This window comes from Scardinius erythrophthalmus, assembly GCF_964197995.2.
Source record: "Scardinius erythrophthalmus genome assembly, chromosome: 5".
Taxonomy (NCBI): domain Eukaryota; kingdom Metazoa; phylum Chordata; class Actinopteri; order Cypriniformes; family Leuciscidae; genus Scardinius; species Scardinius erythrophthalmus.
This window is the reverse complement of record NC_138225.1, coordinates 48487619-48559707: the sequence shown is the minus strand read 5'-3', so window position 1 is coordinate 48559707 and position 72089 is coordinate 48487619. Positions and strand designations below refer to the sequence as shown.

General features: G+C 40.8%; 3 protein-coding genes and 1 long non-coding RNA gene across 7 annotated transcripts; 3 read left to right on the top strand and 1 right to left on the bottom strand.

Annotated features, from left to right (window-relative positions):
• The first annotated feature begins 11635 nt into the window (after nt 1–11635).
• On the top strand, nt 11636–12836 carry LOC308690934 (uncharacterized protein). The gene is made up of 2 exons (XM_081365724.1): nt 11636–12068; nt 12162–12836. Exons 1-2 carry the CDS (start codon nt 11717–11719, stop codon nt 12713–12715), a joined length of 906 nt encoding a protein of 301 aa, XP_081221850.1. The 5' UTR covers nt 11636–11716; the 3' UTR covers nt 12716–12836.
• Nucleotides 12837–34404: 21568 nt separating this feature from the next.
• On the top strand, nt 34405–46317 carry LOC308690810. Its single transcript, XR_014030201.1, has 3 exons — nt 34405–34500; nt 34610–34672; nt 45947–46317. It is a non-coding gene; the product is annotated as an uncharacterized lncRNA (long non-coding RNA).
• Nucleotides 46318–46493: 176 nt separating this feature from the next.
• Nucleotides 46494–71735, bottom strand: LOC308691125 (uncharacterized protein). Its single transcript, XM_081366051.1, has 5 exons — nt 71627–71735; nt 71455–71517; nt 60894–60985; nt 48646–51018; nt 46494–48559 (listed from the first exon to the last, which is right to left on the bottom strand). The coding sequence occupies exons 4-5, from the start codon at nt 49412–49414 to the stop codon at nt 48444–48446; spliced, it is 885 nt and encodes a 294-aa protein (XP_081222177.1). The 5' UTR covers nt 49415–51018; nt 60894–60985; nt 71455–71517; nt 71627–71735; the 3' UTR covers nt 46494–48443.
• Nucleotides 51017–60438, top strand: LOC308691126 (uncharacterized protein). 4 transcript variants are annotated; one of them, XM_081366054.1, is made up of 13 exons: nt 54173–54204; nt 54290–54396; nt 54508–54527; nt 54817–55110; nt 55244–55604; nt 55684–56004; nt 56082–56292; nt 56405–56614; nt 56716–58286; nt 58373–58572; nt 58669–58938; nt 59175–59433; nt 59711–60438. In XM_081366054.1, the coding sequence occupies exons 6-9, from the start codon at nt 55819–55821 to the stop codon at nt 56757–56759; spliced, it is 651 nt and encodes a 216-aa protein (XP_081222180.1). In that variant the 5' UTR covers nt 54173–54204; nt 54290–54396; nt 54508–54527; nt 54817–55110; nt 55244–55604; nt 55684–55818; the 3' UTR covers nt 56760–58286; nt 58373–58572; nt 58669–58938; nt 59175–59433; nt 59711–60438. The 4 variants fall into 4 exon arrangements, with proteins under 4 accessions (XP_081222181.1, XP_081222180.1, XP_081222179.1 ...); XM_081366053.1 differs by having other exon boundaries at nt 58644–58938; XM_081366052.1 differs by having other exon boundaries at nt 58373–58938.
• Nucleotides 71736–72089: the final 354 nt, after the last annotated feature.

Here is a 72089-nt window from a genome sequence, read left to right as displayed (position 1 = left end):
GGAATGCAGAATCCTTGGCAACATTCAAACCGACCCACAGAGAAGATCCATAAGGTTCTGCATCATGAGGTTCTGCGAGCCGATCTTCGGTTCCACATAGTTCCATATGTTCCACGTTCCCAGCGTTCTGATTGGCCCGTCCACTTGCTCGCCATTGGTCGCAGCGAAGTTCCACTTAGAGTGCATCCCTATATGGTCATCATGATGTGGTTTGTCATTGGTCCTTCTCGAAAGTTCCACTAAGCCTGCATCCTGATTGGCCTGTGGGCGGGACCGCTACCGAGCGCGTTTTACGAAGTGGGGGAGGTATTGCTCAACAGACCTACGCAGTGCTTTGAACATTTTAATTTAACCAGATTTTATTACGGATCAACTAATTTTTGAATAATTAGTTTGTTTATTTTTTTTTTTGTGCTTCAAACGTGCATAAGGTAAGGGTAAGGGCGAACATTTGTTTGCATTTTAATTTTTCGTATTTACATTTAGTCCAAATGTCATGGTTGAAATATGATAATGAATATTAATATGAAGCAATGGCGTTGTCCTTGATCTATAGTTTATTTAATTTTTTTATCCATAGTTACTGTGTTAAAAACCATGGTTATTTTTCCGCAATTCTGTATGGTTTTGTAAGATTTTATGTGCCTCAAATTAATATTTTGACAAATGAAAGCATAATGCCATACATTTTAATCGGTTAAGCAATGGTAAGTTCGTGCTACTGTAGCTACTGTTGTTGTACGTGTTATTTTAATACATGGTTACTTTAGTAAAACTATGATTAATTTTTGCAAGGCTGTGTGGTTGTCTGTGTGTGCTTCAGTTTAGTTTAGCGATACACAACAAGTTAGACAACCTTTCAGTCTCAACTCTAGCATAATTGTTTTGAACATCGACTTTTATGATGTTTCTTTACAGTTTGATGATGCTTGACTGTCGACAGCGGAAAGTTTTAGTCCTGAGTGCAGCGAAAAGCGTTTGTCCTCAATTACGAAGCAAGAAATACATTTAAAAACATTTATTTAGTAACACCGTTAGTTGAGTTTTGTTTGTGGTGAGTGAAAATTAAAATACACTTTAGTCAGTGTATATAATTCTCGTTTTCGCTCTGTTTTCAGGTAAAGAAAAACAAAGCAAGAAAAACGACGCATATTTGTCTGCCAAGCCAGCGAAAACAACACATGGTAAGTGAATTTCAGTTACATTATACATTAGCGTTTAGTCTATATAATCATATTTGATTACTAGTTAAGCATTTTTCTCCCATAGAAAACCGTTATAAGAAAACGCTTAACGTGGCTTACTGTACTAAGACATTAATATTAAATTACCAAACTCTGCACACATCATATTAATAAACCATATTATGTATAAAAAATAATATAAGCCCAGAAATTGAACGCAACGCGTGTAATTACACGTTATGCATTTTTCTCCCATAGAAAACCGTTATAAGAAAACGCTTAACGTGGCTTACTGTACTAAGACAGTGATATTAAATGACCAAACTCTGCACACATCATATTAATAAACCATACTATAAAAAATAATATAAGCCCAGAAATTGAACGCAACGCGTTTAATTACACGTTAAGCATTTTTCTCCCATAGAAAACCGTTATAAGAAAACGCTTAACGTGGCTTACTGTACTAAGACAGTGATATTAAATTACCAAACTCTGCACACATCATATTAATAAACCATATTATGTATAAAAAATAATATAAGCCCAGAAATTGAACGCAACGCGTGTAATTACACGTTATGCATTTTTCTCCCATAGAAAACCGTTATAAGAAAACGCTTAACGTGGCTTACTGTACTAAGACATTAATATTAAATTACCAAACTCTGCACACATCATATTAATAAACCATATTATGTATAAAAAATAATATAAGCCCAGAAATTGAACGCAACGCGTTTAATTACACGTTATGCATTTTTCTCCCATAGAAAACCGTTATAAGAAAACGCTTAACGTGGCTTACTGTACTAAGACAGTGATATTCAATGACCAAACTCAGTACACATCATATTTATATACCATACTATGTATAAAAAATAATATAAGCCCAGAAATTGAACGCAACGCGTTTAATTACACGTTAAGCATTTTTCTCCCATAGAAAACCGTTATAAGAAAACTCTTAACGTGGCTTACTGTACTAAGACATTAATATTAAATTACCAAACTCTGCACACATCATATTAATAAGCCATACTATGTATAAAAAATTGTAACTGTCTTAGTACAGTAAGCCACGTTAAGCGTTTTCTTATAACGGTTTTCTATGGGAGAAAAATGCTTAAACGCGTTGCGTGCAATTTCTGGGCTCATCTGATTTTTTATACATAGTATGGCTTATTAATATGATGTGTGCAGAGTTTGATAATTTAATATTACAGTTTTTTACAATCACTTTGTTACTATTTTCAGAACCTTGATGTCATTTTTCACAACTCTAGACACAAAACTCACAACCAATGATCAAAATGCACATTTTTCAAAACTCTAACCCTTTTCTCAATTGCTTGGATACAATACACATAAAACTTAGATCATTTGTTCATTCAACAAAAATCACCTGTTCAATATGACACAACTTAACATCAAAGTACTACTATTTCAAAAGGCAATTCACACATTACATTTCAAATGAGTGTCTATTCATTTCCTTACATTGATCTAACTATCAATTGATACAACTGCTCAAAATGATAAGAAACTATTGCATTACTCTGAATGCATAGTTGTATGCAAACAGACAAACAATCTTCCATGTTTACTAAATCATGAAAGTTTCAAGATAACGATATTCATTGTCACCAATTAGCATGGAGCATGAACCAATTAGACTACAATATCCATGGATGTAGCCTAATATTTGATCATACTGCTTCATCAGACACTGTGTCTATGGTCCCAAACACTGTACTACCTTTTCAGACTATGTACAGTATTGACAGCACTGCACTGTATAGATCATCACTCCTGTTCTGTTTCTTACAGTACAAGCAAGCAAGTTGAGGAACACTGCATTTGATGTTTTACAGTACTGTCTTTTCTTTTCTATTTCATAGCTAATTATTTTTTGCTTTGATTCAAATAAACCTATGTTGTGATTGTACTGTAGTGTTTTGCATCAATATATTACAAACTTTGTTCAATGATTCCACTGTAGTATTCTCTCTACTACTGCAGTGCCTTTACAGAGATGTATTTACTGTACATGTAGTGCCATAATGAAACCTGTATCACCTATTTTGTTCTACAATATTTAATGATTGTACGAACAATGACACAATGAAACTATCAGTTGCTTGTGTGTGGGTGATCTATAGTTATGTCTCAACGGTATTTCACAGTAAATTAGTTTTTTGAACCAATGATTGTGCAAGTGCAAGATTTCTTTAAAGATGTGAATACACAATGCAATGTTTTGAACATTAGATAGCCTGTGTTACAAGTGATAACCGTTTTGAGTTTTGTGTCTAGAGTTTTGAAAAATGACATCAAGGTTCTGAAAATAGTAGCAAAGTGATTGTAAAAAACTGTAATGTCTTAGTACAGTAAGCCACGTTAAGGTTTTCTAACGGTTTTCTATGGGAGAAAAATGCTTAATTAAACGCGTTGCGTTCAATTTCTGGGCTTATATTATTTTTTATACATAGTATGGCTTATTAATATGATGTGTACTGAGTTTGGTAATTTAATATCACTGTCTTAGTACAGTAAGCCACGTTAAGCGTTTTCTTATAATGGTTTTATATGGGAGAAAAATGCTTAATGTGTAATTAAACGCGTTGCGTTCAATTTCTGGGCTTATATTATTTTTTATACATAGTATGGTATATAAATATGATGTGTACTGAGTTTGGTCATTTAATATCACTGTCTTAGTACAGTAAGCCACGTTAAGCGTTTTCTTATAACGGTATGGGAGAAAAATGCTTAACGTGTAATTAAACGCGTTGCGTTCAATTTCTGGGCTTATATTATTTTTTATACATAGTATGGCTTATTAATATGATGTGTGCAGAGTTTGATAATTTAATATTAATGTCTTAGTACAGTAAGCCACTTTAAGCGTTTTCTTATAATGGTTTTCTATGGGAGAAAAATGCTTAACGTGTAATTAAACGCGTTGCGTTCAATTTCTGGGCTTATATTATTTTTTATACATAGTATGGCTTATTAATATGATGTGTGCAGAGTTTGATCATTTAATATTAATGTCTTAGTACAGTAAGCCACGTTAAGCGTTTTCTTATAACGGTTTTCTATGGGAGAAAAATGCATAACGTGTAATTACACGCGTTGCGTTCAATTTCTGGGCTTATATTATTTTTTATACATAATATGGTTTATTAATATGATGTGTGCAGAGTTTGGTAATTTAATATTAATGTCTTAGTACAGTAAGCCACGTTAAGCGTTTTCTTATAACGGTTTTCTATGGGAGAAAAATGCTTAACGTGTAATTAAACGCGTTGCGTTCAATTTCTGGGCTTATATTATTTTTTATACATAGTATGGTTTATTAATATGATGTGTGCAGAGTTTGGTCATTTAATATCACTGTCTTAGTACAGTAAGCCACGTTAAGCGTTTTCTTATAACGGTTTTCTATGGGAGAAAAATGCTTAACGTGTAATTAAACGCGTTGCGTTCAATTTCTGGGCTTATATTATTTTTTATACATAATATGGTTTATTAATATGATGTGTGCAGAGTTTGGTAATTTAATATTAATGTCTTAGTACAGTAAGCCACGTTAAGCGTTTTCTTATAACGGTTTTCTATGGGAGAAAAATGCTTAACGTGTAATTAAACGCGTTGCGTTCAATTTCTGGGCTTATATTATTTTTTATACATAGTATGGTTTATTAATATGATGTGTGCAGAGTTTGGTAATTTAATATCACTGTCTTTGTACAGTAAGCCACGTTAAGCGTTTTCACGTTAAGCGTTTTAGAATGTCCCAAATTCGGGAAGATATCTCCTAGTTTGTGTAAAAGGCTGAACAAAGATTCAGAATTATCATAACTTATAAGCGAAACTGTCAGATTAAGAAACGGTTGATTAAGTCGGCTGAGGAAACATTAGAATGATAAATGCAATCGTTACAAATACTTGTTTTGTTTGGAAACTACATGTTTTTGTTCTGTTAAAGATGTAAATGCAGTAAATTCCAGTGAGACGCTCTAGCGTCAAGGCTGCGTACTGCACGCTTAAACACTGCTTTTTACACTTGATACAGTGTACAATATCGAATAATTACAGTAATTTGCGTGTCATCCCTTTTGCGCTCTATGCCCATTTTGAAAAGAGATAGCCTTTTTGTACAGTCTTTGACACCCCCTCATGGGCAATTTTTTCTCCACGAAGAATATCTTGTCATAAAAGCAATAGATTATGTTAATTTTGGGCTCATTTTAATTGTAATGATATGCTGTAAAAAAATTAAGTGCCATTTTCAATTATCTGAGAATGTTTCATGAGCTGTATGATGTTTTTGACACATTGCAGTACATTATTTTATAGATTATGAAAAAAAAGAAATTCTATTTATCAGCAAATAACTCAGCAATACTTAAGAGTTTGTCAAAGTGGATACATTCACTGTAAGCTTTCAAATGACATCAACTTTGTGTTAATCAAGGCAAGATTTTTGAAAAATATGGTAATGAATTTTTTCGCAGCTAGGTGGCGCCTGCTGGCGGTACACTTGGTTTTAGAGAGATTACTCAGCACTCGTTAGGAATTAATAAATGTAATTAGATGCATTAAAAAGCTGAGATCCTAAGCTTTAAAATGATATATAATTTGTGTTGTTCCATTCAGTGGTTGATTAGTAATAAATTGTTTAATTCTTTCCGAATGGGAATAAATCAAATAAATACATAAAAAAGCTATAGGCCGCCTATAGGCGGTTATAGGACATGACACAAATTAATAAATTTTGAAGCCACTAGGTGGCGCTCTTCTCACTTGAAGAAAAAGATTTTTAGGCCTGCACACTAATTTGATGTGAAATGTTGCATTTATTGAAAAATAAAATAAAATAAATAAAATAAAAAAATATATATATATTATTTCTAATGGAAAAAATAGCTAATAAAAATTATATAATTAATGCAAACTATCATAAAAATTTCAAAAAATTCTAAATAATAATCAGAAAACATTATAGAACAAAAATATATTTGATTGGTTATCCTGGGAAAAAGTAAAGTAAAATTTTAAGGCTTCGCCCGTTTTCGGGCGGGAGGAAGCTAAGTGTGACTATTATACGAAGAAGCCCAGAGGGTTAAAACAGGCATAATATAAATATCTCATTGATATTTTACTGAAGGAAAAAGGTGAAACACACAAATAATACACGGCGTGACTTTTATTTATACGTTGGCATATAAAACAAGGATATTTAATGACAGTGCCACGCGCGGCGTTTAACTTTTGTTTATACATTGGCCTTTTCATAAGAACACAAGGGTTTTGACATTTGCGGCTCGGCCGGGGTTCGAACCGCGCGACTTTGCGCTCTCTGCCCCTCAATGTTCTCTGGATGCCAGCCAATCAGCTGCTCGGAAAATCGAGCGTTTGTCGAGCGTTTTCAGATATGGGCCAATCAGCAGCTCGGAAAATCGAGCGTTTGTCGAGCGTTTTCAGCTTTGGGCCAATCAGCAGCTCGGATTATCGAGCGTTTGTCGAGCGTTTGTCGAGCGTTTTGGGCCAATCAGCAGCTCTGATTATCGAGCGTTTGTCATGGCAACCATAAACAAACCTGACTTGACGCTGAAGGAGCTCACCGTGTGTCACCGAGTGAGTGAGTAAAACAAAAATAAATAGAATATTACGAATGTACTGATATAACATTGTCTTCCCAGAGTAATTTTACAATGTACTGACATGGAATTTGTCGATGTAATATTATGTCTTGCCGTCAATCGCTGGTTTTGATATTAAAAGATACGTTAGTTAATTAACGTCAACGTCACAGTCCTGTTTACACATTTAAACCATATTTACACTTCGAATTTCGACTCCAAACTGTAGTAGTTACATCTACAGGATCTAAGGAAGATAACCACGTAGTCTGATCAAAGATTAAATACATTTTGAGAGATCGCTAGCATGTAATGTAATGCATTGCATTGGAAATGAATGGGACAACATGTGACGATCTCTGAAAACAAAATTAAATTATGAAAAGACCATACAGTTAGTATCTTTAGACCCTTAAGATTATAATATCACCACGTGAAATCAAAATATAAAGTTTAAGTGTATGCTTTATGCATTAACAATAAGCCTGTTTGTTTAATGGCTACCAATGCATAGGGGGCTAACCCTGGGGTCATTATTTACCTGTTGTGTCAGGTTCTGTTAATTTGTTAACGTTAATACTTCAATAGTGAATTTGTAGTACTAGTATATCATTAGTCTTATGTGTGATATTCCTGTTAATATGGCAATTAACATATAGTTTTACCTGTAATGCTTGCTTAATGCTGTGCTGTGTCATTTCGTGTCATTGTAGAGATGGTTTTTGCAAATTTAAAAAAGACTGCCTCGCAGCAGCTTCTCCTGCGTGCCTCTGATGAGGCCGTGGCCTTCATCGCCGCCAAGGGGCCACGCGGGACCGCTGCTGCGAGGGCCAAGAAGCCTGAGGTGGTGGAGAAGGAGGCCAAAGCCCACGTCGTCTCCAAGGGCGGTGACCCTGGTAATCACATGCTGGTGCTGGGCTGCCACAGCATCCAGTTTGGTAAGTACCAGGGTCAAACGTTCCGTTGGCTCCTGGAGAACGACGTGGGCTACACCACGCAGTTGGTTGCCAGCCACCAACGGGAGCGGGAGAAAAGTGCCTCCGACAGCCCCCTTATGGCCAACAAGGACGCACTCGCCCGGTACTCGTGCGCCCACCCTGCTTTTGCGGAGCAGCTGCGGTACCACCGGGTGCACGAGGAGGCCCGGGCTCGCGCCATTCAGCCCGGGTGTGAGGGCGAGGCGCTTGTTGGCTTTGGGGACTACAAGGAGGCCACCCTGAAGGACCTGTACGACTCAAAGCAGAAGAAGCACCAGACGTAAGTCCTGTTGTGGTGAAGGGCAGTGGACTGTTGACAGGGTGCTGTGACTTGTTGATATGCGTGTTAATCTTTGATCATTGTCTTGCAGCTTTGTCAAGTGGCTACGGCGGAAGACACCGCAGCCTGGGACCTCGATGGACGCCGCCAGGAAGTACATCCTGGGCCGAGACAAGAAGCGGTCGGCAGAGGTGGCTGCTACCCCCCCACCACCAGCAGCACCCCCAGCAAGGCCGCTGCTTCCACCACGCTTCCACACGTCCACACTGAATGATATTTGTACCAGACTGACTGACTGACTGATGGGAACTCATCGGCATCGAGTACTCCCAGATGGGCAGAGTGCTGCAGGACGTCAGCTTGGACCCTGACATTCCACCATTCACCACACGACAGGGCCCGAGTAGTTTACCCTCCCCGCTACAGGGACAGGCCATCTCGGGGGCGCTTCATGGCAGCGAAGCCAAGCCGCACCACCATACCTGGTTTGGAAGGCTTGAGACGGTAAGGCTACACTTCCATCATACATTTCCCTGATGTACACACAAGCTGCTTTATGTAATGTTGCTCATTATCATGCTCACATCTGTCATTGTTTTTGTCCGTTGTCCGCAGCTGCCTGGTCAGACAGACCTCTGGACCTGCCAGCAGTCCCAGCGCAAACAGGCTGGTAGAGGCAGTATGCACCCAGCTCTGCCGCTTGATCTCCTCGGGCACCCGTGTGCACGGAGGTCGCGGTGGGACAGCATACTGCTTCGGTACCAGCACATCCAGCACACGACCTTGTGATGGATGGAGACCGGACACACCCGCTACGGCAATGTACATTTTTGCTCTGCCGCGGCGGGTAAGAGTGTGGAGGACTGGCTGAGGGAGATGAAGGACAGGGACCAGGGTCGAGCCCCGGACTGATTCCGCATTCTCGCTGGGCCAGGTGTATATAGTTGTGTGTAAGTGTTTTTTTAAAGACATTAACTTTCCCCTCCACGAGGACCGGGACCTTGCCGCGGTGTGGAGGCTTTCTACAAACACCGGTCCACACTTGCCACAACTCTTCTACAGCACAGTGACGCTATGCTTGAAAAAACATAGTGTATCCCATTCACACCTGTATAACATTGTCATGCCTTTGTACTATTCTGATTCTTTGCACTGACAAGTTATATAGGCCTATACTGTGTGTCTGCTGCCTATCATATGGTTTAAGAAAAAAACAAAAACATTGTCTGTCCCATTCACACCTGTATAACACATTGTCATGCCTTTGTACTATTCTGATTTTATGCGCTGACAAGTTATATAAGCCTTTTGGACATGTGGGTATGTTCATTAATGTGGACACTGTCTTTGGAGTTACGTCCAGTGGCTGCGATGCAAGATACCGGACTGCCGTTGGTGCTGGCTCATCTGCTGCTGCCACGTGGTTAAATAAAAAAGCCTTGTATGACACAGGTACTTCACACTGTAATGTCGCTGCGTTATGTATCCATGCATGTCTGTACTGAGCGCTTATAATATGTGTCTGTCTGCTGTGATTGTGGTTTAAAAAAGAGGAATAAAGCCTTGTCCCACTGTTCTGCATCTCTGCACAGAACAGTTATGCCATGTGTCTGCTCTGATGCTTTATTATTATTTTTATTATCATGTTTTATTGTATTGCATTGTATTGTAGTTTAAAATAAATAATCTATTTCACACTGTAGCCTACTGCTGCTGCGTTTGGTGTTTTCTGCGTCTATACATCATCATCAACAACAACAGATATTTAATTGATATTTATTTTATTGAAGAAAAAGGTGAAACAAATAATACACAGCATGTAACTTTTATTTATACATTGACATATAAAATAGGCACGATATAAATACAACATAATGTTTAACACGATATAAATATAAGATTTTAACATGTCTGCTTCGGCCGGGATTCGTACCCGCGCCAAAGAGTAGCCTAGGCTATAGAAGCCTATAGGCCCGCGCCTCGAGAGTGGCTCGCTCGCGCGACTAGGTTTTATCTAGGTTTTAACTAATAATTTCTCTAATATTCTCTAATATTCTTCTCTTTTCAGGGTTTCTCTGCAGAACAAATCTTTCCCCTAGTTCAACCAAATCGTCTAACTTGTGGGCGGAGTTACCATCACTATCTACCTCTACAGTGCGACTTCATAATTTCCAATGGGTACGTTTTTTTTCTGTAGTATGTCTTATATTCCAAATTTTAATATAATTTTTATATTATTGCATTTCATGTCTCAGCTCCACCCCCTGTAGGATGCGAGGGAAGGAAAGCTTTTTTTGTATAGCCTTTTGGGATATTCTTGATCACTCGAGCGTCACTTCACTGCGTCATCATCAGCTGCAGTCAAAGGATCTGCCCTTATGTTGTTAAAGTTATTTAAGACAATAATAAATGTATTAATAAAGCTAGATGCCCTGTTGATATATGTGTGATATATTTATTTAAACTGCAAAGGTAAAGCATACAAAATTACTGTGACAGATGTGAAGGGGGAGGATAATTTATAACTGTGACAGATTTCTCGACAAGAAAGACTTCCGCAAAGGATACACCTGTGCATCCTCGCTCATAATTCCTCTGGAAGCTTCCTCACTCCTCATTCCTCATTTAGAGAATTGAGATCCCCTTCCGAGCTCGATCGGTTTTCGGGTCATAGGACGAAGGAGCGATATTGAGAAGCAGCACCCAGTGTCCTTCTGCTTTCTTTGTTCTGGTTATCAGCAACAGCATTACCAGTTCTAACCTGTGAATTTGTTGGTGTTAACTAGCTCACCTCCAATCAACCTGTTGATTTGTGTCACCTGGAGGGAAGCATTTTAAATCCAGGACACATTCTTATTCTCTCTCTCAGCACTTACCACCACCATATTCTTTTATAATTCAATAAATCGTATTTTGATTGACACATCCAGTGTTTGCTTCCTTGAGCCCGTGTTGTGGCCTATATGGAGGCTTGTCTAATTTTGTTAGGAAGATGTTAAACCAGCTGGGTGGAACATTCGATCCTTCCATCTGTTCACTCTTTTGTTATTTTCCCCTGTTTTATTTTAGAGGTTATTCTGGGTCGGGACTTAATAGTTTCTCTGTTGGGTATGCAGTGCAGTTCAAAACTGAGTGTGACCATTGATTATATGGCCTACAGTTGTTGAGTTTTCTTTTTTAAAGTCGCCTTGTGCCCAGTACACCTCAGACTATAGATGGGGATAAGCAGGAATCCGGGATTTTACAATCTATTGTCCGTACGCGATACGATAAGAGATGTGACCAGACATGATTGCTCACCAATATGATATCCCTGCTGTTTTCTGTGGGTTTTTGAAGAGAGCGAAACAATTTTTCTAAAGTGCATTGTTGTTTTTTTGTTTACTGATTTCTTCTCAATTTTCTTCTTGAAGGCGATTGACAATTATTTGAGCAGAGGAGGATCGGCCACAACATTTATAATCGGTGAATGAGTTGGGCGCAGGGGGGCCAACAGATAACATTGGTATGGTTCCAAGGAAAAAGACCCTGCCCAATCTTCTCTGCAGGCCCCCTTGCGGCCCCCTGCGCACCTGGGCCCCACCCATTCACCTGAGTATAAATGTTGTGGCCCCACTGTGTGATATGTTGACCAGTTTGATTCAGTGTCTTGATAGAGCATCACTGATCTTGAAAAAAATGCCTAGGAAACAAGGATGGCCTCCAGTCCTCCCCAGACAAGAGAGGGAACGGAGGGAGAAACTTCTACGGAGGTTGGAGTCAGACTTTGCTAACACTGTACAGCGTGTCAGCAAGGCAGAAGCCTTAAAAAAGAGTGGAAAGTTTTCCAAACCTCACTGGCCTCCTGTAATATCTTCAGAGGAAAAAGAGAGGAGGAGGCTGTTCCGAAAAAGCCTGGAGAAACCGTCATCTCCTCCAGCCTCCCCATCCACGAGCCAGCAGTGGCCTCCACAAATGAAAACTGTGAAAGTGTCAGGTAAGATCTTTAAACTATAAATGTAAAACAATGAATTCATATCAAATACAACCATTGTCTAAAATAACTTTTTATTTTATTTGTCTTTTACAGTTCCTTCATGCGCGTCGCTGGCTGTGCTCCCTCCTCCATCAACTGTGGCTGCGGTGGCCCTTAAACGGGTGCCGAGGGCCACAGCCTGGAGGAGGAAGAAGAGGGCTGAAGAAGACCTCAAGGCCTTAAAGCAGGGCAGAGCCACGGCCCGGAGAAAGGATCCAACAGTGTTTCCTTGCAGTCTGTGTGGGAAGCCTAAGCGATTGGAGTTTGGGCACAGCTCCTTCCGTGGGCAAAGCTTCTGTGCCACTTCTTCTGGCAAGACAGTATCGCAATGGCTGTCTGAGAAGAGAAGAATTGCAGCTGCAGACAATGTGGCTGATGTGCCCAGGACAACGGCCTGGAGGAGAAAGAAAAAGGAAGAGGCGATTTCCCTAGGCCTGCCGCAGAAAAGACCGAAAAAGTGCACGCCAATAACTTGTAGCCTGTGCCGGCAACCCAAAACGAAGGAATATGGACATTCACGATATTCTGGAAAAGCCTTTTGCAGTGCGCACGAAGGCAAAAGTGTGGAACTGTGGTTGGCAGAGCAACGGGCTCTTGCTCGTAAATGAAGGCCTTTAAGGTTTTATCTTTAATTTGGTTTGCTTGAAAATATTTGCTTGTAAAATTTGGTTGTATTTTTAAAATTCTATTGTGAACTATTTAATGAAACAAATAAACATTTTATTGTCTATTCATTGCCTTTCTGTTGTTTCTGCTGTTAATTTGTTTAAATATTTGCATTTAGTATTTTGTTTACATTTTATATTTTTTCAAAGTTCTAGTTTGATTAGTCTATTTAATAAATAAACACACACACACACACACACACACACACACCAAAAAAACTGACTGTTTGACTCTGAGATGTCTAACTCCATTACATATAAATAGATTACTATTATAAAATAAATTTAATAATCTATTTAAAAAAAATAGATAAAAAAAAAACAATTTAGGAGAATTTACATTTCTGACTTTCATTAAGGCAGATAAACCTTAAGGTTTTTATACATTAACATGGCATTTATGAGGGCAAATTACAAAATAGTATTTTAATGACCGCTATGAGAGCAAATAAGTGTTATTTTAATTATTTTAATAAAAGTGTTAAGTGTATTTTTTTATTAACATGGCCTTCGTGAAGGCAGATAAGCATTCTTAAATGTTCTAAAATAAATAATAAATCTTAAGGATAATTTATATGACCCTTATGTAGGCAGATAAACCTTTTGAAATAAAGAACAATCCTTTTGAAATAATTAAATGATCTTTATTAAATGCAAATAAATAGGAAATTTACAAATACTTGGAAGACAAATACTATTTTTCACAATATTTACAAATAAATTATTTACACCAAAGGATTTTCTTCTTTTCTCCTCTCCTGCAGCCACTCTTCCACAGTCTTTCCCTCTGCTGTGGCACAGAAGAAGAAACTGCCCTCCCTGGTGTGCCCAAACTCTTTTATTCTGGGCTGCCCACATCGACTACATGTGTACTTTTTGCGTTCTTGTTTCTGTGGAGGGGGCAGCCCTTGTTTTTGAGCAGCAAACTCTTCTGCCTTCCTCTTTCTCCACAAAGTTGTTCTGCTCAAGGCAGAGAGGGATGCTGATGGAGCAGAGAGGGATGCTGATGGTGGAGCAGAGAGGGATGCTGCAGAGACGGATGCTGATGGTGGAGCAGAGAGGGATGCTGCAGAGAGGGATGCTGATGTTAGAGCAGAGAGGGATGCTGCAGAGACGGATGCTGATGGTGGAGCAGAGAGGGATGCTGATGGTGAGGCAGAGAGGGCGGGTGCTGACGCGGTGGGAGGACGTCGCTGCCCACGTAGTATGGCCTGACCTGAAAGGTCAGGGTTTAAGACAAACGGGAAAGGGGATCCAGGTGCAGAGGCCACTGACGTCTTCTGTTTGGCTACAGGAAGAAGGGTGTCAGATACCATGCTGATCTGAGGCAAGGGCACACTCAGAGCCAGCACGTCTGCTTCCATCTTCTTCCTGTAGTTGTTGTACCTGTTTAAAATGGCACAATTAATAGCATGCATAGAATATGAAAATAGTCAAATTAATTTTATAGCTGGCTTAAAAAAAAACTACTTACCAGACAGAAAGAGTCCTTTGATTGACTTCAAAAAGCTGAATCCTTGTCCTTCCCCTCAGTGCTGGGCAGTTCCCCACCAGCCTCCGTATGGCCTGGTAGTCGTGTAGGATGGCAGCCCAGCGGTTCAGTGAAACTCCCCACTTCACCTTCCCCGCCGGATGAATGGAGCAAAGCTCCAGACATACTGCCTCTACAACTCGACTAATATTAGGCCATTGTGCAGGACCCGACCCCTGCCCCAGCACACACCTGTAAAATAAAATAGGCAATTTTGAAGCATAAAAAACATATAGTCATCTGTTTTATTAAAGCTCTGTGTGCAAATATTTAACTTACCGCTTCAGACTCTCCTTTCCATGGCAGGTGGAGGTTTTGGAGTGGGTGGCCTTGAACCTGCCTTGCACGAGTCTCTCCTTGTGTCTCGGCGGATAAGAAACCCCCTTTTTATCACTGTCCGGCAGTCTGTCCCACAGCCGAACAATGTCAGAGGCTTCCCTATCTGAGACACAAGGCTTTTCTCTGAGCTCAACAAGGTACCTGGCCAGGTCCACCACTCTATCGAAACCCGGTGTCCCGTCTGGTCCTCTGCACACCTAACAAGAAGAAAGAAGAAGTTAGTATGGATGCAAAAAAATCCTCCATATGATGGCATGGAAAGGGATGCCTGCATGCATACATACATCGTCTTGGGGCTCAGGTGGCAGGTCCTGGGAGGACTGAGAGGGTGACGCTGAATCCCGGGACAAGCGTACAGCTTCCTTGGTGGATAATAAAGACAGAGTGGAGATGGTGTGGTCCTGCTCCCCTGCTTCATCGCCAAATCCCTCATCTTCTACATCCACCAAGTCGTCTGGGATTCTGACTGGGGCATCCGGGTCCCGCCCAAAGTCCTCCCTAAACTCCCAGGACTGCTGCGAACACAGGTACTCCACCCCGATGAGCTCGCCTGATAAAACAAAATTAAATAGAAAACAAGGTTTTAAAACAGACGCCTTTGCATTGCAAAGAAAACAACAAAGATTATAAGACAAAAAAAATTAAAGACACATACCCGTGTACTGTCCTGGCTTTGAATAGTCTTTTACAAGACTACAGCCAAGAAGACGCTGACTGAGCTCATTGAGGCTGTGCTGGAGCGAGCCACTGTAGCAGCGCAGCGACGATGGGGCCTCGTGAGAAACCACCTCAGCAGCAGCAGCAGCAGCACGGTCCTCGTTCCACCGCTCCAAACCCTCAAGCAGATAAGCCTGGAAATTTTCCAGGTTAGCGCTCGTTCCTGATAAAAAAAAGAGGAAACATTAACACTAATTTATAATTACAAAAGACATGAACGAGACACATTGAGACACACACAAAAAAAACACACACACATTGAAGTGGATGTGTATTCTTACCGGGTATGAAGCGGTTGAGGTGGTTGTGGAAGGACTCCAGGGAAGTGGACCCCCGGGCACAGCGGTAGACAGGAAGAGTGACCCCTCCTTTTGTCATACTCCCTGTCTGGGTGTACAGCTGCACACCAGGGGGGTCCTGGATGCAGGGAAGATGGCGTCTTTGCGTGTCCCAGATGATGTCCATCCTCTCCTGGTCCACCAAGGGGATGCCCATGGTTTCCCTGGCGTCCTTGAAGGCCTCCAGTAACTCACCAATCAGCTGCTCGGTCTCCTCCACGCCACGTGTGCAGCGCCGACAGTGCAGCGCCAACTGTCTGGAGGTGAGCCTGCTGGTTAGCTGGTCCTCAGTGAGGCCTCTGATGCCCTGCTGTTGCTCCAGCTCCCTCATTTTTGCCTCCCTCAGCAGAGTCACATCTCCCTCGTCCCAGACGAAAATGCAGGCAGAGAGCTTCGCCATGAACAGACCGTAGAGCGGGTGGCTGTCAGTGTGCAGACCTGCGGCGAAGCGCCGCATGAAGTGCCACGCATCAAGACGAACCACCACATCGCTCCAGCCGCTGAACATGGCACCTGCCCTGGAGGTGCCCACAGAAGAGCAGCAGTCTCTGTCCACATAAAGGAGTGTGGGGGGAGCGACTCCAGCAGCCTCGTACCTCTGCACCAGGCCTGTCGTCATGGGCAGCAGTCCCTGACCCTCGTGTGAGGTGAGCACAGACATGAGGACCTGTCCGTGCTCATTGCCCACATTGGTGACCCAGGCTGCGGTCCCAGCTGCAGCTCCCGCCAGTTTTTTGGCCACCTATTGTTGAAAACCAGAAAATTCAGTACAGATAGCCTAAAAAATATTTATACACACCTGTACATACACATTTGGGTATATCTAATATTTGATTAATATGTTACCTTTTTTGTGGAGTCCATCTTCAGGATGGACCCAAAGACAGAGGTGACCCTGGCTTTGAGCTCACCATACCGGGACCGGATATCCTCTGCGTGGACAGAGAGGAGCCACTTGGCAGTTGGTACAGGCGGCTTGGGTGGTGGAGGTGAGATGGGCTGTGTGGTGGTGCCCTGGAAACGGGCACACACAGAGAGGTATTGCAGGGACCTCTCCATCCATTCCTCACTATGCTGTTCACATAGCTTGTGATATAGCATAGAGACGCTGTTGCCGAGAGAGCGCTCCCTCATCAACTTTGCCACATGCATATCACAAGAGAACCTGTTAAAACACACAGACAAAGGCTAAGTTTATTAAAGTTTCTTTAAAGTGTTATTTTTTCCAGAGCAGAGGAAAGGTGCGTTGTTTCCCATAGAAAAAGAAAAAAAAACAGTACAGAGTTTGATTTTAAGTTTTAAGTCTGACATCTATCGAAGGTCAAGCAAGGCTCAATGGGGGGCCGTTAACACATCTTGAATAGAACCTCAGCTGTCAGGCTAGGTGTCTCAAGGTGTTGGAATGTTAATGTTCTGAGTTTAACACCTTTGAAAGGTCAAGCAAAGATCAATGGTGGTGGGTCGTTCACACATTCTGTATAGAACATCAACTGGCAGACACAGTGTCTTGTGAAAAAACTACAAAAGCAAGATAATGCTTGTTTTGTGTACAACTTACATGTAATTAAATTTAAAAGTACTAACATAAATGTTATTTTTAAGTCACTTAAGTTACATTATTACCATGACAGCCAAGTTAACGGTGTAACATTTTAGTAGTTAATTGTACCTGCCATAAGAATAGTTTTTTCATGACTCACCGGTAAGTGAGGATGGCTGGGAACATCCTGCGGTGAGCCGGATCCAGCTGGTCCAGGATGTCATAGGACCACGCGGCCAGCTTCTTGTGGCAGCGCTGACACTCCAGGTATTCTGTTGCCAGAAAATACCAGCCGTGTAAATTCAGCACCCGCCTCACTGTCTTGTAGAGCCCACATGATGTCAGTCGCTGACCCGACCGTCTGCAGTCTGGCGAGCTGCAAGTCAGCTTGTAGGACCACATCCTGTAGGGCATCCACAAACACAGCGGCCAGGTGAAGAACACGTCCGGCGATGCTGGAGGCTGATGATACTGCAGACGTGGCTGGGGAGGGTACCACCACATCTGCAGGTTCTCTGTCAGCACTGGCCTTCCACCCTGGCGTCGGAAGAGGGAGCGGCCGATCCACTCGTGTTGTTCTTTTGGAAGGGAGTGCTTCCAGGCCTCAGGGAGAACAACCTATACACACACAAAAATATGTTATATATTAATAAAAACTAAACGAGTATAATACATAATGTACACATATATGTATTATTAATATATATATATATATATATATATATATATATATGTGTGTGTAAACTTCTTGTGTGAAAACTGTACCTCAGAAGCCGCTGACACCAGCCTTTGTGCGGCTCTTTGCTCCAAGCGAGGTGAGCGGATCAGCGTTGAAGGTGGTGGTGGAAGTACTGTAAAGAACACATCATTTGAATTTTGTAATTAGTACTAATGATTTAATAATCTGAAGACGTTTGTGGTTACATAACAATGCTATATGATGTTAGTAAATGTATTAGTGATCACAAATGAGCAGGTGAGTATGATTTTTTTTATACACAAAAGAAAACAAAACACTCACCCTGTGGCTCCACCTCCATGGCTGAAGCCAGCAGATCCTCATCTGTTGGCTCTGAGGGCAGAAAAATTGCAATGTTATTCATAATTCCATTAGAACGTGCATAGAATTACACCACTTGTAGATCTAAAAACTCACCGTGTGCTGTGGCTGGCTGGGAATGAGAGCTTTGGGCGGGAGGAGGAGAAGCCGAACGCGAAGGACGCGGGACAGCAGGCTGGGATGCAGAAGATGTTTTTTTTTTCCTCTGCTGGTCCCTCAGCAAGATGTATTTTCTCAAGGCATCCATCTTGCTGCCTGTACTGGTGCCCTTGTGCCGGATGAACTCCACATAGCTACATAAAAAACACAATAGTTTACATGATAAGAGTAAAATAAATACAAAACAGCAATACAATTAACAAGCAAACAGAAGCACAAATTACCTTTTCCTCTCCCTGTCCTTAGCCTCATAGAGCTCCTTGTAGGTGCTCTTCTTGTGGACCCCAAAGCCCACCAGACAGTCACCCTCACAGCCAGGTAACGTGCCCTCTCTCTGCCTGCGCACTTTGATGGCTTCTGCAACCATCTCAAATGTGCAGGCATATTGGAGAAAGGCATCCTTGTTAGCCATGAGGGCACCTCTGTCCAATCTACCAGCCTCGCGCTCCCGCTGATGCCCAGACAGGACCATGAGGGAGTAGCCAAGGTCATTCTCTAGCATCCATTTGAAGGGTTTCCCCCTGTACTGACCAAACTGGATGGCACTTTGACTTGCCACCAGCAGGTCATCAAAGGGATTCCCTCCACCTTGGATGACCCTGACCTTGGCCTCCCCCAGCACAGCCTCAGGGTACTTTGGGACATAGGGCACCCCTTTAGCCACTTGAGAAAGGTGAACTTTCTCCACAGTGGCTGCCTGCTTAGAAGGCCTAAGCACCAGCTCTCCAGCCTCCACACGCAGGTTGGGTGTGCTTTCCATTCTGCAACAGTAAAGCAATGATCTTATGACAAACAATTCACTGAAAACCCAATGCACAAAATAAATTTTCATGGAAAAATGTACATTATCATCAATCGGTGGCATTAGTGCACATTTTTTTCTTTTTAGTTATATATATTTTTTTATTTTAAACGTGTTTCGTTTTCTTTTTTTTTATAGTTGTTAATTATTCGGATCATAAAACTGACATAAAGTGAGTAAAGGGTCAAACGAACGCTCATCAGAAGAATTCTGCATGCATTATAATTTTTTTTTTTTAAAAGCATTGGATTTACTGGGTGTCGATAAAAATCATGAATGAAACTGTACATTTTATACCGAATTATAAGTTTTAGGCGGCCAAACGCCATCGCAAGTTTATGAACTGCATTTTTCCCTTCCCGCCTCTTCTGCGTGCATTATATATTTTTTAAATGCATTGGATTTACTGGGTGTCGATAAAAATCATGAATGAAACTGTACATTTTATACCGAATTATAAGTTTTAGGCGGCCAAACGCCATCGCAAGTTTATGAACTGCATTTTTCCCTTCCCGCCTCTTCTGCGTGCATTATATATTTTTTAAATGCATTGGATTTACTGGGTGTCGATAAAAATCATGAATGAAACTGTACATTTTATACCGAATTATAAGTTTCAGGCGGCCAAACGCCATCGCAAGTTTATGAACTGCATTTTTTTCCCCTCCCGCCTCTTCTGCGTGCAGTACACATTGATAAAATACGTATTATATGCTTATTTTAAATACAGACAATGCAGGCGAAACATGAGAGATAGGGAAAATATACTTACGTGCTCGACGAAAAAATGCAGGTTAGCAAAAAGGCGAAAAAAAAGCAAAAAGGCGACAGAAAAGACAGCAAAAAGGCAAAAAACAATCAGTGTACAGAAAAAAGTACAGAAAAAGTGTGGCGTTTTTAAAAAAACGTTTGTGTTTAATGTGCTAAATGGAGTAAAACAGATAGAAAGGGAGCGTTAATTCGGGGGGCAATTCGTGATTCTGACAAGAGCGAATTGACATCCGAGGCGAGTCGACGGCAGCACGGGCGCCCCGCGGCCTCGGCCAATGGGAGCCGAGGCGGGCTCTCGGCCAATGGGAGCAACGAGCGCCTCTGAAACAATTCGTCGGCCGGCCAATGAGGCGAGGGGAGCAGAGGCGGGCCGCGGTGAAACAATTCGTCCGTCGGCCAATCCGCGTTGCGTTCAATTTCTGGGCTTATATTATTTTTTATACATAATATGGTTTATTAATATGATGTGTGCAGAGTTTGGTAATTTAATATTAATGTCTTAGTACAGTAAGCCACGTTAAGCGTTTTCTTATAACGGTTTTCTATGGGAGAAAAATGCTTAACGTGTAATTAAACGCGTTGCGTTCAATTTCTGGGCTTATATTATTTTTTATACATAATATGGTTTATTAATATGATGTGTGCAGAGTTTGGTAATTTAATATTAATGTCTTAGTACAGTAAGCCACGTTAAGCGTTTTCTTATAACGGTTTTCTATGGGAGAAAAATGCTTAACGTGTAATTAAACGCGTTGCGTTCAATTTCTGGGCTTATATTATTTTTTATACATAGTATGGTTTATTAATATGATGTGTGCAGAGTTTGGTAATTTAATATCACTGTCTTTGTACAGTAAGCCACGTTAAGCGTTTTCACGTTAAGCGTTTTAGAATGTCCCAAATTCGGGAAGATATCTCCTAGTTTGTGTAAAAGGCTGAACAAAGATTCAGAATTATCATAACTTATAAGCGAAACTGTCAGATTAAGAAACGGTTGATTAAGTCGGCTGAGGAAACATTAGAATGATAAATGCAATCGTTACAAATACTTGTTTTGTTTGGAAACTACATGTTTTTGTTCTGTTAAAGATGTAAATGCAGTAAATTCCAGTGAGACGCTCTAGCGTCAAGGCTGCGTACTGCACGCTTAAACACTGCTTTTTACACTTGATACAGTGTACAATATCGAATAATTACAGTAATTTGCGTGTCATCCCTTTTGCGCTCTATGCCCATTTTGAAAAGAGATAGCCTTTTTGTACAGTCTTTGACACCCCCTCATGGGCAATTTTTTCTCCACGAAGAATATCTTGTCATAAAAGCAATAGATTATGTTAATTTTGGGCTCATTTTAATTGTAATGATATGCTGTAAAAAAATTAAGTGCCATTTTCAATTATCTGAGAATGTTTCATGAGCTGTATGATGTTTTTGACACATTGCAGTACATTATTTTATAGATTATGAAAAAAAAGAAATTCTATTTATCAGCAAATAACTCAGCAATACTTAAGAGTTTGTCAAAGTGGATACATTCACTGTAAGCTTTCAAATGACATCAACTTTGTGTTAATCAAGGCAAGATTTTTGAAAAATATGGTAATGAATTTTTTCGCAGCTAGGTGGCGCCTGCTGGCGGTACACTTGGTTTTAGAGAGATTACTCAGCACTCGTTAGGAATTAATAAATGTAATTAGATGCATTAAAAAGCTGAGATCCTAAGCTTTAAAATGATATATAATTTGTGTTGTTCCATTCAGTGGTTGATTAGTAATAAATTGTTTAATTCTTTCCGAATGGGAATAAATCAAATAAATACATAAAAAAGCTATAGGCCGCCTATAGGCGGTTATAGGACATGACACAAATTAATAAATTTTGAAGCCACTAGGTGGCGCTCTTCTCACTTGAAGAAAAAGATTTTTAGGCCTGCACACTAATTTGATGTGAAATGTTGCATTTATTGAAAAATAAAATAAAATAAATAAAATAAAAAAATATATATATATTATTTCTAATGGAAAAAATAGCTAATAAAAATTATATAATTAATGCAAACTATCATAAAAATTTCAAAAAATTCTAAATAATAATCAGAAAACATTATAGAACAAAAATATATTTGATTGGTTATCCTGGGAAAAAGTAAAGTAAAATTTTAAGGCTTCGCCCGTTTTCGGGCGGGAGGAAGCTAAGTGTGACTATTATACGAAGAAGCCCAGAGGGTTAAAACAGGCATAATATAAATATCTCATTGATATTTTACTGAAGGAAAAAGGTGAAACACACAAATAATACACGGCGTGACTTTTATTTATACGTTGGCATATAAAACAAGGATATTTAATGACAGTGCCACGCGCGGCGTTTAACTTTTGTTTATACATTGGCCTTTTCATAAGAACACAAGGGTTTTGACATTTGCGGCTCGGCCGGGGTTCGAACCGCGCGACTTTGCGCTCTCTGCCCCTCAATGTTCTCTGGATGCCAGCCAATCAGCTGCTCGGAAAATCGAGCGTTTGTCGAGCGTTTTCAGATATGGGCCAATCAGCAGCTCGGAAAATCGAGCGTTTGTCGAGCGTTTTCAGCTTTGGGCCAATCAGCAGCTCGGATTATCGAGCGTTTGTCGAGCGTTTGTCGAGCGTTTTGGGCCAATCAGCAGCTCTGATTATCGAGCGTTTGTCATGGCAACCATAAACAAACCTGACTTGACGCTGAAGGAGCTCACCGTGTGTCACCGAGTGAGTGAGTAAAACAAAAATAAATAGAATATTACGAATGTACTGATATAACATTGTCTTCCCAGAGTAATTTTACAATGTACTGACATGGAATTTGTCGATGTAATATTATGTCTTGCCGTCAATCGCTGGTTTTGATATTAAAAGATACGTTAGTTAATTAACGTCAACGTCACAGTCCTGTTTACACATTTAAACCATATTTACACTTCGAATTTCGACTCCAAACTGTAGTAGTTACATCTACAGGATCTAAGGAAGATAACCACGTAGTCTGATCAAAGATTAAATACATTTTGAGAGATCGCTAGCATGTAATGTAATGCATTGCATTGGAAATGAATGGGACAACATGTGACGATCTCTGAAAACAAAATTAAATTATGAAAAGACCATACAGTTAGTATCTTTAGACCCTTAAGATTATAATATCACCACGTGAAATCAAAATATAAAGTTTAAGTGTATGCTTTATGCATTAACAATAAGCCTGTTTGTTTAATGGCTACCAATGCATAGGGGGCTAACCCTGGGGTCATTATTTACCTGTTGTGTCAGGTTCTGTTAATTTGTTAACGTTAATACTTCAATAGTGAATTTGTAGTACTAGTATATCATTAGTCTTATGTGTGATATTCCTGTTAATATGGCAATTAACATATAGTTTTACCTGTAATGCTTGCTTAATGCTGTGCTGTGTCATTTCGTGTCATTGTAGAGATGGTTTTTGCAAATTTAAAAAAGACTGCCTCGCAGCAGCTTCTCCTGCGTGCCTCTGATGAGGCCGTGGCCTTCATCGCCGCCAAGGGGCCACGCGGGACCGCTGCTGCGAGGGCCAAGAAGCCTGAGGTGGTGGAGAAGGAGGCCAAAGCCCACGTCGTCTCCAAGGGCGGTGACCCTGGTAATCACATGCTGGTGCTGGGCTGCCACAGCATCCAGTTTGGTAAGTACCAGGGTCAAACGTTCCGTTGGCTCCTGGAGAACGACGTGGGCTACACCACGCAGTTGGTTGCCAGCCACCAACGGGAGCGGGAGAAAAGTGCCTCCGACAGCCCCCTTATGGCCAACAAGGACGCACTCGCCCGGTACTCGTGCGCCCACCCTGCTTTTGCGGAGCAGCTGCGGTACCACCGGGTGCACGAGGAGGCCCGGGCTCGCGCCATTCAGCCCGGGTGTGAGGGCGAGGCGCTTGTTGGCTTTGGGGACTACAAGGAGGCCACCCTGAAGGACCTGTACGACTCAAAGCAGAAGAAGCACCAGACGTAAGTCCTGTTGTGGTGAAGGGCAGTGGACTGTTGACAGGGTGCTGTGACTTGTTGATATGCGTGTTAATCTTTGATCATTGTCTTGCAGCTTTGTCAAGTGGCTACGGCGGAAGACACCGCAGCCTGGGACCTCGATGGACGCCGCCAGGAAGTACATCCTGGGCCGAGACAAGAAGCGGTCGGCAGAGGTGGCTGCTACCCCCCCACCACCAGCAGCACCCCCAGCAAGGCCGCTGCTTCCACCACGCTTCCACACGTCCACACTGAATGATATTTGTACCAGACTGACTGACTGACTGATGGGAACTCATCGGCATCGAGTACTCCCAGATGGGCAGAGTGCTGCAGGACGTCAGCTTGGACCCTGACATTCCACCATTCACCACACGACAGGGCCCGAGTAGTTTACCCTCCCCGCTACAGGGACAGGCCATCTCGGGGGCGCTTCATGGCAGCGAAGCCAAGCCGCACCACCATACCTGGTTTGGAAGGCTTGAGACGGTAAGGCTACACTTCCATCATACATTTCCCTGATGTACACACAAGCTGCTTTATGTAATGTTGCTCATTATCATGCTCACATCTGTCATTGTTTTTGTCCGTTGTCCGCAGCTGCCTGGTCAGACAGACCTCTGGACCTGCCAGCAGTCCCAGCGCAAACAGGCTGGTAGAGGCAGTATGCACCCAGCTCTGCCGCTTGATCTCCTCGGGCACCCGTGTGCACGGAGGTCGCGGTGGGACAGCATACTGCTTCGGTACCAGCACATCCAGCACACGACCTTGTGATGGATGGAGACCGGACACACCCGCTACGGCAATGTACATTTTTGCTCTGCCGCGGCGGGTAAGAGTGTGGAGGACTGGCTGAGGGAGATGAAGGACAGGGACCAGGGTCGAGCCCCGGACTGATTCCGCATTCTCGCTGGGCCAGGTGTATATAGTTGTGTGTAAGTGTTTTTTTAAAGACATTAACTTTCCCCTCCACGAGGACCGGGACCTTGCCGCGGTGTGGAGGCTTTCTACAAACACCGGTCCACACTTGCCACAACTCTTCTACAGCACAGTGACGCTATGCTTGAAAAAACATAGTGTATCCCATTCACACCTGTATAACATTGTCATGCCTTTGTACTATTCTGATTCTTTGCACTGACAAGTTATATAGGCCTATACTGTGTGTCTGCTGCCTATCATATGGTTTAAGAAAAAAACAAAAACATTGTCTGTCCCATTCACACCTGTATAACACATTGTCATGCCTTTGTACTATTCTGATTTTATGCGCTGACAAGTTATATAAGCCTTTTGGACATGTGGGTATGTTCATTAATGTGGACACTGTCTTTGGAGTTACGTCCAGTGGCTGCGATGCAAGATACCGGACTGCCGTTGGTGCTGGCTCATCTGCTGCTGCCACGTGGTTAAATAAAAAAGCCTTGTATGACACAGGTACTTCACACTGTAATGTCGCTGCGTTATGTATCCATGCATGTCTGTACTGAGCGCTTATAATATGTGTCTGTCTGCTGTGATTGTGGTTTAAAAAAGAGGAATAAAGCCTTGTCCCACTGTTCTGCATCTCTGCACAGAACAGTTATGCCATGTGTCTGCTCTGATGCTTTATTATTATTTTTATTATCATGTTTTATTGTATTGCATTGTATTGTAGTTTAAAATAAATAATCTATTTCACACTGTAGCCTACTGCTGCTGCGTTTGGTGTTTTCTGCGTCTATACATCATCATCAACAACAACAGATATTTAATTGATATTTATTTTATTGAAGAAAAAGGTGAAACAAATAATACACAGCATGTAACTTTTATTTATACATTGACATATAAAATAGGCACGATATAAATACAACATAATGTTTAACACGATATAAATATAAGATTTTAACATGTCTGCTTCGGCCGGGATTCGTACCCGCGCCAAAGAGTAGCCTAGGCTATAGAAGCCTATAGGCCCGCGCCTCGAGAGTGGCTCGCTCGCGCGACTAGGTTTTATCTAGGTTTTAACTAATAATTTCTCTAATATTCTCTAATATTCTTCTCTTTTCAGGGTTTCTCTGCAGAACAAATCTTTCCCCTAGTTCAACCAAATCGTCTAACTTGTGGGCGGAGTTACCATCACTATCTACCTCTACAGTGCGACTTCATAATTTCCAATGGGTACGTTTTTTTTCTGTAGTATGTCTTATATTCCAAATTTTAATATAATTTTTATATTATTGCATTTCATGTCTCAGCTCCACCCCCTGTAGGATGCGAGGGAAGGAAAGCTTTTTTTGTATAGCCTTTTGGGATATTCTTGATCACTCGAGCGTCACTTCACTGCGTCATCATCAGCTGCAGTCAAAGGATCTGCCCTTATGTTGTTAAAGTTATTTAAGACAATAATAAATGTATTAATAAAGCTAGATGCCCTGTTGATATATGTGTGATATATTTATTTAAACTGCAAAGGTAAAGCATACAAAATTACTGTGACAGATGTGAAGGGGGAGGATAATTTATAACTGTGACAGATTTCTCGACAAGAAAGACTTCCGCAAAGGATACACCTGTGCATCCTCGCTCATAATTCCTCTGGAAGCTTCCTCACTCCTCATTCCTCATTTAGAGAATTGAGATCCCCTTCCGAGCTCGATCGGTTTTCGGGTCATAGGACGAAGGAGCGATATTGAGAAGCAGCACCCAGTGTCCTTCTGCTTTCTTTGTTCTGGTTATCAGCAACAGCATTACCAGTTCTAACCTGTGAATTTGTTGGTGTTAACTAGCTCACCTCCAATCAACCTGTTGATTTGTGTCACCTGGAGGGAAGCATTTTAAATCCAGGACACATTCTTATTCTCTCTCTCAGCACTTACCACCACCATATTCTTTTATAATTCAATAAATCGTATTTTGATTGACACATCCAGTGTTTGCTTCCTTGAGCCCGTGTTGTGGCCTATATGGAGGCTTGTCTAATTTTGTTAGGAAGATGTTAAACCAGCTGGGTGGAACATTCGATCCTTCCATCTGTTCACTCTTTTGTTATTTTCCCCTGTTTTATTTTAGAGGTTATTCTGGGTCGGGACTTAATAGTTTCTCTGTTGGGTATGCAGTGCAGTTCAAAACTGAGTGTGACCATTGATTATATGGCCTACAGTTGTTGAGTTTTCTTTTTTAAAGTCGCCTTGTGCCCAGTACACCTCAGACTATAGATGGGGATAAGCAGGAATCCGGGATTTTACAATCTATTGTCCGTACGCGATACGATAAGAGATGTGACCAGACATGATTGCTCACCAATATGATATCCCTGCTGTTTTCTGTGGGTTTTTGAAGAGAGCGAAACAATTTTTCTAAAGTGCATTGTTTTTTTTTTTGTTTACTGATTTCTTCTCAATTTTCTTCTTGAAGGCGATTGACAATTATTTGAGCAGAGGAGGATCGGCCACAACATTTATAATCGGTGAATGAGTTGGGCGCAGGGGGGCCAACAGATAACATTGGTATGGTTCCAAGGAAACATGTTAACTATCTTAGGGGAATTGTTGCAATTTGTTTCATCCGTCTCCGCTCTCAGATTGGCCGCCGGACGAATTGTTTCACCGCGCTCCGCCTCGGCTCCCCTTGCCGCATTGGCCGGCCCACGAATTGTTTCAGGCCCCGCGCTCGGATTGGCTTCCGGAGGAATCGTTTCGCGCCCGGCACCCCTCGCCCCGTTGGCTCTCGGAGAATTGTTTCAGAGGCGCTCGTTGCTCCCATGGCCGCCGGCGCCGCCTTCGACTCGGACGCCATTCACGCCAATCCCCCCCGAAATAAAACTCTCTCTTGCTGTTTTGATCCGACGATTGCGTTTAAACAACAAAACAAAACACAAGCTTATTATAGCCTACACAAGCTTACAAGCAATTTTGCAGCACGTTAAAGTCAGCATATTTTTCTTTCTCGTGTATAGTTTTTCAAAGAGGCATATTATAAGCATTTTACTATGTGTAGGCTATTGCATGCAGAAGCAAAAAAAAATAAAAAAAAAAATAAAAAAAAATTGGGGTAATGACGAGTCGTTCGTAAAGTTGTGATGACGTTTGACCCGCCTAACATATAATTCAGTAAAAAGTAGTTTCATTCATGATTTTGCATCGACGCCAGTAAGCTGTGTTGGCGAAGGCCAAGGTCAGGGTTATCCAAGGTGGAGGGAATTCCTTTTGATGACTTGCTGGTGACAAGTTAAAGTACCATCCAGTTTGGTCAGTACAGGGGGGAAAACCTTCAAGTGGATGCTGGCGAATGACCTTGGCTACTCCCTCATGGTCCTGTCTGGGCATCAGTGGAAGCGCGAGGCTGGCAAACTGGACAGAGGTGCCCTCATAAGGCCAACAAGGATTGTCTTTCTCCAGGATGCCTGCAGATTCAAGAAAGTCTTGGAAGCCATCAAAGTGCGCAGGCAGAGAGAGGGCATGTTACCTGGCTGTGAGGGTGACTGTTTTAATACCCATAAAATCATTTACCCAATAAATACCCATTAGCAATCAACAATGAGGTTGTATGGGGTGATCATTTTGATATTTCATTTAGGAGGTTATTTTTTAAATAATGAATGGCTAGCTGTAGATTATTTTGCATATTTCACTGCTACATACCAAATAAATAACCTTATGGACATGAAATATTATGTTACTTTGATATTGGAGAATATGACTGTGATAATATAGAAGTGAAATAATTTCTTTTGATGCCCAGGTGGAGAGTGTGGGACCAGATGGCCAAGCTGGAATATTTATTGGGGGAAAATATGATGTCTTTAAAGGAACTGTCAATTTGTATAATTGTGTTAAATGTGTATGAATTGAAAGACATAATAAAGTACATTTTATATATATATATATATTATTTGTTATTTGGACATTAGATGTGCCTTATTTAGAATTTTAAACCTACACGTGTATTTTTTATGATAGCAATAACTGTAAAGGGACTATTGTAATGGGGTAAATCAAATGTAGGCTAATATACTGTCAATTACTAAGCTCAGATTAATCTTACCAGTTAAAATTTATACTGTGCTTTTGTAATTATTTATTTACAAAGCTTTTTTTTAGATTGTGTTCTAATGTTCTTCTAATCATAAACATGTACTACAGCTGCCAAACAAAACCAGAGAGAAATGTATTCATAAATCTTTAAAACAATCTAATTAAATCTTGGGCACAAAACATTCAGCCAGTAAAAAAAGAAAACCTGTAGTAGATATATTGTATTTAGGCCTACTATCTATCTATCTATATATATATATATATATATATATATATATATATACATACAATATATATATATATATATATATATATATATATATATATATATATATATATATATATATATATATATATATATATATATAGTCTAATTTATCATTGTAGCCTTATTTAAGTTGATTTTCTGTATACTGTGTATTTATTTTCGGACTAAAGTGGTTAATAAAGTCCAATAATGGTATGAGAGAGTGTCAGTGGTAATATCATTGTGTTCTTGTCGGTCAGTGTTAGAGGATCTGTGTAACAGCTGAGGCTTAGCCTGACAGTTAGCCTGCCCTGGACCAGGCTAGTTTCCCAGCATAAGTTGCCAGGGTAACTGAGTTTGAACTATTTTAAGTTTGCTTTATGAAACAGAATCCACCGACAATAAGTCTGACTAACCAAAATAAGCCTGGCTTGTATTCTAATCTTGTTTTATGGAACAACCCTCGGATCACAGTCAGCAAGGTAAGCCGATTTAGCGGTTTCTATTTGAATCAATCGATCGATTCGAAGAACCGATTCAGTAGTTCAATTAATTTCTGACTCAAGAAGAGCGTGATGCGCAATTGGAAAAATACACGAATCGCATTCGCGATGAGATGAGATCATTGCGTTTTTAAAAAGGTACACAATATACTACGCCTAATTTGTTGTTATTAGTGTGAATTAATGTGTTCAAGTCCTGTCAGGTATGATCGTGTTAATATCCGCAGTCTCTATTAGGACACGTGGAGAATTTAGGGGGGTGTTTTGTTTCATATTCATTTATTCTGTTCAAACCTAATTTCCACCAGGTTGATTGATAGGCCTACCGTCTATTAACGTCATAAACATGACACCGTGTACATAACAGTATCGAGTTGATCAAAAGTCTGAAAATTCCTGTTTATTTTTTACATATCTGCTTCATGTTGAATCTGACTGTTCATGCATGACTGTTGCTGCCATGATTGACAGACTGGCATTTCAATAAACTGCTGGGCTGCCATTCTACAAGTCTACCAGGCCACACTGAGGCCTGTGGGGAACTGCCCTGCACTGAGGGGACAGACCGAGACTTAGCTGTTCAAGGTCAATCAGCGGACACTTTCTGTCTGGTAAGTAGCTTCTTTGAGAGCCAGATGTAAAGGTAATTTTACAATTTAGTCATGCAATTCTCAGATTCAGTTCATCCTATTAATTGTGCCATTTCAAAATAAATACAACAACAACTTGTTGTGAATATTTTCTTACACAAACGCATCGCTTCGCTTCAGAAGGCCTTTATTAAAGGTCCTCTAAGCGATGTCACACATTTGTTAGGCCAAAACATTTTTTGTCACATACAGCAAACATCTCACTATCCGCTAGCTGTATGTCCCCTGAGCACACTGTAAAAAAAATGCGGCCTCTGCAGACACCTCAGGTTTCACAAACGGCAAGAAAAACAAACTGGGCTAACCTGCACCACAGAACATAACAACCTGTTCCAGCTAATAACCGACAAGAGGGTTTTTGGGGTGGGGTTTGGGGAGTTAGTGCGTGGATGAGGAGAAGGGAGGGTCTAGCTTGCCTCCGTTTTGTTTGACAATACTTTAAACGTCTACAAGAAGTAACGTCACCCAACATCACTTAGAGCACCTTTAACCCCCCGGAGCCACGTGGAGCACTTTTATGATGAATAGATGCACTTTTATGGACTTCAAAACAGAAACGTCCATTCGCTGCCATTTTAAAGTTTGGAAGAGCCAGGACATTTTTTATTATAACTCTGATTCGATTTGTCATATACTGTCATTTGTCAATGTCATATACACCTAGGATGACTAAATCATAAGCTAATTTTAATTTTTGGGTGAACTACCCTTTTAAGGAACATTTATTTGTCTTAATATAGATCATATAGTCCTAAATGAATATTCTTTATTTCAGAAGAATTATTTACCATCACTAAGGCCATGAAACAGCCCTAAATGATTGTTCTTTATCTAGAACATTTATTTGCCCTCATAAAGGTCATGTACATTGTCTTACCCATTTCTTTTATTTGCATTGCTCATATTTTTATATTTATTCTTTAGCATTTTGTTCCTATTTCTTTTCTTTTTTTAAATAAATTGTTATATTTTGTTGCTGTTGACAAACTCGATTATAAAGGTATGCAGTCAGTTAAACAGTTAAATTCATTTTCTAGCAATTCTACCCTTAAAAAAAACATCTTTAAGTCAAACAGTTTGTTTTTACAGTTTTATGGGGGCGAGAACTCGAAAAGTGGGCAGAACCTCCAAAATGGGGCGGGGTCTCCACACGCAGAGACTTGAACCATTGGCTCTGGCTTTTGTCACAGAACTCATGACCAGTGGCATTCGGACTGGAGTTCACTGGTTAAGGTTAGGGTCAGGTGTATGGCAGGTTTAGGGGTTAGAATTTGTTGTAGCATAGCATTGTGTAGGAAATCAGCACTGTAGAATCGGCTGTGGGGCGGAGTTTGCGCTGACCTGGATTGGTGGAAAAAATCGCGCATGTGTCATGTGCCTACCTGCCAATGAGAGGAAGCCACACCCTATTTTGGAGCTCCCACCCCCATTTGGAGATCTCAAGGCTGCAGTTATACCCTTCTCGTTGCCGCTTGTGAAAACCAAATGGCAGCGCCGTGGGTGGAAACGTGCAGATTAAGGGGCGGTAATATTATAATAAGATCCCCTTCCTACGTCAGAAGGGGAGTGAAATCTGATCGGCCTATTTTTTGACATGCTTGCAGAGAAAGGCTTAACAAAACAAAGTTACTGGGTTGTCACTTTTCACGTTTTCTGGGATGGTAGATGCACCGGGGACCCGATTATAGCACTTAAAAGCCTGATTTTCATGATATGTCCCCTTTAAGACAACAACATTTTAAAGACATTCATTTATTGGGAGCAAGAGCCCGTTGCTCTGCCAGACAAAGTTCCACAGTTTCACCCTCATAATGTAACATGCATGTTCTGTTTTAGTGTCATTTTCAGTTTGCTCTGTTCCCGTTTGCCTGTTCATATTAGTTGCCTCTTCTGCTCAGACATTTTCTAAATGGTAATATCAAGTAGTGTAATGTTGTTGTTGTTTTTTTTAAACAACATTTTACGTTCCAGCACTGAAGTGGCACAGAAACCTTTTCCTTAGAAGAAACTCTGTCCAGTATCTGCAGGGATATCCTTTTGGATCTGCGCAATGGCTTTGTTGTGCACCAGGACCTTTTTGTCCTCTTCAGCTCTCTTCCTTCTTCTCCAGGCCGTGACCCTTGGCCCCTGTTTAAGGGCTTAAATCAAGAAGGCAACTACACTGGATGCAGTTTATTTTCAAATGTGTTTACTTTAACTGTCCCTCCTATTTAAAACAGTATTTAATTCCAGGCAGGTCTGCATATTCACTTAGACACATGCAATACCCGTTTTTTGTTGTACCCAGAATATATAAAGAAGTCGGACGTAGAACGTTCCAATATAAAGCACCATGGGACTGGAATAATCTTCCTCTTTCTCTGCGATCTAGAACTTATTTTCATTCTTTCAGATCATCCCTTTTTTCATATCTTAAAACAACCTGTTTATGTTTTTAAATTTTAAGTTAACCTCAACTTTTTGTGTATTTGTCTATTTAAAAAATATTTTGGCGAGTGGGATTGGTAGGTGGATGTAGGTGTATGTTGGTGAGAGAATTTGTGTATGAATGTGTTGTGCATGAATGAATTTAGATGTGTATTTGTAATGTTGTTATTTATTATTTTTGTTTACTTGTTTTTTTTGTATTTTGTATCTGTGTTTATAGGACCCTCTTGAAAATGAGATGTCACATCTCAAGAGGCTATCCTTCAATAAATTCAATTCAATCAGCCACAGCAGATGGAGGAGGGAGCACAGCCAGCGATGCACATGGAGGATCTGTAAAAGACAAAGTAAAAAAACAATTATTTTAGACATTTGTTTAGAAATCTCACCTGATAGTTTCTGTCATCAATTACTCACCCTCATTCCAAACTCGTAAGAAGTTTGTTCATCTTCGGAAAAGGGACAGAAAGCTCTCAGATTTCATCAAAAAGATCTTCATTTGTGTTCCGAAGATGAACAAAAGTCTTATGGGTTGGGAACGACATGACAGAATTGTCAGTTTTAGGTGAACTAACCATTTAAGCTTCAGAGACCGGTGCATTGGGGGGCTTGCAGAGAACCATTTGAGCGGCGTAAACACAAATTAATAAAATAAAAGGTCTGATCATCTGATCTGATCATCTTCCATAAAGTGGTTACTATTTACATCTCAATGTCTGTAAACTCTTGCTTTACCAAGGCATTTTCAGGCTGGTCGGCCTCAGCGGTGTGACAGCGCTCGTCAGGAGGGTCTTGCTGTTGCTATAGCATATAAATATGCTATCTTTTACATGATTCATGTAATTAATAATAAAGTGACGAGACCAGAAACATTTTGTGTTTTTGACATTAGACATACAAATGTGAATGTATGCATGTCATAAAACATAAATATTATTTACAAATATTTTAAATCATGAGCGTACGTGGGAAAGATGCTACTAGATAGTTTTACAAATATTTTTCAACTCAAAAGTATATATGCATAATGTTTATTTTAAATAAATGATGTATTGTTACCCAATGTTCAAGACATGGTTACTGCCTTTCTGGTTCTTGGTTCTTTCGTTTAAGATCTTAGAAGAATTGTGAATACTTGCAACATTTTCTTTGCTTGGAAGCAGACCATCTCTTCCTGTTACCCAAGTTGAAGGTGTGACATCTGCTGTGAGACAGTGAGACGCTCTAATGCGAGACTGACAGGAGAAAGTCTCAGGTGGTGATATAGCTACTTCTAAAACATTGGTTGCTTTCTTTTTTCATATGATAATGTCAAGAATGTTTTATTAAGTCTTTCTGTGCTTTATATACATGGCATCTCATTCTCTTTCCTTCCCTGTTGTCTTTCTTATTGATTATATAACTACTTCTGTTTAGTTTAGCGATACACAAGTTAGACAACCTTTCAGTCTCAACTCTAGCGTAATTGTTTTGAACATCGACTTTTATGATGTTTCTTTACAGTTTGATGATGCTCGACTGTCGACAGCGGAAAGTTTTAGTCCTGAGTGCAGCGAAAAGCGTTTGTCCTGCAATTGCTCTCAATTACGAAGCAAGAAATACATTTATGTAAAGACATTTATTTAGTAACACCGTTAGTTGAGTTTTGTTTGTGGTGAGTGAAAATTAAAATACACTTTAGTCAGTGTATATATTCTCGTTTTCGCTCTGTTTTCAGGTAAAGAAAAACAAGCCAAGGAAAACTCAAATTTGTCTGCCAAGCCAGCGAAAACAACACATGGTAAGTGAATTTCAATTACTTTATACATTAGCGTTTAGTCTATATAATCATATTTGATTACTAGTTTGTGTAAAAGGCAACGAAGATTGAGAATGATCATTAACTTGTATGCGAAAACTCGTCAGATTAAGATACGGTTGATTAAGTCGGCTGAGGAAACATTAGGATGGTAAATGCAATCATTACAAATACTTACGAAATTGTTTTGTTTGGAAACTACATGTTTTTGTTCTGTTAAAGATGTAAATGCAGTAAATTCCAGTGAGCCGCTCTAGCGCCAGACTGCAGTGCGATGCTGCGCTCTAGCGTCAAGGCTGCGTACTGCATGCTTAAACACTGCTTTTTTCACCTGATACAGTGTACAATATGAATAATTACAGTAATTTCATAATTAATAACTAATAATTAATAAAAATGAGGAACGCTTCACGAATTTGCGTGTCATCCTTGCGCAGGGGCCATGCTAATCTTCTCTGTATCGTTCCAATTTTAGTATATGTGCTGCCGAAGCAAGCACGAACCGAGAGAATCGAGGAGAGCTATTTATATCCAGGACCCCCAGGTATGTATTTCAGTGGTGGCAAGTGGATAAACCACTTATTCTACTCACTTATGTCAAATGTGACTGTAAATCATGGTGATATGAGCCTGTAAACCTATAAAAACCATGATATTTTCAAATCAGCAGTTTTGTTTAGGTTTACCGTAGAGCTCTCTAGACCATATGCAAAGGAAGACTGTCTCTACTAGCTGTGATAGGACATCTCGGTGTGACGCAGAGACGCTCTTTGTCTCGTGTTACACACGCCCTCCCCCTCAGAATGCGCAGGACTTCGCCCGTTTGAGGGGGAGGGCGTTTAACACGAGACAAAGAGCTCCTCTCAGTGTTGCCAACTTAGCGCCTTTGTCGCTATTTTTAGCGACTTTTCAGACCCCGTCAGCGACAATTTTTCAAAAAAGCGACTAGCGACTAATCTAGCTACTTTTTGAACAAACCTCAGTAACCTCCAAATGTTGCCAGCATGAGTCCTGCGAGCACGAGATTTGCTTTCTCCTTGCCGCCACACACCTCTCTCTGCGTCTTCCCTGTTCTGTGAATGGCTGAGGGCTGCAGCTGCAGAACGGCAGCTAACAGACGTGAATGAGCAGTGTTGTTTCCACGGACGGACTTATCACTTATCTTTTGTTTTATAGTTAAAGAATTTAGTTTGACCATTTTATTTTCCTTTCTTTTCTTGTGCTTATTACTTGTATTACTCACTATCACAGTGCTTTAGTTCACCCAGTTCCCGAACTCTCTCAATTCAGATAATTTTACACATATAAAAAAAAACAGTCATTCAATAGCTACTTGTTCTATTGTCTGACAAAAAAAAAAAAAAAAAAAGTAAATGAGAACAGCTTTATTGGACATTCGGCTATAGCCTATATTATATTATATTATATTATATTATATTATATTATATTATATTATATTATATTATATTATATTATATTATATTATATTAAAATACAGTATGTGAGCATGATTTTAATGAGAAAAAACATTAGGCAGGCAGAACGCAAGTACGCCTCGATGACGTCATAAATATGCTAATTGACGTATTACGTCATCTAGCGACATTTAGCTACTTTTAGGGGAGGCGTTAGCTACTTTCCTTTGAAAATAGTTGGCAACACTGGCTCCTCTCTGTGTCCCAAGTACTTGGCTAGTAGAGACAGGCTTCTTTTGCATAGAGTCTACAGCTCAGATTATACTATCACATTTACAGTCACATTTGTTATAAGTGAGTAGAATAAGGGGTTTATCAACTTGCAACCACTAAACCACATCCCTTGGGGTCCTGACAGGCTTCTTTTGCACATGGTCTATTGCTCAGATCACATTTGATATCCGCGTTTCTCACACAATAGGCTCAGAGACCAGGAAACTCTTTTCAGAACAACTGCGGCAGTGAAAACACTGTGAAACGTCTAATAATCACAAAACTCAGAACAACCACTTGAAAGATTTGATCTGACGCCAGGATCAACGGGGGTTGTGTGCAACATACTTCCGTATTCAGGTCAAACAAGTTGCACCGCTTCCGGTTCAGGTCTTTTGTATGTTTTTCTATTACTTTGAAGAGCATAACCGATGTCCATCGCATTTGCAGATTACATTCATATATTAAAATTGAATAAAACGCCAGCACTAAAAATAACTAGCTAGGTTAGCTTAACTTAACTTAAAAGTCCACAGGCAGTTGTTAACACTTTCTCCGACAAGCGGATTTTTATCTGCGGAGCTTAATGTGGCCATGGGTTTTGTTAATAAATCCATCAGAGTGATGCCAATGATGATGGTTAAATCAAAGGGGAGAAAGTACATGTTATGTAGAATATGACTAAAAATGAGCAACAGGGCCCACCAATCCCTGTCTAAACCTATTTGAAAAAGTAATGTGGGACTGGAGCAATATATAGTCAGGGTAACCTGAGAGATGCAATCCAAATTGTTTCAAATCTTTTCGAATTTGTTTCAAGTTTCAAATTCTGCTGTAAAGCAGCTCTAACAATGGTAAAGATAATCAACTGTGTATACATACTGTGTATACAATGTATTTGTGCACACACATGTCCGTGTGAGTGCCGTGACAAACTCCTGTGTGCTCCACTGCACACTGAACAAGCAAAAGACACAAGATAGTAGTGTTTTACATTTGATTTGTCATGTCCATGTGTAGTTTGGTGTGTATAACGGTTTGTGTGTAGAGTTACTATGCAAAAACACCATTTTTAGAAGAGTTAAAATAGTTTTGAATGAAGTGTTTTCTTTTGCATTAGTGTGTGATGTTTTGTGTGTGGGGTTTTGAGAAAAGGAGCCATAGTTTCAGAAATTGTATATAAGCATTTAAAAAAAATATATATATTAAAAAACTGTAAATAATACTCAAAAGACACTCACTTGTCGCCATCTAGTGGTGTAATTAGTTTCCAAGTTTTGCCACCACAGAACTAAATAAATAATAAAATAATAAAATAAAAGTATTTTAAAATAGGAAAAAATAAGTTATTTTAAGTTGTAACAACATTATACAATATTACTGTTTCACAGTATTTCTGATCAAATAAATACATCCTTGGTATTAAATGTCAAAAAGGCATAAAAAAAAAGTCACTCACTTGCACTGGTCAAAAAGACACTCACTTGTCGCCATCTAGTGGCATAATTAAGTTTTCCCACTGTCTTAAAAATAACTCGCCCTGAGAAATACCAAAAAATTAGAGTTTTACAAAAAAAAAAAAAAAAAAGATTAATTTACCCCTTAGTGGCCATATACCGATTCTGATGTTATACGAATAATGAATTTGCAAAGACCTTTAATCTGTTTTCAACAATTAGCACTAGCCATATTAAAGAACTAAGGCCATTGGCATTATTTGAGGTACGATCAGTCGGCACTCTTTTTTGTGTGATACTTTTACGTATTTTTTAAAGCTTTGTTCACTGCAATTATATTGACGAACGCGAGCAGGAAATGAAAAACAATCTCGTTTTGTTATTGATTGGAGAAACTAAGCTTTTCTAACGCCGTTCGAAACGGCGAATCATGCTGATCACCCCCCCCAGCGGCGAACCACTGAACTATGGGGTTTACCTGATCTCTCGAGTAATGATGACCATAGACAGTAAAAGAACTAGGTAGTGACACCATAGACATTATGTCTATGATAGACACTTGTTCAATGGTTCGCCGCTGGAGGGCGACGATCAGCGTGATTCATGGGTTCACATCATAGACTGTGGTTCACATCGCCCCCCAGCGGCGAACCATTGGAATTTCGAAAGTTTCGAAACAGTGATGACGTAACGAAGCATCGTTTACTGAAATCGCGTGACTTTACTTAGGCAGTTTGATACACGCTCCGGACCACTGAATCGAAACAAAAGATTAGTAAAGGTTTCGAAGCTTCATGAAGCAGTGATTCAAAATCGAGTAGGGGCAGAGAATGTCTAATAGGAAGAGAATTGGCACTCTCTCTGGTTACTTCCGGTTTCTGGGCTGGCTGCAGTAACAGGTCTCTGTCCATGCGGGGGCGCTCGCAGGCGAGTGCAGAATGAATGGAGGTCTATGGCGCTATACGCCTCAAAATCCACTTTTCTCAGGATATAATTTTTTGTCTAGTAATTTGAATGTTGTATTCGAAAGGAGATGCAAAGAAATTACACATTGCTGGGTGTTAGATTTTTTAGAGTCACTTATTTGCTTTAAAAAGTCTTTTAAAATGTCCATGACGTCATACACATCGTACGACCAGAGATACTGCTTTACGGCAATCCTTCAGTCACTTTGGTGTTTCACGCAATTGCGACTTTATTTCACGCAATTCTGACTTTATTTCTCAGAATTGCGAGATATAAAGTCAGAATTGCGTGAAATAAAGTAAATGTAATACTCTTAAATAAATTTAAAAATGTAAATAAAGATGTAAACTCGCAATTGTGAGATAAAAAGTCGCAATTATCTTTTAAAATGTTTTATTTTGTGGTGGAAACAAGCTTCCATAGTATTGTGTGACGCAGTTGCGGAGAAGCAGCCTGGTTAACGCACGCGTTCACATATCAAAGAGATCATTAATTAGAATACATTTTTGCGAGAGGGATGAGCAAAGGATCGATTGGTATAGGCGGTGGGCCGGACCTCGAAATTACGAATTTAATACTTACCTCACAGCTGTCTACGTTTTTTTTTTGCTGAGGTCATGTAATAAAATCGTATAAGTACTATAGACATTGTTTCCAACTTTGTTGTATGCACATTTGACGCAAAATGTCCTTACAAACTCTTACTTTTTTAAACCGGCAAAGAAGCAGGAGTACTAATCATAACGTCAGAAAACCTCCCGTTTCCTTGACAACCAATGTAAATAATGAACACAGATTCTACAGCGGAGGAATATAATCTTTGTCAGTGACCAGAAAGCTGGGCCATATAGTGAAACTGACGCATAGCTTGTCTAACGGCAGATGAAGTAAAACCGTAAATCTCTGTAAAGTCCTAATCATAAATACAGTGCATGTTCACAATAACGGTTTAAATAAATAAAATAATACATGTTTTACCTCTGATATAAACATTTAGATTAAATATGCCATTCTCATTAATGGTGTTAAACACTTTAACTACATGAAATAAATACTGAGAAGTTACAACATTTTTATATTCAATAAATATAAATATTTGTTGTAGATGCAATGCTTTTGAACACTTCTCCTCTGGCATGCTGTGTTTTAATGTTTTAACTAATTGCTTATGATAATAGCAGATTGTCTGAGAAAATGGTTTCGTGCAAATAATGCACAACAAGGTCTATCTGTTGCCATTAAAAATAGAAATCAATTAAAAATACTATTTGGCCAGTGGAAAAGATTGAGAAAAAAATTTGATTTATTCATTCAAAAACAAGGCAAGGATAGGCTACTAAATTATTTGTATTAATAAAATGAGAGCATATGAATAAAGCGGAGCGGTGTGACGCTTAAATATAAGTTAAAAAACTTAAACATACGTTTAATTTATATAAGTTTAACCCCTTACTAGTCAGCCCCAATTTTGGCAAGTGATGCATTCATGACATACCCAAAATAAAAAGGTAGCTGCTCAGAAGTCATTCTGAATAGACACAACCAATATATATTTAAAAATCCAACCCTTGAGAGTTTACAATTCAAGACTCAAAATTAACCAGACTGTTATTAATATTGAGATAAATAAGCTCAAACATAGAAACGAAAACAACAAATATTAAGAATATATTTATTAAATGTATAAAATTTTTATGTGAATTTAGGATTGCAACTTATAACCACAACTAAAACATGGGGATTTTTTAAAGACAATCATCCCGCACATCCTATTCTATAATAAAATCAGCTAATCGAATATTCGAAAATCGTGACTCATCCCTAATTAATATAGTGTTATTGTGTAAGTGGATGACATGACAAGCAGCAAAAGGCAGTGCAATTTGTGTGTAAGTGGGGTCAAATGTTCATAGCAAATTTCAAAATAAACCAATGTAGCGGCATCATAGTGTAAACTACCAGTGTATTTGTGCAAGAGTCAATCAGCTGCCCTTAGGTTACTGGAGGGTGGGGGTGGAAGGAAGAGGCTCTCTATGATTCCCCTATAGAAAGTTAAGAGGATGGATTTTTGGGAGATGAGCCTTCCTCAACTGTGGGAGGAAGTGCAGAGGTTTTTGGACTTTCTTGGCCAGGTTCTGTTGGTGGTGTCGATAGATCAAGATGGGTCATCTGTGATGTGGATACTAAGCAACTCCGTGATCTTGACCTGCTCCATCATGGTGCTGTTGATGTGATGATTGTCAACGATCACCTCTGTAGTCATTTGGGTGTGGAGAGATATGATGTTGTCCTGTCCGTGTCTGTGTTAGATAAACAACTGAATTATATTCAGATAAATAAACACAGAAAGCGCACATTACTCATTTTAAATCACACTTTTCATCTTGACATTTGTATTAAGATGCTAACCATCTTAAACGAGCTTGCCAAGACTACTGCAGTTCTGACCACAAATAATTTTGTTAAATAACTCAAAAACAGCCATCTTTAACTAAAATATTTTTCCACCATACAGTATACCGGTTCTGTTATGTAGGTGAAGCCCAACCACTATCAATCGTGACAATCAACCATAATTGTCTTAAATAACTCCATGACTACCACTATAAAGTTGATTTGAAATAATTTCTTTGTTTTGGTTTGCACTCTTTTTAGCTGATAATTAGTCTAGCTTACTTGTAGCCTAGGTAGCTTGCTGTAACCAATACCGTTTACCCCGTGATTCTCCCTTACTAGTAGTCAGACTTATTTCCTGCTGTCTTCCCGTTTAAATATTTTTCCCGTAATTATCCCGTATTTGAATACCCTTTGCTTAGTTCATTGTGTATGTACCGAATGATTATTTTGGATTAGCCTAAGCAACATACCGTTAGACCTAACGTCAGCTTTACTGCTCCACTACCCACATTCTTTCGTGGCTAACGTTACTGTTTTCATCAAAAAAACATTTTATAGCTTGCAGTCTTAAATACAACTTATATGAAAAGCATTAAGATATAGGGGTTTATAATCATTGCAAAACAAATCTTACCTTGACGTTGTCTTGCCGAGACACGCGGTCTCTCCAGGGTGGGTTGATTTGGCTTCAGACTGACGCGACGCCGGTTCAACGAATAACGTGATTGGCCAAATCAATTCAACAAGGTAACAACACGAGCGTTGATTGGATCTCACTCCGGCCAACGTTTGTGATCAGCTAGCGAAATTAAATCTATTTTTATACTTTAATGTGCAACAATTGGCGTTGGAAACAATCGGTAATCTTTTTGTGAATTATTCATACAGACAAATTAAAAAAATGAGCCAGACAGCTGCTGGGTAACTGTCAAATCAAAAACTAAACGAGATAGACGGACTTGGCCCACTGTCTAGTAGCAGTTCTTCAGACCTAAAATAAGATTATATGTTTAAGTTCATCTGGTTTTGCTCAGTTTTTTTTTTAATTATTATCTTTTTCCTGCTTTTCTTCTTTGTTGTCTTTCCTGATTTATTTCATCATCCTGCAAGTGCTTGCTGTGAATCAGTGTTTTATATATATATAATTATTTTTATTTTTTTTTGGAAAATTAGAAGCCAGAAGAAACATATTCAACAAAAAAAAAATTTTTTTTTGTTCAAAAGGTATCAAATAAGGAATTGAACTTTAATTGATTATATTCTAAATTAAGATTTTCAGCCATAAGGTAAATTCAGTGTTACTGTTGGTGACTAAAAGGTTTTTTTGTTTTTTTGTTTTTGTTTTTCAAAGAAACAATGAAGTACGAGTGAAACCTAGAAGGGAACAAACAAGAGGTTAATGTATTCATTTACATAAACAGTGTTTAAAAGACAAGTGATTATACTTACCTTTTGAGTCCTTTAGAGTATTTGAAGTCCTTGAAACCTAGAAAAAAAAGGTGTTTAAAGAATTTATTTTATTTGTTTGAGAAGTACACATTGTATTATATTTTTTTTCCCTTTCCTGTATTTTCTTTAATTTATTTTTCTTTTATACATTCCAGTTATTGAATTAAAGTTTTTGAATTCAACACAAACAAAATAATACAATTAGTTACCTTATACCTTGTGTGAGTGGCTCATTATTGTTGTGACATCCTTATTCTCTGCAGGCGAATTTAGTCTTCTGATTGAACTGGTCCATACTCAGACTTTGTGTCTGTACCAAATTGAGTGAAGGGTTACATATCATTTTCGGGACAATTAGGACCGGATTTGGGACAACAGCTTAGATTTCGGGATGTCTGGTCACCCTAAGGCTGATTATTATCATACTCAGACTTTGTTTATTGGAATTTTTTAAAAATATAATCTTAAGAAAAAAAAAAAAATGATGTGGAAGTTTCAAATTTCTTCAAATAAACTGAGAAAATGTATAATTTTAAGGGAAAAATAAGTTGCTTTTAAATTTCATGGCATCAACACATCTCAAAAAAGTTGGGACAAGGCCATGTTTACCACTGTGTGGCATCCCCTCTTCTTTTTATAACAGTCTGCAAACGTCTGGGGACTGAGGAGACAAGTTGCTCAAGTTTAGGAATAGGAATGTTGTCCCATTCTTGTCTAATACAGGCTTCTAGTTGCTCAACTGTCTTGGGTCTTCTTTGTTGCATCTTCCTCTTTATGATGCACCAAATGTTTTCTATGGGTGAAAGATCTGGACTGTAGGCAGGCCATTTCAGTACCTGGATCCTTCTTCTACGCAGCCATGATATTGTAATTGATGCAGTATGTGGTCTGGCATTGTCATGTTGGAAAATGCAAGGTCTTCCCTGAAAGAGACGACGTCTGGATGGGAGCATATGTTGTTCTAGAACTTGGATATACCTTTCAGCATTGATGGTGCCTTTCCAGATGTGTAAGCTGCCCATGCCACACGCACTCATGCAACCCCATACCATCAGAGATGCAGGCTTCTGAACTGAGCGCTGATAACAACTTGGGTTGTCCTTGTCCTCTTTAGTCTGGATGACATGGCGTCCCAGTTATCCAAAAAGAACTTCAAATTTCGATTCGTCTGACCACAGAAGTTTTCCACTTTGCCACAGTCCATTTTTAACGAGCCTTGGCCCAGAGAAAACGCCTGCACTTCTAGATCCGGTTTAGATATGGCTTCTTTTTTGACCTATTTTTAGCTGGCAACGGCGAATGGCACGGTGGATTGTGTTCACCGACTGTTTTCTGGAAGTATTCCTGAGCCCATGTTGTGATTTCCATCTCAGTAGCATTCCTGTATGTGATGCAGTGCCGTCTAAGGGCCCGAAGATCACGGGCATCCAGTAGGGTTTTCCGGCCTTGACCCTTACGCACAGAGATTGTTCCAGATTCTCTGAATCTTTGGATGATATTATACACTGTAGATGATGATAACTTCAAACTCTTTGCAATTTTTCTCTGAGAAACTCCTTTCTGATATTGCTCCACTCTTTTTCGCCACAGCATTGGGGGAATTGGTGATCCTCTGCCCATCTTGACTTCTGAGAGACACTGCCACTCTGAGAGGCTCTTTTTATACCCAATCATGTTGCCAATTGACCTAATAAGTTGCAAATTGGTCCTCCAGCTGTTCCTTATATGTACATTTAACTTTTCCGGCCTCTTATTGCTACCTGTCCCAACTTTTTTGGAATGTGTAGCTCTCAAGAAATCCAAAATGAGCCAATATTTGGCATGACATTTCAAAATGTCTCACTTTCAACATTTGATATGTTATCTATATTCTATTGTGAATAAAATATAAGTTTATGAGATTTGTAAATTATTCCATTCCTTTTTTACTCACAATTTGTACAGTGTCCCAACTTTTTCTGATTTGGGGTTGTATATATATATATAATGGGTAGTAGGGGTTCCAAAGATAAAGGCAAATCACAGAGACAAGGGAAAACTAGGAGACTGTTGCATAACCACAAAGTCCAGAGGCTTTCATTTAGTCATTAATAATAATAAAAAATATGATGTATTAAATTACAAACAGTAGGAAAATTCTTTCTATTTTATTGCCATCCTTCATCTTCTTTGTCAAATGGGATGAAGTTTATTTAATGTGTGTTCAGTGTTCAACTAAAGTTATTCCTCTTTGAAAGTTGTCAGTAGAGCACGTCTATCTGCCTCATCATTACCACATTCCTTCTCATTCCCCGAGGGAATTAAAGCTTACTAAAACATTCATTCTAAAACCTTTACATTCTAAGACAAATAGCTGAAGATATTCTTGGTGGCGTCCACAGTCCTTTTATATAAATACTTTAGTTGTTAATTGTAATATCAACTATTCAGGTTACAAGTTGTGGAAACATAAATGGGTTTAACTATAACAACTTTTTTATGCACTTCCCTTTGCACAAAGCAAACATGAATTTTAGACACAGAGAATAACATCAGAGATGCAAATTTATTTACAAATAACTAAAGATTTCCTGCTTTCTTTCTTGATATTGTAGTGGCTGGTCTGACTGTACTTCTGGATCGCAGCGCTGAAGCAGAACAGGCGTAAAGAAAGGGGTTCACGCAACCGTTTATAAAGAAAAGAGCCCCAGTTATATTGTGGCTAGCATTTGAATCCCATGACACTACCATTAAAACAACGTTGTTGATCGTACAGGGGACGCCGAATATGAAGAAGGCCACTATGATTCTGACGGCCAGTTTTGTCAGCCTGTGCAGTTTGATTTACATACTGTTTGTCAAAATTGTGCATGAATTTTGTGTTGTTTGTTGTGGTGTAACTAGCATTTCTGTCTTCCTTCAACATCTGTTAATGTTAATGCAAGCTCATGGACAATATATGAAGGGCAGAGCATATACACTGCAGAAGACTTTCAGATGCAATATATCTTGGCATGTCAACTTAAAGACTTTCTTATTGAGCAAACACAATTGATTGATATGCACATCAGTAACCATTTGAAGGGTGATCTGTTTGTTGGTTCACAAATCCCAGAACCGTACCTTTGACATTTATTCACTATCCAAAGCGACTTACAAATGAGAAATAGGTTGTGAAAAGGCAAAAAAACACGTGTGCTCAAAATACAGTTTCAGACATTGCTTAGAGTAGCACAAGCTAGGGAGGGATTAAAGGAAAGTGATAGCATATAATTTTTTATTATTATTATTTTTATCAGTTGTCTTTTGAATGTTGCCAGGGATTCTGCATTCCAGATGAAGGCAGGGAGATCATTCCACCAAGCTGGGGGAACAGAGGAAACTCATGGATCTTCTCTGTGGGAACCCTGTGGTGAGTGATTTTGTGCCTCTGTGATGGTACCACCAGCCGTCGCTCATTTATTTGTTACGTAAATAAAATATTCATTTAAATACTCTATATTTGATATTGTGTATTTATATTACATTTAAATTTTAAATTCAATACTTCATTTTTTAATATATATATTGGTTTAAAAATAAACTATAAAATATATATGGATTTAAAATACTCGATTTAAAATTGCATTTATGTTCTGTTAAAATAATATAAATGGTTACATGAAATGCATCTGATATTGCATTTTTTGTATTATATTAAAATAGTATGTCTTTATTTCATTAGAAAATATATATATATATATATATATATATATATATATATATAAAAAAAAAACTCAATATGCTGCCTGTCTCTTGGTATATGGTAGGGATTGCACAAATGTCTAACAAAACAGAAACGTACACAGACATGAGAAATAAAAACTATTTATTTATGAACAAATATTAACTAAAACATATTTATACAAAATTAATTATTTATTATTAATGATTATCAATGTATTATTTATTTGACAAAAAAAAAAAAAAAAAAAATGTTTATACAAGTATAGATGCATTATTGTCCTTTCTTCATATCCTCCATCCACTGCTCCACAGACTTCCCAGAGGCCTTTGCACAAAAATGGACACCCCGGAACTGGCTGTGGCCAAACTCTTTAGTTTTTGGGTGTCCACATTTTTGGCAAAGGTACCGTTTTGGGTTTTGTCTTTTCTTACGAATCAACCCTTGTGCTGCGGCTGCTGCAGCTGCCTCTACCTGCTTTTTACGCCGCCAAGCTGTTGTCTTAGGCAACTTCTGGTCAGCAGGTGTTGGTACAACAGCAGCGAGTGCATGTGTGTGTTCTGGTGGAGGAGAATGATGAGGATGTTGAGGAGGAGAATGGTGAGGATGTTGAGGAGGAGGAGAATGGTGAGGATGTTGAGGAGGAGGAGGATGGCCTCGAACATGTTGTCTTGCCAGTCCAGATGCATCCGGCCATGATTCCAGGGCTGTCCAGGACTACATCCCTGATCATCCTATAGGCCTGGAGGATGGCAGCCCACCGGTTCATCCTGACTCTGGCGATAGTCTGACCAGCAGAGTAAATGCGGCCTCAACCAGACGACTCGCTTTGGGCCACTGAGCTGGCCCACTGCCTTCACCAAGGAAGCATCTGGGAAGTGAGAAAGCCGTATTAATCTGATTATTTGAAGAATATGGGACAAACAACTGAATAACACTGTAAAGTTGTGAGATACAATTAATAGTGTGTATTGTTAATCAACTAAATAGACAGCTCCAATTAAATGTTTTTTTTTCTCTTGACTTTATTTTTATCTAAGTAACTTAAAGTGCAAAGAAAAGACATAATCTGCAAGAAAACTATTCCATGAAATACTGTCTTGAAACATACAAATGCTCCAAAATAATGGGTTAATTTGGAAACGTACCGCTTCAGACTTTCGATGCCTGGGGTCACACTGGTTGCAGAGTGGCTGACCTTAAACCTGCCCTTCAGCACTCGGTCACGGTGGCGAGGCGGGTGGTTGAGAGGGCCCTTGTCATGCTCTGATAGGCTGTCCCACAGAGCGACAATCTCATCTACCTTGTCCTGTGTGGCAAACCCTGATGGCGCAGGTCAACCAGACTGTCGGCCAGCTTGACAACATGCTGATACCCAGCTTGGCCATCTGGTCCCACACTCTCCATCTGGGCATCAAAAAGAAATTATTACACATCTATATTATCACAGTCATATCATTCTCCAATATCAAAGTAACATAATATTTCAAATCCATAAGTTTATTTATTTGGTATGTAGCAGTGAAATATGCAGAATAATCTACAGCTAGCCATTCATTATTAAGAAATAACCCCCTAAATGAAATATCAAAATTATCACCCCATAAAATTTCATTGTTGATTGCTAATGGGTATTTATTTACCTGGCTCTGAGTGGCTGTCTCGGGCAAGGAAGACTCTGCTGGACCTCTCTCGGATGATGACAGACCATGAGGTTGTAGGGCCGCCGTCTGTTGGTGAATGGGCTGCAGGGGATTGCAGGTGAGCTCCATAAATTCCACAGGAACATCGAAGCTCAAATCCTCAAACCCCTCATCCACCTCCAGATCACCCTCCTGGTTTTTATCCTGAAGCCCATCTGGGGTGTCAGGATCAGCAAAGTCTTCCTCAAGAGCTCTATTGGATTTGGAATACTGGTATTCCACACAATGAGCTCTCCTATAGAGAAATGTTTTAACAACACATGAGTGAAATACAGCTGCTACCCATAAGTAGCATGACCACAATACCTGTATATTCGCCCGGGCTGGTATAGTCCTGAACCATCCTGAAGCCCAGAAGCTGTTTGCTCAGGACGTTCAGGTACTGCCGCATCAGGCCGTCGTAGCAGATGTTTTCCCTTCAACAGCAGCGACTCCACGTGCTTCGTTCCACTGCACCAGCCCTTCGAGCAGGTTCACTTGAAAGTGCAAGGAACTTACACTTGTACCTAAAAACAAAGGCAGAAGTGATCACCAAGAAAAACACAGAGTGTGCACACACAAACAATGCACATTATTTTTGTGTAATGCAAACCTGGTACGAAGCGGTGCAGGTGGAACGACTCCAGGGACGTTGTGCCACGTGCACAGCGGTACAAAGGCAGAATGACCCCTCCCTTGGTCACCTCTCCTACCTTCCTGTACAGCTGTACACCTGGCGGGTCAAGGATGCACTTTATATGGCACTGCTGGGTAAGCCAGATGTCCTGCATCCTCTCCTGGTCCAAAACCCTGATCCCCATGGTGTCTGTTGCCCCCATGAAGTCCTTAAGCAGCTTCTCTATGAGCTGCTTAGTCTCATGGGCCCCACGAGTGCGGCGGCAATGCCTCGCTTGTTCTTTGGCGGTGGGCTCGCAGCCTGTCACCCGCTTGGCCTCCTTCAGCCTCTCCACATCTGAAGCATCCCACTCGAAGATGCATGCAGAGAGGTTTTTCATGAAGAGGCTGTACAGCGGGTGGCTGTCTGTGGTTACTCCTACTGCAAATTGCCGCATAAAGTGCCACAAATCCAGCCTGACAAGCAGCTGGTCCCACTCTGCGAACACAGCGGCTGCCTTGCCTTTGCCCGTGGAAGAGCAACAGTCCCGGTCCACATATAGAACTTCTGGAGGAGCTTCCCCGGCTCTGCGGTAGCCATCCCAGACAAGGCAGAGGCACCATCTGTGGTATCCGGGCAGCAAGACGGCAGGGGTAAGATCTAATAGAGAACAAAATGCTAATGAATAAATATAAAAATATGAGCGATACAAATAAAAGAAATGGGTAAGACATTTCCTATTTGACATTTGAGAGATCACTAGCATGTAATGTAATGCATTGCATTGGAAATTAATGGGACAACATGTGACGATCTCTGAAAACAAAATTAAATTATGAAAAAAACATAGTATCTTTAAGTCAAGTCATCTTCATTTATATAGCGCTTTTAACAATGTAGATTGTCTCAAAGCAGCTTTACAGAGATAAACGTATAATTTAAGGTAACAGAGATTGTTTCGGCTTTACAGCAGAGTTAAGTTATTTCCATCTAAAGTTAGTTTTAATTGATTTGCTTCTGTCGCAATGATCATTTGTTATTAAATTAGGGGCCGCTAAGACGACACCATTCCCTCTACACAGACTTGTAAGAATTGATAAATTAGGAAATTCCAAACAGTCTGTTTTGGGGGTGACCAGGCCCTGAGAGGACAAAAGGACCTCTCTGGAGATTAGCATTTGAACTGGCTCTCATGCACCATCGAGACGAAAGTCTCACCTCCGAGTCATCTAATCTACATCTCTTTCCCTCTCCCCTCACCCCTGTCTCTCATGCTCAAATGAACAGCTGAAATCACCCAAGAAAATGTATAGTTTAATGTGAATGATTATCACAGAGTATTTTCATGTTTGGTATCATTTAAAATGTCACAGTGCAACTGGTACAGATATCTCATATCCAGATAGATAAAACAAAAGGTAATAAGGTTTTTAAGAGCTTATGGATAACTGATTTACAAAGGAAGGTGGTCTCTAAGCAAATGGTCCCACACCCCCATGAAGATGTGACCACTGCATGCAAATTTCTATTGTTACGTGTTTCCAGGTAAAAGGTTTGTCTATTTAAGGAATTGCAGCAGGGAGATCGGGGCCCTTTTCTGTACATCAGATGGCCCGTGAGGCTGAGAGACATTATTTCTTAATGTTGGGTTTGCATCTTTTCTTTATTCCAGAGAATTTGATGTTTTGTATTGATTATCTTTGAATTGATTATGAAATTGGCATGATACATTTACCTGACATAATAAATTGTTACATTTGATTATTCTAACTGACTTTGATATTATTTCCATTGAAGAGTTAAACGGAATAGTCAAACGTCCACTCACTTTTAGTGAGGCACAGATATTATTAAACCCTTTCATTTATGGAGTCAGATGAATTAACGAGAGAATACATAACTAAATGTATTGTAAATTTAACCAACCAATATTTTGCACGAGTAAGGACAGAACACGTGATACCTTCCCCGTGTATTGGCGAACCGGCAGATTGGACCAATTTCACGGGCCCTACAGACTTTAAACGCGATCCTGTGAGAAACGCTGATGGCGTTCACATGCGCATTTAGAATGGGTTCTATAGTTATGTGCGTTTGAATATACGCAGGTTTGGAATTCCCTACAAGCCAAGCCTAAACAAAATACTTGTCTTTCCTTATAAATTTTGATAAGGAATTTTATTTTATTTGTTGCTTTGGGGTAGGACCGCGAGACGAATTTTCCCGACAACGCCTTATCTGTATAGTGGTAGTGGGATCCTCCATAGGGAGAGACTAGTTGGCACTTCAGCACTGCGTTGTCATCGGTCCAGGCGAAGGTCCTTCGTCAGATCTGGATACGGCCTGGATCCGGCAGGCTGCAGGAAAAACCTTGGGATAAACACAGACACTAAAATTAGCGTAGATGCCATTCTTCTTATGATGTAACGAGTACATCAGGATTTTTGGGAAGTGTTCCCGGTTCCGGCTGACCTACTATATGCAGCCTATTATGTGAAAGCTAAGAGGTCAAAGAGATGTGTCTTTAATCTGATCCATAACTACTAAGATGTCATGGCCTAGTGGTTAGGGAGTTGCACTGGTAACCCAAAGGTTGCTGGTTCGATTCCAGAGCTGGTGGGAAATGACTGAGGTGCCCTTGAGCAAGGCACCTAACCCCTAATCGCCCCCCGGGCGCCACACAAAGCCCGCTGCTCTGGGTGTGTGTATCCACGTTTGAAGTGTGTGTGTGTTAACTACTCACTACTCTGCTCCTAATGTGTGTGCATTAACTTGGATGGGTTAAATGCAGAGGTCAAATTCCAAATATGGGTTACCATACTTGGCCGTCACGTGTCACTTTCACTTTTCACTATGGGTATCATAGGGGCTCAGGTCTGTTTGTTTGGCCTCTTTCTCTTCAGACACTTACACACATTCGTAATAAAGTGTTCCACATCTCTCTGCATCTGGGGCCAGTAGAACCTCTCTCTAATCAGACTGAGTGTTCTCTCTACACCCAGGTGACCCATGTCTTTGCAATTCTTTGAAGACCAACGAGTGGTTAGTTCTGGGTAGGAGCAGGTGTTCTCGCCTGGAGGTCTTTTGCCGCAGCATTCCATCCTCATCAATGAAGATTTTTGTCCACTGTTTCAAAAGCAATGCCACTTCTGGAAGCTCATGCTTTGCTTCCTCTCCCCCTGGCGATGGTTCTCTCGCTTATACCTTAGAACTCTCCCATGACTCCATCTTCCTCCTGAGCTTTTCGGATCTGTGCGGGCATGAATGGTTGGTCAGGGTTGATGTTGCCACCGTCCTTTACAAGCTGAAGGGCACAGATTTGCACCACTCCTGCCCCTTGGCGAGGGCTCTCTCTCTTCACTGCCACTCCTTCAATCGATGCACTAATAACATCCTGACATACTTCTTCTGTGCACTTCTCCATGTAGCTCTCCAGGTCCAGAGGCATCCGGGACAGTCCGTCCGCATCAGCATTGTTTTTCCCCGGCTGGTACTGTATCGTGAAATTGAAATCAGCCAATTCTGCCACCCACCGATGTCCGGTGGCGTTGAGTTTAGCTGAGGTGAGCACATACGTAAAGGGGTTGTTGTCAGTGTATACGACAAAGGAAGGGACGTGGAACAGGTAGTCACGGAACCACTCACATACCGCCCACTTCAGCTGGGAGCTGTCCTCTCTTGGTCTTTTTAGGCGTCCTATTCTTCCTGTGGTGGGGGTCTGGCAAATCTGGCATGATATTCTCTCCATGTGAACTGGTCAGTATCCCATACAAAGGCTGGGCAATCCGGGAAAAGTTAGGAATGTATGTCTGGTAGTAAGAGAGAAATCTCAACAGCTGACGCAGGTCACCCACCGTAGCCAGTGTTTTCTCTTCCAATGCTTTCACTGGCACAGTTTCGGCTGGGTCCATCGTGTAGGCGATCTGGAACTGACTTCTGATTCAACTCTCAATAGTCACAGCACAGCCTTAGTCCGCCATCCTTCTTCCGCACACATAAGACTGGAGAGGAGTACGGTGACCTGGACGGCTTAATCCACCCCCTGTTCAACAGGTCCTGCAGATATTCTTTAACTTCCATATGGAGAGGTTTGTGTACGGACATGTATGTTTTTTGCACTGGCTTAGTGTCCTGAAGAGTGATATGCATCTTGAGAGATGGGATGTACCCGACGTCCTGCTCATCATATGCAAAAGATTGGCATTCTTCTCTTAGCATTTGCTTTGCTACTTCCTGTTGTGTTTTGGTTAAGTGGTCCAGGTCCACTGGAGGGTCCCACACCTGTGACTGCTTGTGCCTTCTCGGGGTGGACTGTGTGTCGATGGAATTGGACGTGGACTTGTCCTCCAGAGGCCTGTCCATGACCTGTGTTGCCGGTACGTACACAGTCTTCACTGCCTCCAAACTCCCATAATTCTGTGTGGCTTCAGAAAGATGTGGTCTGTGGTGTTACTTATGGGAATAGGTACATACATCACCTTCCTATCTGGGACTCGAACCAGCACTTCATTGATGACTAAACCTTCTGGGGGTGGGTGGAGCACGTCAGGTGAGAAGAGTGCTCCACTGTCACGTCACGTCAGTCTTTTCTGTTTTCTAAAATCTCCCTATTCCACACTAACCTAAAAACGACGGCCCTTGCAGCAGCTTCTCCTGCGGGCCTCTGATGAGGCGGTGGCCTTCATCGCCGCTAAGGGGCCACGCGGGACCGCCGCTGCTGCGAGGGCCAAGAAGCCGGAGGAGGTGGAGAAGGAGGCCCAAGCTCATGTCGTCTCAAAGTGCGGTGACCCTGGTGACCACATGCTGGTGCTGGGCTGCCACAGCATCCAGTTTGGGAAGTACCAGGGTCAAACGTTCTGTTGGCTCCTGGAGAACGACGTGGGCTACACCACGCAGTTGGTTGCCATCCACCAGCGGAAGCGGGAGAAAAGTGCCTCTGACAGCCCCCTTATGGCCAACAAGGACGCACTCGCCCGGTACTCGTGCGCCCACCCTGCTTTTGCGGAGCAGCTGCGGTACCACCGGGTGCACGAGGAGGCCCGAGCTCGCGCCACTCAGCCTGGGTGTGAGGGCGAGGCGCTTGTTGGCTTTGGGGACTACAAGGAGGCCACCCTGAAGGACCTGTATGACTCAATGGAGAAGAAGCACCAGACGTAAGTCCTGTTGTGGTGAAAGGCAGTGGACTGTTGACAGGGTGCTGTGACTTGTTGATATGTGTGTTAATCTTTGATCATTGTCTTGCAGCTTTGTCAAGTGGCTACGGCGGAAAACACTGCAGCCTGGGACCTCGATGGACGCCGCCAGGAAGAACATCCTGGGCCGTGACAAGGAGCAGTCGGCAGAGGCGGCTGCTAAGCCCCCACATCCCACCAGCAGCAGCAGCACCAGCACCCCCACCACCACCAGCAGTGGCCCCAGCAAGGCCGCTGCTTCCACCGCGCAAGCCAATCACTCCCATATTCTCGGCCCTACTGGGAAGGCGTCCAATGGCCCCAGATGAGCTGCAGGCCAAGGTCAGGAAGCTGATTACCACACCAGCACGGCCTGCAGTTCCAGGTAGATCTCTTTCTTTCTCTTTAACACAACAGAGGTTCAGTGTACAGGATTAACTAACCATTGCCCAACCCCCCTCCCCCCACAGCGGTGTCTACATCCGTCAGAGACCAGCGCCCCTCGGTTCCGCCGCGCCCCCCACCACAGAGGTGACGGACGAGGAACTGGTCCAGATGGCCACTGACATTGAAACGGGTAACTGGCACCACACTGGACGTGTCACACTGTAACATCTGCCTTCAATATATATTCTTATGTCAGTATTTTTGTATTAACTGTAATGGTTTCTTTTACTGGTTGCTATAGCTGATTCTTGAAGGACAAAGGTAGGTTTGGCAGGTAATGTAGCCATCTTTGTCGGTGGTAGATGTGCCATCCTCACTAACGTAGTGGTAATGTAGATTTGATTAAACACCTTCACATGTCTACTTCCCTTGGCCCTGCTACATCTCTTAACATTCACCTTGTAGCACTAAACCATCTGCCCTATCACTGGCATGCTTGTACGTCATCTAATCACTGGCATGCTGCACGTCATCTAATCACTATCATTGTGACTATCTAATGACTATCATTGTGCTGATGCCATTTTGTTGTGTGTGAATGTGTCTGAAGCTCGCCTACAGGTCCTTCAGACTCTCCCGCTCCCGCTGGTGGAAAGGCCTCCATCTCCACCTCCTCTGGCATTGTCCTCCATCACTCCCCCACCCCTCCCACCGCCACCACCTCGAGTTGCGGCTGCTCCACCTACTCTCACGGTTCCGGGTCAGGGTCCGGCGTTGACCAGGGAGGAACCCCGTGGAGGAGACGCCATCTGGGGAGGCCACCCTGGCACCAGCGCCGGCGAAGAGGAAGAGGAAGGAGAGGAAGGTAGAGCAGCCCGCGACGCCCACTACAGCTTCGGCTGAGGTACAAACACACACACACGTGCCTGTACTCATGGACGCACAACTCAGTGGAGTTGACTGTCAAACTGCATGTAGCACCTCCTCTCAGCCTCCTTACAGTGTGTTTGTTTGTGTTGTTTTTTTTCCCCTCACAGTCCCGGTTGCCTGAGATCTGGCGGACAGCTCTCACCGGGGAAGAGCAGGAGTGGATCGGCCGGGAGCTGTTTAAGACAGATATCGAGGGGAGGACCAAACTCACCGGCCGAGTTACACTCAGCCACCTGCCTCACCGGCTGCCTTGTTTGCGTGTCGGCTGTTCCTCTGGACGCCCCTGCGTCTGTGGGGGGTCCGGCCGACATGCTGTAATAGGGCCCTAATGAAGTGATGGTACTTGATGGCCACCGAGTACCTTGAGTGCTGTCGGTGTAAGAGGAAGGTAGCTGCCTGGTTGCAGGAGGTCATGGGTCAGGTGGGAGAGGGGCATTGCACCCTATTCCCGGCAATCCTCACCTACAAGTAAGTAGCTGTCTGAACACTGTCGGTGTGTCTGTGTGTGGCTCTTCTGTAACACATGATGTGATGTGCTTCTCTGTAGGCTTGCCTGCGACCGGCGGGTAATCATCCAACTGCGCGAGCGTACTCGGGGGAACAGCGCCACGCAGCTGTACAAAAAACTCTGTGAGGCACACACAGAGGCCTGGATGCGGCGGTCCATCACTACCTCAGCGTCATGAAGCCCTTCACATCGCGAGGTGTTGTGCGCATGTGCACCCCACCACCGAAACTGCCACATGTGCCCCAGTACGCGTGGCTGTTACTGGTGTACTGCCACAACATCCTCTCCCGTCTAGAGGACGTGAAGGCCCGGGTCACCTCCGTTTTTGGGACGGTTCTGAAGATGGATTCGACCAAGAAGGTAAATGTGGTGCTATATATATCATGCTCTGGCTATGTGCGTGCAGCCTTACTGAGATGCTTTATTCTTTCAAACAGGTGACCCGGAAGCTCGCCGGTGCCGCCGCCCAGACCGCAGTGTGGGCAGCGAACGTCGGCAATGAGCACGGACAGGTGCTTATGTCTGTGCTCACGGACACCGAGACGGGCAGGCTGACCAAGGGGGGTATCAGCCTGCCGGTGTACCGTTGTGCACGAGGCTCCACATCCCTGGAGTCGTTCCACCTGCATCTCAACCGCTTCATTCCAGGTAGACCACATGTTTCACTGTCATGTCAATCTTTCACTGTCATCGACTCATTGTCATTCACATTGTGTGCACTGAATAAACTGCTAAGCGCATCTGTGTTCCTCCTGTTCAGGAGAAAGTGCAAATCCCTGGCACTTCCAGTCATTTCTCCTGGAGGGGTTGACGTGGTGGAACGCGAACAGGGCGGCGTCCGTGGCACAGGAGGGACGGCCGCTGCTCCGCTCCTACACTTGCCCCCTGCAGCACTCCCTTGACCAGCTCAGCCAAAGGGTGCTTGGCACGAGTGTGGTCAAGGATTACACCCAGCCCAGGGAGTACACCGGTAAGAACACTCAAGCCAGCCACCGCGCTTATACACGTCCACACTGAATGATATTTGTACCAGACCGACTGACTGATGCGATTTGTGTTGTCATACTTCAGGGGAACTCATCGGCATCGAGTACCTGTACTCCCAGACGTGCTGAGTGCTGCAGGACGTCAGCTTGGACCCTGACATTCCGGACGCGGGGGGGGACATTCCCCCACTCGTTGAGGATGACGAGCTCGCTGACGGCCCGCATAGGTAGAAGGCTGAGCAGAGGGCAGTGGCAGGAACAGTCGTCGCTGCCCGGGCCGGCGTGCCACAAGTACAAAAGTTCAGGAAATGCGGCCAGCCAAAGCGGAGGGAGACCGGACACACCCGCTACGGCAATGTACATTTTTGCTCTGCCGCGGCGGGTAAGAGTGTGGAGGACTGGCTGAGGGAGATGAAGGACAGGGACCAGGGTTGAGCCCCGGACTGTTTCCGCATTCTCGCTGGGCCAGGTGTATATAGTTGTGTATGAGTGTTTTTTTTAAGACATTAACTTTCCCCTCCACAAGGACCGGGACCTTGCCGCGTTGTGGAGGCTTCCTACAAACACCGGTCCACACCTGCCACAACTCTTCTACAGCACAGTGACACTATGCTTGAAAAAACATTGTTTATCGCATTCACACCTGTATAACATTGTCATGCCTTTGTACTATTCTGATTCTTTGCACTGACAAGTTATATAAGCCTATACTGTGTGTCTGCTGCCTATCATATGGTTTAAGAAAAAAAACAAAAACATTGTCTGCCCCATTCACACCTTTATAACACATTGTCATGCCTTTGTGCTGTTCTGATTTTATACGCTGACAAGTTATATAGGCCTTTTGGACATCTGGGTATGTTCATTAATGTGGTCACTGTCTTTGGAGTTATGTCCAGTGGCTGCGATGCAACTGTGCATCAGCCATAGAGAGCATTGGGTTGCCCAGTCAGCTGATTACCTCTCTGTGCTTAGTAAGTTCATGACCCACGCCACAGACCCCTGCCGTCTTGCTGCCCGGATACCACAGATGGTGCCTCTGCCTTGTCTGGGATGGCTACCGCAGAGCCGGGGAAGCTCCTCCAGAAGTTCTATATGTGGACCGGGACTGTTGCTCTTCCACGGGCAAAGGCAAGGCAGCCGCTGTGTTCGCAGAGTGGGACCAGCTGCTTGTCAGGCTGGATTTGTGGCACTTTATGCGGCAATTTGCAGTAGGAGTAACCACAGACAGCCACCCGCTGTACAGCCTCTTCATGAAAAACCTCTCTGCATGCATCTTCGAGTGGGATGCTTCAGATGTGGAGAGGCTGAAGGAGGCCAAGCGGGTGACAGGCTGCGAGCCCACCGCCAAAGAACAAGCGAGGCATTGCCGCCGCACTCGTGGGGCCCATGAGACTAAGCAGCTCATAGAGAAGCTGCTTAAGGACTTCATGGGGGCAACAGACACCATGGGGATCAGGGTTTTGGACCAGGAGAGGATGCAGGACATCTGGCTTACCCAGCAGTGCCATATAAAGTGCATCCTTGACCCGCCAGGTGTACAGCTGTACAGGAAGGTAGGAGAGGTGACCAAGGGAGGGGTCATTCTGCCTTTGTACCGCTGTGCACGTGGCACAACGTCCCTGGAGTCGTTCCACCTGCACCGCTTCGTACCAGGTTTGCATTACACAAAAATAATGTGCATTGTTTGTGTGTGCACACTCTGTGTTTTTCTTGGTGATCACTTCTGCCTTTGTTTTTAGGTACAAGTGTAAGTTCCTTGCACTTTCAAGTGAACCTGCTCGAAGGGCTGGTGCAGTGGAACGAAGCACGTGGAGTCGCTGCTGTTGAAGGGAAAACATCTGCTACGACGGCCTGATGCGGCAGTACCTGAACGTCCTGAGCAAACAGCTTCTGGGCTTCAGGATGGTTCAGGACTATACCAGCCCGGGCGAATATACAGGTATTGTGGTCATGCTACTTATGGGTAGCAGCTGTATTTCACTCATGTGTTGTTAAAACATTTCTCTATAGGAGAGCTCATTGTGTGGAATACCAGTATTCCAAATCCAATAGAGCTCTTGAGGAAGACTTTGCTGATCCTGACACCCCAGATGGGCTTCAGGATAAAAACCAGGAGGGTGATCTGGAGGTGGATGAGGGGTTTGAGGATTTGAGCTTCGATGTTCCTGTGGAATTTATGGAGCTCACCTGCAATCCCCTGCAGCCCATTCACCAACAGACGGCGGCCCTACAACCTCATGGTCTGTCATCATCCGAGAGAGGTCCAGCAGAGTCTTCCTTGCCCGAGACAGCCACTCAGAGCCAGGTAAATAAATACCCATTAGCAATCAACAATGAAATTTTATGGGGTGATAATTTTGATATTTCATTTAGGGGGTTATTTCTTAATAATGAATGGCTAGCTGTAGATTATTCTGCATATTTCACTGCTACATACCAAATAAATAAACTTATGGATTTGAAATATTATGTTACTTTGATATTGGAGAATGATATGACTGTGATAATATAGATGTGTAATAATTTCTTTTTGATGCCCAGATGGAGAGTGTGAGACCAGATGGCCAAGCTGGGTATCAGCATGTTGTCAAGCTGGCCGACAGTCTGGTTGACCTGCGCCATCAGGGTTTGCCACACAGGACAAGGTAGATGAGATTGTCGCTCTGTGGGACAGCCTATCAGAGCATGACAAGGGCCCTCTCAACCACCCGCCTCGCCACCGTGACCGAGTGCTGAAGGGCAGGTTTAAGGTCAGCCACTCTGCAACCAGTGTGACCCCAGGCATCGAAAGTCTGAAGCGGTACGTTTCCAAATTAACCCATTATTTTGGAGCATTTGTATGTTTCAAGACAGTATTTCATGGAATAGTTTTCTTGCAGATTATGTCTTTTCTTTGCACTTTAAGTTACTTAGATAAAAATAAAGTCAAGAGAAAAAAAAACATTTAATTGGAGCTGTCTATTTAGTTGATTAACAATACACACTATTAATTGTATCTCACAACTTTACAGTGTTATTCAGTTGTTTGTCCCATATTCTTCAAATAATCAGATTAATACGGCTTTCTCACTTCCCAGATGCTTCCTTGGTGAAGGCAGTGGGCCAGCTCAGTGGCCCAAAGCGAGTCGTCTGGTTGAGGCCGCATTTACTCTGCTGGTCAGACTATCGCCAGAGTCAGGATGAACCGGTGGGCTGCCATCCTCCAGGCCTATAGGATGATCAGGGATGTAGTCCTGGACAGCCCTGGAATCATGGCCGGATGCATCTGGACTGGCAAGACAACATGTTCGAGGCCATCCTCCTCCTCCTCAACATCCTCACCATTCTCCTCCTCCTCAACATCCTCACCATTCTCCTCCTCAACATCCTCATCATTCTCCTCCACCAGAACACACACATGCACTCGCTGCTGTTGTACCAACACCTGCTGACCAGAAGTTGCCTAAGACAACAGCTTGGCGGCGTAAAAAGCAGGTAGAGGCAGCTGCAGCAGCCGCAGCACAAGGGTTGATTCGTAAGAAAAGACAAAACCCAAAACGGTACCTTTGCCAAAAATGTGGACACCCAAAAACTAAAGAGTTTGGCCACAGCCAGTTCCGGGGTGTCCATTTTTGTGCAAAGGCCTCTGGGAAGTCTGTGGAGCAGTGGATGGAGGATATGAAGAAAGGACAATAATGCATCTATACTTGTATAAACATTTTTTTTTTTTTTTTTTTTGTCAAATAAATAATACATTGATAATCATTAATAATAAATAATTAATTTTGTATAAATATGTTTTAGTTAATATTTGTTCATAAATAAATAGTTTTTATTTCTCATGTCTGTGTACGTTTCTGTTTTGTTAGACATTTGTGCAATCCCTACCATATACCAAGAGACAGGCAGCATATTGAGTTTTTTTTTTATATATATATATATATATATATATATATATATATATATTTTCTAATGAAATAAAGACATACTATTTTAATATAATACAAAAAATGCAATATCAGATGCATTTCATGTAACCATTTATATTATTTTAACAGAACATAAATGCAATTTTAAATCGAGTATTTTAAATCCATATATATTTTATAGTTTATTTTTAAACCAATATATATATTAAAAAATGAAGTATTGAATTTAAAATTTAAATGTAATATAAATACACAATATCAAATATAGAGTATTTAAATGAATATTTTATTTACGTAACAAATAAATGAGCGACGGCTGGTGGTACCATCACAGAGGCACAAAATCACTCACCACAGGGTTCCCACAGAGAAGATCCATGAGTTTCCTCTGTTCCCCCAGCTTGGTGGAATGATCTCCCTGCCTTCATCTGGAATGCAGAATCCCTGGCAACATTCAAAAGACAACTGATAAAAATAATAATAATAAAAAATTATATGCTATCACTTTCCTTTAATCCCTCCCTAGCTTGTGCTACTCTAAGCAATGTCTGAAACTGTATTTTGAGCACACGTGTTTTTTTGCCTTTTCACAACCTATTTCTCATTTGTAAGTCGCTTTGGATAGTGAATAAATGTCAAAGGTACGGTTCTGGGATTTGTGAACCAACAAACAGATCACCCTTCAAATGGTTACTGATGTGCATATCAATCAATTGTGTTTGCTCAATAAGAAAGTCTTTAAGTTGACATGCCAAGATATATTGCATCTGAAAGTCTTCTGCAGTGTATATGCTCTGCCCTTCATATATTGTCCATGAGCTTGCATTAACATTAACAGATGTTGAAGGAAGACAGAAATGCTAGTTACACCACAACAAACAACACAAAATTCATGCACAATTTTGACAAACAGTATGTAAATCAAACTGCACAGGCTGACAAAACTGGCCGTCAGAATCATAGTGGCCTTCTTCATATTCGGCGTCCCCTGTACGATCAACAACGTTGTTTTAATGGTAGTGTCATGGGATTCAAATGCTAGCCACAATATAACTGGGGCTCTTTTCTTTATAAACGGTTGCGTGAACCCCTTTCTTTACGCCTGTTCTGCTTCAGCGCTGCGATCCAGAAGTACAGTCAGACCAGCCACTACAATATCAAGAAAGAAAGCAGGAAATCTTTAGTTATTTGTAAATAAATTTGCATCTCTGATGTTATTCTCTGTGTCTAAAATTCATGTTTGCTTTGTGCAAAGGGAAGTGCATAAAAAAGTTGTTATAGTTAAACCCATTTATGTTTCCACAACTTGTAACCTGAATAGTTGATATTACAATTAACAACTAAAGTATTTATATAAAAGGACTGTGGACGCCACCAAGAATATCTTCAGCTATTTGTCTTAGAATGTAAAGGTTTTAGAATGAATGTTTTAGTAAGCTTTAATTCCCTCGGGGAATGAGAAGGAATGTGGTAATGATGAGGCAGATAGACGTGCTCTACTGACAACTTTCAAAGAGGAATAACTTTAGTTGAACACTGAACACACATTAAATAAACTTCATCCCATTTGACAAAGAAGATGAAGGATGGCAATAAAATAGAAAGAATTTTCCTACTGTTTGTAATTTAATACATCATATTTTTTATTATTATTAATGACTAAATGAAAGCCTCTGGACTTTGTGGTTATGCAACAGTCTCCTAGTTTTCCCTTGTCTCTGTGATTTGCCTTTATCTTTGGAACCCCTACTACCCATTATATATATATATACAACCCCAAATCAGAAAAAGTTGGGACACTGTACAAATTGTGAGTAAAAAAGGAATGGAATAATTTACAAATCTCATAAACTTATATTTTATTCACAATAGAATATAGATAACATATCAAATGTTGAAAGTGAGACATTTTGAAATGTCATGCCAAATATTGGCTCATTTTGGATTTCTTGAGAGCTACACATTCCAAAAAAGTTGGGACAGGTAGCAATAAGAGGCCGGAAAAGTTAAATGTACATATAAGGAACAGCTGGAGGACCAATTTGCAACTTATTAGGTCAATTGGCAACATGATTGGGTATAAAAAGAGCCTCTCAGAGTGGCAGTGTCTCTCAGAAGTCAAGATGGGCAGAGGATCACCAATTCCCCCAATGCTGTGGCGAAAAAGAGTGGAGCAATATCAGAAAGGAGTTTCTCAGAGAAAAATTGCAAAGAGTTTGAAGTTATCATCATCTACAGTGTATAATATCATCCAAAGATTCAGAGAATCTGGAACAATCTCTGTGCGTAAGGGTCAAGGCCGGAAAACCCTACTGGATGCCCGTGATCTTCGGGCCCTTAGACGGCACTGCATCACATACAGGAATGCTACTGAGATGGAAATCACAACATGGGCTCAGGAATACTTCCAGAAAACAGTCGGTGAACACAATCCACCGTGCCATTCGCCGTTGCCAGCTAAAAATAGGTCAAAAAAGAAGCCATATCTAAACCGGATCTAGAAGTGCAGGCGTTTTCTCTGGGCCAAGGCTCGTTAAAAATGGACTGTGGCAAAGTGGAAAACTTCTGTGGTCAGACGAATCGAAATTTGAAGTTCTTTTTGGATAACTGGGACGCCATGTCATCCAGACTAAAGAGGACAAGGACAACCCAAGTTGTTATCAGCGCTCAGTTCAGAAGCCTGCATCTCTGATGGTATGGGGTTGCATGAGTGCGTGTGGCATGGGCAGCTTACACATCTGGAAAGGCACCATCAATGCTGAAAGGTATATCCAAGTTCTAGAACAACATATGCTCCCATCCAGACGTCGTCTCTTTCAGGGAAGACCTTGCATTTTCCAACATGACAATGCCAGACCACATACTGCATCAATTACAATATCATGGCTGCGTAGAAGAAGGATCCAGGTACTGAAATGGCCTGCCTACAGTCCAGATCTTTCACCCATAGAAAACATTTGGTGCATCATAAAGAGGAAGATGCAACAAAGAAGACCCAAGACAGTTGAGCAACTAGAAGCCTGTATTAGACAAGAATGGGACAACATTCCTATTCCTAAACTTGAGCAACTTGTCTCCTCAGTCCCCAGACGTTTGCAGACTGTTATAAAAAGAAGAGGGGATGCCACACAGTGGTAAACATGGCCTTGTCCCAACTTTTTTGAGATGTGTTGATGCCATGAAATTTAAAAGCAACTTATTTTTCCCTTAAAATTATACATTTTCTCAGTTTATTTGAAGAAATTTGAAACTTCCACATCATTTTTTTTTTTTTCTTAAGATTATATTTTTAAAAAATTCCAATAAACAAAGTCTGAGTATGATAATAATCAGCCTTAGGGTGACCAGACATCCCGAAATCTAAGCTGTTGTCCCAAATCCGGTCCTAATTGTCCCGAAAATGATATGTAACCCTTCACTCAATTTGGTACAGACACAAAGTCTGAGTATGGACCAGTTCAATCAGAAGACTAAATTCGCCTGCAGAGAATAAGGATGTCACAACAATAATGAGCCACTCACACAAGGTATAAGGTAACTAATTGTATTATTTTGTTTGTGTTGAATTCAAAAACTTTAATTCAATAACTGGAATGTATAAAAGAAAAATAAATTAAAGAAAATACAGGAAAGGGAAAAAAAATATAATACAATGTGTACTTCTCAAACAAATAAAATAAATTCTTTAAACACCTTTTTTTTCTAGGTTTCAAGGACTTCAAATACTCTAAAGGACTCAAAAGGTAAGTATAATCACTTGTCTTTTAAACACTGTTTATGTAAATGAATACATTAACCTCTTGTTTGTTCCCTTCTAGGTTTCACTCGTACTTCATTGTTTCTTTGAAAAACAAAAACAAAAAAACAAAAAAACCTTTTAGTCACCAACAGTAACACTGAATTTACCTTATGGCTGAAAATCTTAATTTAGAATATAATCAATTAAAGTTCAATTCCTTATTTGATACCTTTTGAACAAAAAAAAATTTTTTTTTTGTTGAATATGTTTCTTCTGGCTTCTAATTTTCCAAAAAAAAATAAAAATAATTATATATATATAAAACACTGATTCACAGCAAGCACTTGCAGGATGATGAAATAAATCAGGAAAGACAACAAAGAAGAAAAGCAGGAAAAAGATAATAATTAAAAAAAAAACTGAGCAAAACCAGATGAACTTAAACATATAATCTTATTTTAGGTCTGAAGAACTGCTACTAGACAGTGGGCCAAGTCCGTCTATCTCGTTTAGTTTTTGATTTGACAGTTACCCAGCAGCTGTCTGGCTCATTTTTTTAATTTGTCTGTATGAATAATTCACAAAAAGATTACCGATTGTTTCCAACGCCAATTGTTGCACATTAAAGTATAAAAATAGATTTAATTTCGCTAGCTGATCACAAACGTTGGCCGGAGTGAGATCCAATCAACGCTCGTGTTGTTACCTTGTTGAATTGATTTGGCCAATCACGTTATTCGTTGAACCGGCGTCGCGTCAGTCTGAAGCCAAATCAACCCACCCTGGAGAGACCGCGTGTCTCGGCAAGACAACGTCAAGGTAAGATTTGTTTTGCAATGATTATAAACCCCTATATCTTAATGCTTTTCATATAAGTTGTATTTAAGACTGCAAGCTATAAAATGTTTTTTTGATGAAAACAGTAACGTTAGCCACGAAAGAATGTGGGTAGTGGAGCAGTAAAGCTGACGTTAGGTCTAACGGTATGTTGCTTAGGCTAATCCAAAATAATCATTCGGTACATACACAATGAACTAAGCAAAGGGTATTCAAATACGGGATAATTACGGGAAAAATATTTAAACGGGAAGACAGCAGGAAATAAGTCTGACTACTAGTAAGGGAGAATCACGGGGTAAACGGTATTGGTTACAGCAAGCTACCTAGGCTACAAGTAAGCTAGACTAATTATCAGCTAAAAAGAGTGCAAACCAAAACAAAGAAATTATTTCAAATCAACTTTATAGTGGTAGTCATGGAGTTATTTAAGACAATTATGGTTGATTGTCACGATTGATAGTGGTTGGGCTTCACCTACATAACAGAACCGGTATACTGTATGGTGGAAAAATATTTTAGTTAAAGATGGCTGTTTTTGAGTTATTTAACAAAATTATTTGTGGTCAGAACTGCAGTAGTCTTGGCAAGCTCGTTTAAGATGGTTAGCATCTTAATACAAATGTCAAGATGAAAAGTGTGATTTAAAATGAGTAATGTGCGCTTTCTGTGTTTATTTATCTGAATATAATTCAGTTGTTTATCTAACACAGACACGGACAGGACAACATCATATCTCTCCACACCCAAATGACTACAGAGGTGATCGTTGACAATCATCACATCAACAGCACCATGATGGAGCAGGTCAAGATCACGGAGTTGCTTAGTATCCACATCACAGATGACCCATCTTGATCTATCGACACCACCAACAGAACCTGGCCAAGAAAGTCCAAAAACCTCTGCACTTCCTCCCACAGTTGAGGAAGGCTCATCTCCCAAAAATCCATCCTCTTAACTTTCTATAGGGGAATCATAGAGAGCCTCTTCCTTCCACCCCCACCCTCCAGTAACCTAAGGGCAGCTGATTGACTCTTGCACAAATACACTGGTAGTTTACACTATGATGCCGCTACATTGGTTTATTTTGAAATTTGCTATGAACATTTGACCCCACTTACACACAAATTGCACTGCCTTTTGCTGCTTGTCATGTCATCCACTTACACAATAACACTATATTAATTAGGGATGAGTCACGATTTTCGAATATTCGATTAGCTGATTTTATTATAGAATAGGATGTGCGGGATGATTGTCTTTAAAAAATCCCCATGTTTTAGTTGTGGTTATAAGTTGCAATCCTAAATTCACATAAAAATTTTATACATTTAATAAATATATTCTTAATATTTGTTGTTTTCGTTTCTATGTTTGAGCTTATTTATCTCAATATTAATAACAGTCTGGTTAATTTTGAGTCTTGAATTGTAAACTCTCAAGGGTTGGATTTTTAAATATATATTGGTTGTGTCTATTCAGAATGACTTCTGAGCAGCTACCTTTTTATTTTGGGTATGTCATGAATGCATCACTTGCCAAAATTGGGGCTGACTAGTAAGGGGTTAAACTTATATAAATTAAACGTATGTTTAAGTTTTTTAACTTATATTTAAGCGTCACACCGCTCCGCTTTATTCATATGCTCTCATTTTATTAATACAAATAATTTAGTAGCCTATCCTTGCCTTGTTTTTGAATGAATAAATCAAATTTTTTTCTCAATCTTTTCCACTGGCCAAATAGTATTTTTAATTGATTTCTATTTTTAATGGCAACAGATAGACCTTGTTGTGCATTATTTGCACGAAACCATTTTCTCAGACAATCTGCTATTATCATAAGCAATTAGTTAAAACATTAAAACACAGCATGCCAGAGGAGAAGTGTTCAAAAGCATTGCATCTACAACAAATATTTATATTTATTGAATATAAAAATGTTGTAACTTCTCAGTATTTATTTCATGTAGTTAAAGTGTTTAACACCATTAATGAGAATGGCATATTTAATCTAAATGTTTATATCAGAGGTAAAACATGTATTATTTTATTTATTTAAACCGTTATTGTGAACATGCACTGTATTTATGATTAGGACTTTACAGAGATTTACGGTTTTACTTCATCTGCCGTTAGACAAGCTATGCGTCAGTTTCACTATATGGCCCAGCTTTCTGGTCACTGACAAAGATTATATTCCTCCGCTGTAGAATCTGTGTTCATTATTTACATTGGTTGTCAAGGAAACGGGAGGTTTTCTGACGTTATGATTAGTACTCCTGCTTCTTTGCCGGTTTAAAAAAGTAAGAGTTTGTAAGGACATTTTGCGTCAAATGTGCATACAACAAAGTTGGAAACAATGTCTATAGTACTTATACGATTTTATTACATGACCTCAGCAAAAAAAAAACGTAGACAGCTGTGAGGTAAGTATTAAATTCGTAATTTCGAGGTCCGGCCCACCGCCTATACCAATCGATCCTTTGCTCATCCCTCTCGCAAAAATGTATTCTAATTAATGATCTCTTTGATATGTGAACGCGTGCGTTAACCAGGCTGCTTCTCCGCAACTGCGTCACACAATACTATGGAAGCTTGTTTCCACCACAAAATAAAACATTTTAAAAGATAATTGCGACTTTTTATCTCACAATTGCGAGTTTACATCTTTATTTACATTTTTAAATTTATTTAAGAGTATTACATTTACTTTATTTCACGCAATTCTGACTTTATATCTCGCAATTCTGAGAAATAAAGTCAGAATTGCGTGAAATAAAGTCGCAATTGCGTGAAACACCAAAGTGACTGAAGGATTGCCGTAAAGCAGTATCTCTGGTCGTACGATGTGTATGACGTCATGGACATTTTAAAAGACTTTTTAAAGCAAATAAGTGACTCTAAAAAATCTAACACCCAGCAATGTGTAATTTCTTTGCATCTCCTTTCGAATACAACATTCAAATTACTAGACAAAAAATTATATCCTGAGAAAAGTGGATTTTGAGGCGTATAGCGCCATAGACCTCCATTCATTCTGCACTCGCCTGCGAGCGCCCCCGCATGGACAGAGACCTGTTACTGCAGCCAGCCCAGAAACCGGAAGTAACCAGAGAGAGTGCCAATTCTCTTCCTATTAGACATTCTCTGCCCCTACTCGATTTTGAATCACTGCTTCATGAAGCTTCGAAACCTTTACTAATCTTTTGTTTCGATTCAGTGGTCCGGAGCGTGTATCAAACTGCCTAAGTAAAGTCACGCGATTTCAGTAAACGATGCTTCGTTACGTCATCACTGTTTCGAAACTTTCGAAATTCCAATGGTTCGCCGCTGGGGGGCGATGTGAACCACAGTCTATGATGTGAACCCATGAATCACGCTGATCGTCGCCCTCCAGCGGCGAACCATTGAACAAGTGTCTATCATAGACATAATGTCTATGGTGTCACTACCTAGTTCTTTTACTGTCTATGGTCATCATTACTCGAGAGATCAGGTAAACCCCATAGTTCAGTGGTTCGCCGCTGGGGGGGGTGATCAGCATGATTCGCCGTTTCGAACGGCGTTAGAAAAGCTTAGTTTCTCCAATCAATAACAAAACGAGATTGTTTTTCATTTCCTGCTCGCGTTCGTCAATATAATTGCAGTGAACAAAGCTTTAAAAAATACGTAAAAGTATCACACAAAAAAGAGTGCCGACTGATCGTACCTCAAATAATGCCAATGGCCTTAGTTCTTTAATATGGCTAGTGCTAATTGTTGAAAACAGATTAAAGGTCTTTGCAAATTCATTATTCGTATAACATCAGAATCGGTATATGGCCACTAAGGGGTAAATTAATCTTTTTTTTTTTTTTTTTTGTAAAACTCTAATTTTTTGGTATTTCTCAGGGCGAGTTATTTTTAAGACAGTGGGAAAACTTAATTATGCCACTAGATGGCGACAAGTGAGTGTCTTTTTGACCAGTGCAAGTGAGTGACTTTTTTTTTATGCCTTTTTGACATTTAATACCAAGGATGTATTTATTTGATCAGAAATACTGTGAAACAGTAATATTGTATAATGTTGTTACAACTTAAAATAACTTATTTTTTCCTATTTTAAAATACTTTTATTTTATTATTTTATTATTTATTTAGTTCTGTGGTGGCAAAACTTGGAAACTAATTACACCACTAGATGGCGACAAGTGAGTGTCTTTTGAGTATTATTTACAGTTTTTTAATATATATATTTTTTTTAAATGCTTATATACAATTTCTGAAACTATGGCTCCTTTTCTCAAAACCCCACACACAAAACATCACACACTAATGCAAAAGAAAACACTTCATTCAAAACTATTTTAACTCTTCTAAAAATGGTGTTTTTGCATAGTAACTCTACACACAAACCGTTATACACACCAAACTACACATGGACATGACAAATCAAATGTAAAACACTACTATCTTGTGTCTTTTGCTTGTTCAGTGTGCAGTGGAGCACACAGGAGTTTGTCACGGCACTCACACGGACATGTGTGTGCACAAATACATTGTATACACAGTATGTATACACAGTTGATTATCTTTACCATTGTTAGAGCTGCTTTACAGCAGAATTTGAAACTTGAAACAAATTCGAAAAGATTTGAAACAATTTGGATTGCATCTCTCAGGTTACCCTGACTATATATTGCTCCAGTCCCACATTACTTTTTCAAATAGGTTTAGACAGGGATTGGTGGGCCCTGTTGCTCATTTTTAGTCATATTCTACATAACATGTACTTTCTCCCCTTTGATTTAACCATCATCATTGGCATCACTCTGATGGATTTATTAACAAAACCCATGGCCACATTAAGCTCCGCAGATAAAAATCCGCTTGTCGGAGAAAGTGTTAACAACTGCCTGTGGACTTTTAAGTTAAGTTAAGCTAACCTAGCTAGTTATTTTTAGTGCTGGCGTTTTATTCAATTTTAATATATGAATGTAATCTGCAAATGCGATGGACATCGGTTATGCTCTTCAAAGTAATAGAAAAACATACAAAAGACCTGAACCGGAAGCGGTGCAACTTGTTTGACCTGAATACGGAAGTATGTTGCACACAACCCCCGTTGATCCTGGCGTCAGATCAAATCTTTCAAGTGGTTGTTCTGAGTTTTGTGATTATTAGACGTTTCACAGTGTTTTCACTGCCGCAGTTGTTCTGAAAAGAGTTTCCTGGTCTCTGAGCCTATTGTGTGAGAAACGCGGATATCAAATGTGATCTGAGCAATAGACCATGTGCAAAAGAAGCCTGTCAGGACCCCAAGGGATGTGGTTTAGTGGTTGCAAGTTGATAAACCCCTTATTCTACTCACTTATAACAAATGTGACTGTAAATGTGATAGTATAATCTGAGCTGTAGACTCTATGCAAAAGAAGCCTGTCTCTACTAGCCAAGTACTTGGGACACAGAGAGGAGGAGCTCTTTGTCTCGTGTTAAACGCCCTCCCCCTCAAACGGGCGAAGTCCTGCGCATTCTGAGGGGGAGGGCGTGTGTAACACGAGACAAAGAGCGTCTCTGCGTCACACCGAGATGTCCTATCACAGCTAGTAGAGACAGTCTTCCTTTGCATATGGTCTAGAGAGCTCTACGGTAAACCTAAACAAAACTGCTGATTTGAAAATATCATGGTTTTTATAGGTTTACAGGCTCATATCACCATGATTTACAGTCACATTTGACATAAGTGAGTAGAATAAGTGGTTTATCCACTTGCCACCACTGAAATACATACCTGGGGGTCCTGGATATAAATAGCTCTCCTCGATTCTCTCGGTTCGTGCTTGCTTCGGCAGCACATATACTAAAATTGGAACGATACAGAGAAGATTAGCATGGCCCCTGCGCAAGGATGACACGCAAATTCGTGAAGCGTTCCTCATTTTTATTAATTATTAGTTATTAATTATGAAATTACTGTAATTATTCATATTGTACACTGTATCAGGTGAAAAAAGCAGTGTTTAAGCATGCAGTACGCAGCCTTGACGCTAGAGCGCAGCATCGCACTGCAGTCTGGCGCTAGAGCGGCTCACTGGAATTTACTGCATTTACATCTTTAACAGAACAAAAACATGTAGTTTCCAAACAAAACAATTTCGTAAGTATTTGTAATGATTGCATTTACCATCCTAATGTTTCCTCAGCCGACTTAATCAACCGTATCTTAATCTGACGAGTTTTCGCATACAAGTTAATGATCATTCTCAATCTTCGTTGCCTTTTACACAAACTAGTAATCAAATATGATTATATAGACTAAACGCTAATGTATAAAGTAATTGAAATTCACTTACCATGTGTTGTTTTCGCTGGCTTGGCAGACAAATTTGAGTTTTCCTTGGCTTGTTTTTCTTTACCTGAAAACAGAGCGAAAACGAGAATATATACACTGACTAAAGTGTATTTTAATTTTCACTCACCACAAACAAAACTCAACTAACGGTGTTACTAAATAAATGTCTTTACATAAATGTATTTCTTGCTTCGTAATTGAGAGCAATTGCAGGACAAACGCTTTTCGCTGCACTCAGGACTAAAACTTTCCGCTGTCGACAGTCGAGCATCATCAAACTGTAAAGAAACATCATAAAAGTCGATGTTCAAAACAATTACGCTAGAGTTGAGACTGAAAGGTTGTCTAACTTGTGTATCGCTAAACTAAACAGAAGTAGTTATATAATCAATAAGAAAGACAACAGGGAAGGAAAGAGAATGAGATGCCATGTATATAAAGCACAGAAAGACTTAATAAAACATTCTTGACATTATCATATGAAAAAAGAAAGCAACCAATGTTTTAGAAGTAGCTATATCACCACCTGAGACTTTCTCCTGTCAGTCTCGCATTAGAGCGTCTCACTGTCTCACAGCAGATGTCACACCTTCAACTTGGGTAACAGGAAGAGATGGTCTGCTTCCAAGCAAAGAA

What these genes read in the sequence shown, in the direction of transcription:
- LOC308690934 (XM_081365724.1), top strand. Translation starts at nt 11,717, where the DNA reads ATGTTGACCAGTTTGATTCAGTGTCTTGATAGAGCATCACTGATCTTG. An exon ending in GAAAACTGTGAAAGTGTCAG is followed by an intron (nt 12,069 to 12,161) that starts GTAAGATCTTTA and finishes TGTCTTTTACAG; the next exon opens with TTCCTTCATGCGCGTCGCTG.
- LOC308691125 (XM_081366051.1), bottom strand. Translation starts at nt 49,414, where the DNA reads ATGCTAGTGATCTCTCAAATGTCAAATAGGAAATGTCTTACCCATTTC. An exon ending in CCTGCACCGCTTCGTACCAG is followed by an intron (nt 48,560 to 48,645) that starts GTTTGCATTACA and finishes CTTTGTTTTTAG; the next exon opens with GTACAAGTGTAAGTTCCTTG.
- LOC308691126 (XM_081366054.1), top strand. Translation starts at nt 55,819, where the DNA reads ATGAAGCCCTTCACATCGCGAGGTGTTGTGCGCATGTGCACCCCACCA. An exon ending in AGATGGATTCGACCAAGAAG is followed by an intron (nt 56,005 to 56,081) that starts GTAAATGTGGTG and finishes TCTTTCAAACAG; the next exon opens with GTGACCCGGAAGCTCGCCGG. An exon ending in CCAGCCCAGGGAGTACACCG is followed by an intron (nt 56,615 to 56,715) that starts GTAAGAACACTC and finishes GTCATACTTCAG; the next exon opens with GGGAACTCATCGGCATCGAG.